This window comes from Giraffa tippelskirchi, chromosome 10, assembly GCF_054371585.1.
Source record: "Giraffa tippelskirchi isolate mGirTip1 chromosome 10, T2T-mGirTip1v1.2.pri, whole genome shotgun sequence".
Lineage (NCBI taxonomy): Eukaryota > Metazoa > Chordata > Mammalia > Artiodactyla > Giraffidae > Giraffa > Giraffa tippelskirchi.
Genome location: NC_137284.1, coordinates 12,678,229 through 12,748,699, shown reverse-complemented (window position 1 = coordinate 12,748,699; position 70,471 = coordinate 12,678,229). Strand labels below are relative to the sequence as shown.

The following is a 70,471-nucleotide window of genomic DNA, read 5'->3' as shown; positions in this document are numbered from 1 at the left end:
TGGGCACACTCCCAATTCTGTTATTTATATCACTGAGAACCGGCTCTAGCACAAACTTAAGTCTGATATTGACATAGACTTTTTTGCTGGCCAGATGTTGATTGATCTTAGTACCCGGAGCTGCAGCAAACAAAATTTTTTATTCCTACTTTGTATTTTCAGTGACTAACTGCCAAGTCTTGGGATCATTGTTGGGCACCCCCATATAAGGTTGATCCCAACTGGGATGTATCTGTGATGAACATCTGTGATCATTACTGTAACTGGGCATTCAATCTTTTGCGCATTTTGAGTCTGTTACAAAGTCCACAAAAAGGAATGGCTGACTTGGGTCATGCTTGCTTTACCACTAAATGGCCAGCAGGTGGCAATGTTCAACTTGGTATTTATCTGCTTAGTTTTTTTTTTTTTTTTTCCTTACAGAGCAACTTCTTCAAAAGTTAGACATTTCTATCACAGCATGCAAGTCTGAGACAGCAATCTTTCAAAATTATACACATAAATCTGAATGTTCATTCTGTTTCTTACACCCAGTCCCTGGAGAATGTTGAAGGAGGTGTCCTGTGATCATCATGCTTGCCATGACCTGTGTTTTTCCCTTTTCCAGTGTCCAGTCTTGACTGGGGCTTCCCTGGTGACTTAAAGAATCTGCCTACAATGTGGAAGACCCAGGTTCAATCCCTGGGTGGTCTCAGGGATCACTACTCCACTCCAGTATTCTTGCTTGGAGAATCCCATGGACAGAGGAGCCTGGTGGGTTACAGTCTATGGGGTTGCAAAGAGTCGGACGCGACTGAGAAACTAACATTTTTACTTTTCTTTACTGTAATTACTGGTCTTCATCAGACGAGTGTTTCTCAACTCAAATTATCTGGCAGTCTTGGAGAGTTGGCCAAGCCGAGGTGTCTTCAGGCCCGGCACCACCTTAATCGTGAGAATGGTTTGGCTCCGGTGCATCTTTTAATTTTTAGTGAAGACAGTACATCTCCTTCATATCTTCATCGTGACTCGTACCACCAGGTGGGAGTCTTGTCACATTTACTTTTTACAGCTGATGATGTGGGGTCCGAAATTGCTCTAAAGGATGCTCCTAATTAACCACTTCTGATTATACACTCACAGGCACACACATATGTATAAATATATACTTTATTGTACTAACATACAGAGCTGTATACCATTTCCCCTTGTGTTGGGGGAAGAAAAGAGGGATGCAGGAGATTTTAGGATGGAGGGTGATTTCAGGGCCTATGAAGTGCTTATTCTAGGTCATCAAGGGACTTCATATAAAAATGATCTACCTTTTATAAATATGTTCCCAGTGAGTTAGGAGGGGAAGTGCCAAGAAGAGTGTTTGACTCACGGTAAGCATCTGTAGATGGTCACTGTTTTCCCTCACAACGTCATCATAGTTGTCTACCCCCCAACCCCACCCTGGTGGACTAGTTGTCAAGTCTCTGGAATTCACCTTGCCTCGTTCCCCTCATCCTCAGCGTCTCTTCTTTAGAGTCATCGGGGTGCTTCCCTGACCTGCTGTCATCCACAGAAGGGAATCCAAGTCATTAACACTTTGGTTTGATAGCAAGTACTCCTAGGAGTGTTTGAATTTTAAGAGTCTTGAGTGAGGGAAACCAAAAGAAATAAACAACTAATAGCGGAATTTCAGACATGGTTGCCTTAGACCGAGTGAGAAATCTGGGGACCAAGGACACACAGCAGGGCTCCTAAGTGACCGATGGAGGCACCTGCAAGGGTGTTAAAAGAAAATTTTTTAAACTTTTATATTAGAGTATAGTTGATCAACATGTTGCTAGTTTCAGGTGTACAGCAAACTGATTCAGTTATACACATACAGGTATCCATTCTTTTTCAGGTTAAAAGAGGACTTTTGAATTGGGTGAGAGATGATGTTATGAGAATGTTAGAGCCCCATTTGTTCTACTTTCTGGGTGTCCTCAGATAAGTGGAGGAAACAAGCATTCTCTTGATTCTGGATTAAAGAATCCAGATTTTTTCTCTTTGACATCTGAGCCTAGTGCAAGCTGTCCACCCACTTCCTCAGGGTACAGGACTTATTTCTCTTTTTCAGAATATTCTTCCGTGCAGTCCTCTCTGTTTGCGGCCTCATCAAGCTCACTGCCTTAGAGAATTTAAAGAGGAACGTAGACATTGGATAAGCATGGCAAGAGGTCATTCCTCCATCCTCCCACTTTACAGAGGGGGAGGTTGAGACCTGCAAGGCCATCCTTCTCCCCGAGTCACACTGCTGGTTGACAGACAAGCAATTCAGGGTGTGAAGGTGCGTTCTCAGCCAAATGTTCTGTGTCCATCTGAGGCCACGTGCTCCTGCAGAGCAAGACCTGAGCTTGGAGGGTTCCTGTGACTCTAGCCAGGCCCAGCCCCTCTGGAAGACGGGTGTGGCCCCAGAGCCCTGGTCCCTGGGCTGCAGCAGGGCCAGCTGGTGTGTCTCAGTGTGCTGCGTCAGCCAGCATGCCACCTTCCACATGGAATCTTCCTTGGGTGTTTGCTTTTTCTTCAGTGAAAGAGCCTTCCATTGAGGAAGAATTCCAAGTGTTTAGCCATATTTAATGATTTGCAAAGGAGGGCTTCACCCCGAGCGATACTAAGAATGTGGAGGTGTCTTCTGAATGCCTCAAAAGGAGATGGGGAAATAGGAGAAGCCTGGGGACTTACGGAGAAAGGGGGACTTAGAGCAGCCGCATGGCCGGGGAGGAAGGGGAAGAGGACAGGGACGAAGGGCTGGTGCCCTTGCGTGGGAAAACTTTCTGATTAGCTTTGAAGCTTTGAAACGTCAAAGCCTTTTTCCCACATCTTGTGTGTGTGTGCGTGCGCGCACCACACAGCCACTCTTACCCATACACCCACTCTCTCTAGCATATATACACACAGACACACACAAGGACATTAAAGAAGCTTTTGCACTTGAGAAAGAATGGAGTTGGGTGTGCCTTGCAGGTGGGAGTGCACGAGAGTGGGCAGTGAAGCAGGTGCTGGGCACAGGTGTGAGGGTGTATTTGTGACCTGGGCACTTGACTTTTCTTCCAGCAGGCCATGCAGGCTCGTTAAAGACTTGTACGCAGGGAAGTGACATGGCTGCATTTTTCTTTTAGAAGGATGACTTCAGCCGTTATGTAGAACCGGGGTGGTGTTAAGGGAGGGATTGGAGTGATGGGGACCTGTTAGTGCACGCTTTCCAGAGGAGGCATGAGCCTGAGGGAAGGGGCGGTGGAGATGGGCAGGAACGCACTGTGGCCTCTGGGGCCACGGGGAAAGAGGAGATGAGGCTGAGGCACCTGCGGAGAGGGGAGGTGGATGGAGGTGTCGTGTCCAAGGACGAAGTTGTACATGTACAAGTAGGATGCTTTGGGCACGTGCATGGGGGAGAAGCACGTTTGTGTCCAGGCTTGTGGAGCACCTTCTGGGATGGCTGGTGTGGATGAACGCACACTCTCGCGGCTCAGGCAGGGATGGTGCTGGTATGTGGCTATGGAGCTGGCTGCCGGGACGGTGGCTGAAATGGTGTGTGTGCCCTGCGCTACAAGTACATGTGCAGTCAAGGATCCTCTTCGCTTCCTCCTGAGTTTCTACTCATCTTCTCAGCATCTCCTATTCTTTCACTGTCCTTAATTCTCGCCCCTCCCAGAGCACGGGCGAGGCCAGCCTGCCAGTATGGGGTCTTTCCCCGAGAACCAGCACACTGTGTCCTCCTTTATGAAACACGGTTTCATAAAGGTGGATCTGCACCCACCTGGGCTCCGTAGCCTGCAGGTGTCTTCTGGCTGGTCTGTTCCTGATTCAGACATCAGGGTGGGATGTCCTGGTGAGGGAGGGGGTTCCTGACTGTCCTGGAGAGAGCAGGAGAGGAAGGCGGATGTCTACTTGGAGTGACTCGATTTCTGGAGTCTCACCAACCCCAGCTGGAAAATACTGGACGCATTGCCGGGTTGCTCCTGCCACGTTGGCTAAGCAGTGACATTGCTGTATCCCATCACCTCTTGGCACTCAGCGGTGACAAGGGAGGCCATGCAGAGGTGTAGGGAGGAGGTGAGGGCAGGCAGAGCGTGCAGAGCTCTGATGAAGGAGGGAACGCCTGGCCCCAGAAGGGCTTTGGGGCACCCAGAGTGGGAGCAAACAGGCTCTGCTCTGGGACTCTCACTCTGGTGGGAGGGGGCTTGGACCAGGGGAGCCAGAGTAACTATTCTTCTCCTGATGGCCTGATCAGGGGATCATTCTATATTCTCCTCTAGTTAAACACCAGGGTTTTCTGCCTTTTAATTTCTTTCTTTCTGCCAAGCTTCACAACACGGGGGATCTTAGTTCCCCAACCAAGGACTGGAGCCCTGGAAGCACAGAGTCCTAACCAGTCAGCCCTTTGATTTCTGATGTCCTATAAACATGGCCGGGCCTGCGGGGTCACGGAGGCTCAGGCGGGCATTGTCTCGGCTGCTCTGGCTTCTGTTCTGCGCTTGGCCATCCACATACCTGGCCCCTTTCCCCTCACTTCTCCACTTCCAGGGTAAGGCAGAGAGTTCCTGAAGCCTGGGCTGAGGCAAAGGGCATGGACTCGGTTACTCAGCGATACGGACAGACCAGAGAGGCAGTTCACAAAGCATTTCTATAGGAGGTGCCAGAGAAAAAAACTCGAGGCAGGTAGATTTACAGTGTTGGGCCCGGAGAACAGTGAGATGAGTGACAGCAGGGTGGGGACACAGAAGCAGATGCTGCACAGGCGGTTTACTTCTGGTTCATGAGGACCGTGCGCCTAGAGCTGCTCTGTGACCCTGCCTGGGAAGGTCTTTGTGCCACCCCTTCACCTTCCTGCCGTCTTTTTAAAAAATTTTTATTAGAGTGTAGTTGCTTTACAGTGTTGTGTTAATTGCTGCTGTGCAGCAAAGTGAACCAGTCGTGTGCCGTGCTGTGCTTCGTCACTGAGTCGTGTCCGACTCTGTGGGACCACATGGACTGTAGTCCCCCAGGCTCCTCTGTCCATGGGATTCTCCGGGCAAGAATACTGGAGTGTGTTGCCATGCCCTCCTCCAGGGATCTTCCCCACCCAGGGGTCAAAACCTTGGTCTCCCGTATTGCAGGCAGGTTCTTTAACATCTGAGCTACCTGAGAATCCCCCCAGGGACTGAACTCAGGTCTCCTGCATTGCAGGTAGATTCTTTGTTAGCTGAACTACGAGGGAAGCCTGAATTAGCCATACTCATACACATATCCCCTCTTTTTCGGATTTCTTCACTGAGTGGAGATCCCCGAGCTATGCAGTAGGTTCCCATTAGTTATCTATTTTATACATAGTGTATATATGTGTCAATCCCAATCTCCCAATTCATCCCACACCCCTCCCGCCTTGATATCCATACATTTGTTCTCTATGTGTGTGTCTCTATTTCTGCTTTACAAATAAGATCATCTAGACCATTTTTCTAGATTCCACATAATGTACGATATTTGTTTTTCTCTTTCTGATTACTTCACTCTGTGTGATACTCTTTAGGTCCATTCACATCTCTGCAAATGGCACAATTCTGTTCCTTTTTATGGCTGAGTAATATTTCATTGTATGTATGTACCATATCTTCTTTATCCAATCCTCTGTTGATGGACATCTAGGTTGCTTCCATGTCCTGGCTATTGTAAATAGAGCTGAAGTGAGCAATGGGGTGTGTGTGTCTGTCCGAATGACGGTTTTCTCCTGGTATAAGCACCTCCCTTGGTAGCTGCTGTCTGAGAGTCTACTGTCTACTTTGTTTTGGAAAAGGCTTGGATCCTTTTAAGGTGTAAATATACGTGAATGGAAACATAACGCTGTTATGAGTTGTTTTTGCCTTAGTGAAAATGAAACCGCTGGCAGCAGCAAACTTTGAGAAAGGGGAGAGAGGGTGCAGGGGAAGACTGGAGAGAGGGTGAGGTGAATGGGGAAGCAGAGGGTGAAGGGGGAGGGGCCCGGCATGGGGAGGAGGCGCTGACGGCCCTGGCTTCCACAGGCCGCATGTCCCACCTCGGTTTACCCACAGGAAGGCAACCAGAGCCTGCAGTTCGCCTCAATTTTTCCTGCAAACTCCTCAAGTGAGAACTGGATTGTACTTTCTAACTGAAAGAGTTCTAAATGATGCTCTTCACTCGTGGGTTCTGTGTGTCCTTACTAATGACAGTACAAATATGCCTCCTCTTTCATACAGAAGGAATTCTAAGCTGTAGGAGATGGGGCCACTTAGCTGGCACCCTGAACAACCCACCACCAAGCAGGGCTGGGGCTGGGCCCTGGGTTGCAGATTTGCAGTTTGGAGCAGTGAGCTACTCAGTCATAGAAGGGCTGCTGTTTTCTGCCCAGGTCCCATGTGGCCTGTTTGATATTCAAATATTTAAAACATTTATTTATTTGGCTGCGCCAGGTCTTAGTTGCAGCATGCAGGATCTTCGATCTTCTCTGATGCATGTGGAATCTTTAGCTGTGGCATGCAAGCTTTTAGTTGCGGCACATGGGATCTAGTTCCCTGACCAGGGATCAAACCCAGGCCTCTGCATTGGGAGTGCAGAGACTTAGCCACCTGACCACCAGGGAGGTTCCCTGCTGTTCTGCATTTTTAACAACAGGTGTGAGAGGAGGCTTTTCCTTCGCTTGGACACAGGCAGGACTCTCTTGGGGGATCTACAAATCTCCCAAAGTTACGGGCAAAGCTCTGAGTGTGTGTCTGTGTCTGGGTGTTTCCAGGGATCGGGTTTCTCAGTGTTTCCAGCATCCTCTGTGGGCCTGCAGTGGCTCAGGATCGCTGCATCAGAGCAAACTGCAGTCTAACCGAGTTCCACTGAGCTGAGTTCTCTTAGTGCCATAGCTTAAAAGAAAGGAAGGAAGTGAAAATATTTAAATACAACAGGAAAAAATGCCCTTTGAATACAAATCAAATAATACACCTCTACTACGTTAGGGAGTTCTCCGTGACTTTCTGTCAAAACTCCAAAGACGTTAGGGCCATCACGTTAATTGTTTTTCTTACCCAAAGTGGAGATGATAATAATTCCTGTCCCACCATTCCCCCCAGTGTTTTGGGAGGATGAAGTCAGATAATATATATGAACTCATTTACAAACCATATGCTGTTTTGGTGTATGTAAAGTATTTTTATTAAGAAGGAGAATGGGTTGATGGAAGAAAACATGGTGCTTGGGAGGAAGGATGAATTTTATTTGGGGGCCTCACCTGACATCCTGACATCCTGTGTAAAGGTTTTGCCTCCCACTGACTGCACAGGAGGCCCGAGGCTCCGGCCCAAGCTCGATCTTGAATCTACTATTCTGGATACTGATGGTGGTGGGAAAGAGAATACTGTACACTGAGAGGAGCAGAGCAGAGAGAAACTTGCTTGGCAGAAAGAACGAGTTGCTTTCTAAATCCCCAGGCAGGATTTGAGGATTTAGCACATATTTTGTCTCCATCCTAGGTATTCCTCCTGTACCAGTTCGAACACCAGCAAGATCCTAAACAGCTAAGAGCCCCAGTCATTCACACTGATGTGTGTGTGTGTGTGTGTGTGTGTGTGTAAACCTATGAAATACGTTACTAAATTGGTGGGCCTGAGATATGAGGGTGGTGGCTGCTATTCAAGATGGTATGAGGGGTATTCAGGGTACAAGAAGGAGGCAGCCTGGAACTTCCCGGTGAGTGTCCCCAGGCCAAGTCAGGACCCTTTATTCTAACCCCCTAGCATCCAAGAGGACAGATACAGGACTTAAGTACCAAAAGGACATATGTTAAATCCTGAGCCCCAGAGAGAAAACAGAGTGGGTGGCAGAGAGGGAAAAAGTAGAGTTAAATATTTCCTCTGAACAGAGAAGAATGGACCCAGGCCCAGGGCTATAATTCATGGGGCCTTAGATGAATCTCCAGCTGCTTCAGCTGTCTCCACATCTGGGGGAAGACAGGCCAAGAGCTCCGGCACTGCTGGGAGCCCGTGGCTGATGTCTACACAGTTTAACACTTCCTGAGCCTTCCAAGAAGCTTCCCAAATGCCTCAGTGGATGTTGTCTGCTTTGCCTGACTCTGGGGCATGGTGTCCATGAAAAGCAGATTAAACATACTTGGGACTTTCAGGGATCTTTGCCAGAGAATGGTAGAGACATGCAGCACAAAAACAGTACATTCTAAAATCTACTTTCTTATCTAAATGTGAACATGGTAAGTATTAGTTGCTCAGTCATGTCTGACTCTTTGCGACCCCATGGACTGTAGCCCGCCAGCCTCCTCTGTCCATGGGATTCTCCAGGCAAGAATACTGGAGTGGGTAGCCATTTCCTTCTGCAGGGACTCTTCCTGACCCAGGGACTGAACCCAGGTCTCCTGCACTGCAGGCAGATTCTTTACCATCTGAGCCACAAGGGACACCTTGAACATGGTAAACCAATAAATTAATAATACCTGATCTGAGGAGTTGAGAGACATCCCTCCCCACTGAGACCTTGCCTGGACCATAGATCTTCTTCCTCCTTTCTCCCCCACTCTTTTCTCCTTAATTCTTATTTCCTGTTTGAGAAGATATGCTAGGATGCTTGATTTTTTCAAGAGGCAGAAGTCACCCTTTTCCCTGACGTTGGTGAATAGTTAGAATCTGAAAGGGGTGAATTCTGAGTGTCCTAAGAGAACCCCTCTCCAGCCTCAGGGCATCACCCTCTGGGGCTGATCTCCTACCTGAAACCTTCTGCACCCACCTGGCTCAGCCATACCATCCACACCTGCTCGGAGGACTGTGATGGAGACTCATGTGAAAGGAAAGAGGCCCCGGTTTTGATGAGTTTCCAGTCAAGGATGCCTGTAACCCAGTCCCAGGAAAAGGTGTAGCATTTAATTAGCAAAAGGCAAGCAGTTCAGTTCAGTTCAATTACTCAGTCGTGTCTGACTCTTTGTGACCCCATGGACTGCAGCATGCCAGGCTTCCCTGTCCATCACCAACACTCGGAGCTTGCTTAAACTCATGTCCATCGAATTGGATGAAAGACAAGCAAGTTCAAATCAAATACTCATTTGCTAGAAATGGAATACGCAAATGCTGGAGGAGCTAGGACAAAAGGAGCCATCAAAACTTTATGAGTTAAATGAAGTGGTTTCCTACAGGAGGCCAGAGGTAGAGACAAGCAGAGGTGAGGTTGAGAGGGCACCCCCACGTTGGGGAGGGGGCAAGCTGAAGCAACAGCTTTGGAGCAGAAGAAACCAAATTGATTAATTTAGCCAGAGCCAGGTTTTCATGGAAAGGGTAAAGAGAATGAATTATGAGATGAGCAAAGCATCTCTCTGGGCAGCCTTAGACAAGGAATTTTCTCTGGACGTCAGTGGCCTCCACTATGACATGAGGGTCCTGGGCTGGGTGACTAGGGTGCTGGGCTGAGGTCTCCTCACAGAGACGACACAGATCATTATGGGAGGGGTATTTCAGGCAATCCCAGTTTCCAAATCCTCCTAGGAGCTAGCCTGACCACCATTGTATTTTTGTAATTTTTATTTGTTTTTCTTACTACTTTTTATTTTGGCCACACTGCACAGCATGTGGGATCTTAGTTCCCCAACCAGGGATCAACCCATGCTCCCTGCATTGGAAGTGCAGAGACTTAACCACCGGACTGCCGGGGAAGTCCCTTACTCCCATTTTAGATCTGGAGCTCCTTGTCTGCTGTGAGAGGCTGAGCTGAGGTTAGATTTGAGTGCATTCATTCATTCACTCTGTATTTATGTACGTGTGTGTGTTAGTCCCTCAGTCATGTCTGACTCTTTGTGACCTCATGGACTCTAGCCCACCAGGCTCCTCTGTCCATGAAATTCTCCAGGCAAGAATACTGGAGTGGGTAGCCATTCCCTTCTCCAGGGGATCTTCTTGACTGACCCAGGGATCGAACCCGGGTCTCCCTCACTGCAGGCAGATTCTTTACTGTCTGAGCCACTATGGAGAGTTCCTACTGGCCAAGCAGTGGACCAGGCCCTGGATGGGTAACAGGGCATGAGACAGAGGAGGTCTGACTGTTGTTCTAGTCGAGGGATTGGGGGGCAGACAGTCAGTTAAAGAGTAAAGATCCAAGTGAACAAAATAGGTTTGATAGAAGTACATGCTGCGGAGAAAAATAAAATACAGACTCATAATCATGATGTGGACTTGTAGGTTGGGTGGTCTGGGAAGACTTCTCTGAAGGAGTGGCACCTGGGCTGAGGCCAGAAGGCCAGGAAGAGGTCAGCTCAATAGGTGAAGGGTATGATGGCCAAGCCGAGGTCTTCCGATCTGACAGCAGGGCAGGCCCCAGTCTTTCTCTGGGGAAGAGGTGTTTTTATTTCCCAAAGATCTTAAGATCTCGGAGGGTGGTACTTGCACTGTCCTAGTGTGAAAGCTGAGGGTGACACCACAGTGACCTGAGGGCCCCTGGGGGAGGGGAGAAGGTGGTCCCACCAGATTTCCTCTTTTCCCACTAGAAATACCAGAAACTCCAGAAGGTGATGATGGAAGCATCTTGGAGGATCAAGTAAGGCTTGGTAGTAATAATAATAATAAAGAATCCGCCTGCAATTCACAAGATCTGGCTTTGATCCCTGGGTCAGGAGGATCCCCTGGAGAAGGGAATGGCTACCCATTCCAGTATTCTTGCCTGGAGAATCCCATGGGCAGAGGAGCCTGGTGGGCTACAGTCCATGGGGCCACAAAGAGTCAGACAGACTGAGCAACTAACACAGCAATGATAAAAATATGAACAGCACTGCTAGATAACTTTAAGAATGCTTTTTTATGATGCATCAAGCACTTCTGAGCACTTTTTAAAAATTCACTTATTTAATCCTCAAAATGAGTATAGGACATGTTTGTATCAGTATGCTAATTTTAATAATGAAGAAGCTGAGGCTTCAGGAGGTACAGTAACTCACCCAAGCAGGCACAACTCAGATGGGGTGGAGCCAGGACACACACAGGGTCCTCTGAGCTTGGGTTCTCAGTCCCTGCGCTCTGTTGCCTCGCACAGGCCTCCAGCGGTCATTCAGTATTTGATCCCGAAGTGATCTTAGATGTCATCTAGACCTGAGATCCCCAATGCAGTCTTCTGACTGAAGACCTCTGATGGTGGGTGGTCCCTCTTCTTTTGACAGATGAGAGTATACAGTCAGAGGATAAGATCAGTGATGGAAATGGAGGGTCCATGCGGAGTTCTCCTGACTTCTACTCGAGCGTTCTGTGTGCTCAACCTGCATTCTCCTAGAGCCTCAACCCTGCTTGGGAACCCCTGGCAAGGGCAACTGGACAGAAGTGCAGCTTCCCAAGAGGGGAGAGACCAGGGTCACAGAAAACGATGCACATGAAAATCGCTGTTGTGCTGAGCACAGAGTAAGGGCTCAGTGTACACGAATGCCCTTGAGGATGTCCACATGGCCCATTTCTGTGCTCGAGGTGTAACTGGGGAAGGGGAAGTGAGGCCAACAGGTGGGGAAGGGTTTCTTCTCCTGAGCCCGTCATCACCAGTGACACATCACAGTCCCTACCAAACCCCATGGATGACAGTGAACATAAAATGTCATTGGAAACCTTGTAACTCACCATTAAAACTGCTGCGTGTAGGAAAACAATTGCCTGCCCTAAAGAAGTGACTTATGATCACCCTTGGTTGTCTGTGTTTCTCTTTAATTACAGCCCCTCTTTAAACACTCGGACACAGAGGCCTTTGTCAATGTGAACTCTCTCTCTCACAGACCTCCACATGCACACTCTCCCTTTCATTTCCAGAGCGTAAACACCATCTCTTACTCATTCACATAATGAATTTCAGCCCCACACATCTCAGCTGAAGCAGAGCCCCAGGAGAATAGTGGGCACCAGAGCACTCTTCCTGTTCCAAAGCCCCAGGGAGCTCTTGTGCCCGGATCCTTTATGGGGAGAGGATAATGGGCAGAAAGTGCTCTTTCTGGGACCAGTCCTAGCTTTCTCTTCCCTTCCACAGCAGAGTTGTTGACTCCAGCAGCCACTCTCCTAAGAAAATTTCAGACTTCTTCCACACACCCCCTTCTCATGCTTCTGATCTTCACACATTGTCCCACTCCTGCTCCTCCTCTTACAAGCTCAACCCAGAGCCCTTTGGTTCTGGAAAGATTTTCTAGGTCTCAGGAGAGACAGGAGAGCCTTCCTTGCTCTACTTGCCCTCCTTCCTTCTCAGAAGAAAGACGTCGATTTTACTGAGAGCTAGGAAGGCCCTTGGGGCCCAGAGCCTGAAACAGGGCTTCCAGACTCCCCTCAAAGTCAGCGGGAACTCATGACTTGATGGCATCACCACTGCACACCCTCAGCTTCTCACTCCAGCGTCCTTCCTGTACTTGGTAAAGGATCACAGGAGAGAAAATCAGGGAGGAAGTACTCTTTCTTTCTTTTCTAAGAAATACTTTAAGGATGCTCCCTTAAAAGAATGTTTATTTTCATTTATTTATTTGGCTGCTCTGGGTCTTAGTTGTGGCATGTGGAATCTCATTCCCTGACCAGGGATTGAACCCAGGCCCCCTGCATTCGGAGCCTGGAGTCTTAGCCACTGGACCATCAGTGAAGTCCCAGAAAGTACCTTTTCTTGATGATTTTTCCACTGTCCACCAGTGCCTTAGTCCCTCTTTGGCAGGAAGACCATCTTTTTCTTCACATCCCTGGGCACTGGTGTGCTGGGCAGTGCTAAATATGGCTCTCCACCACCCAACCTCCCTCCAGTCATGAGTGGCAGCATTTGCACCCTTGAGTGCAACACTCCTACAGGACCTGGTCCGAGCTTCTGTCATGATGCCCCTGCACAGGGTGATGTGGGATGGGCACCACTCAGTCCTGCCCTCCTACCCTCACCCTCTGCTCTCCTCCCTGCACCTCCCCCTCAGGGGGCTGGGGTCTGTCCTGGAGGACTGTTGATCCCCCATGCTCCAGAGTACAGATTATTGTGCTCCAATCATTAGGATGTGATGGGGCTTGTTATTACACATGATTTATAAGTTCACATAACTAAAATGTTAGTGATGACTGTGTAATAGCTGACTGGCAAAGTTCTTGAAAACTAACCATCAGTACCAGCCCATCCTGCCCACCACTTCCCCCATGGCAGACGGTGGGTCTGGGCAGCCATGGGTTCCAAACAAGCTCTCCATGGGCCCCAGAATGTGCCCTTCTGGCAGCAGTAGCACCTGTACAGGGACAATTCTTGGTTCTGGATTTTTTAGGGGACACTGTGATGAAATTGCAACAGGAGGGCTGAGGTGGGTCTGGGAGAGGGGGTTAGCCTCCAGTCTTCATATTGCATCCCTGACCCCAACTGCCTTGAGATAAAGGCTAAGACCCAGGGCGCAGCCAACCAAAGGTCCGGACTGATGCTCTGGGCACCGGGGCCGGACGTAAATGCAGACTCCGCCGCTGGTTGCTCTGGCCAGCCCACGCCTCCTGCCTCAGCGCAACGCCACTCCCTCCCCGCCAAGTGGCTCTGCGCTCGGGAGGCGGGATCGAGTTCTTCGGTGGCCCCAGGAGACTGCAAGCTTTGGGAGGCTGGGAGAGGAGGGAGGGAGAGCGCTGACTGGGCAGTCCAAAGAGGAGGGGGCCTTTAATAGGCTCGCCCAGCGCCTGGTTTGCGGCGCTGCGAACCGCTGGGGTTCGGAGAAGCGGCCGGCACCTCCCTCTAGCTCTCCGCTGCAAATCTTCGTCCTTGCACTTGACAGCGATTGTACTTAAGCTCCCAGGGCGCGCTCTGCTTGGAAAGGCACAGGTAGGAGGCGCGAGCTGCCCGGTGCACGCTCACAGCTCTGGGAGGAGTCTCCCTCCCTGGGGTTCTCCTTTCTGGGAGCTGCGGGCGGCCCGGGGCGTCGGTGGTTCCGGTGTGCGGGCTGCAAGGAGACCGTGCAGGCGGCCGAGGAGCCGGGCCGGGCCCTTCCGAGAGCGCGGCTGTGCGCTGCCCGGCGCCATGCTTCTGCTGGGCATCTTAATGCTGGCTCTCGCCGGGGCACCCGCTGGCGGCTCAGAGCCAGAGCGGGAGGTGGTGGTCCCCATCCGACTGGACCCAGACATCAACGGCCGCCACTACTATGGGCAGGGTCCCGAGGACTCCGGGGATCAGGGACTCATTTTTCAGATAACAGCGTTTCAGGAGGACTTTTACCTACACCTGACGCCAGATGCTCAGTTCTTGGCACCCGCCTTCGCCACTGAGCATCTGGGCGTCCCCCTCCAGGGACTCATCCGCAGCTCTCCGGACTTGAGACGTTGCTTCTATTCTGGGGACGTGAATGCCGAGCCAGACTCGTTCGCTGCCCTGAGCCTGTGCGGGGGGCTACGCGGAGCCTTCGGCTACAGGGGCGCGGAGTATGTCATTAGCCCGCTGCCCAACACCAGCGCGCCGGCGGCGCAGCGCAACAGCCAGGGCGCACACCTCCTCCAGCGCAGGGGTGCCCCCGGCGGGCCTCCCGGAGATCCCACGTCTCGCTGCGGGGTGGGCTCAGGCTGGAACCCCGCCATCCTACGGGCCCTGGACCCTTACACGCCTCGGCGGATCGGCTTAGGGGAGGCTCGCAGCCGACGCAGGTCCGGGCGCGCCAAGCGCTTCGTGTCTATCCCGCGATACGTGGAGACGCTGGTGGTGGCGGACGAGTCGATGGTCAAGTTCCACGGCGCGGACCTGGAGCACTATCTGCTGACGCTGCTGGCCACGGCGGCGCGGCTCTACCGCCACCCCAGCATCCTCAACCCCATCAACATCGTCGTGGTCAAGGTGCTGCTTCTCGGAGACCGCGACACGGGGCCCAAGGTCACGGGCAATGCGGCCTTGACGCTGCGCAACTTCTGCGCGTGGCAGAAGAAGCTGAACAAAGTGAGTGACAAGCACCCGGAGTACTGGGACACGGCCATCCTCTTCACCCGGCAGGTGAGTCGATCCGCCATCTCTTTGGACTCAGGTAACCCCCATTTTTTGAGGGGGCGGGAGTCCCCGTCCTTAACTCTCCGAATGTCCTTTATGCCGCGCAGTCACCTCTTCAGTCCCGAGTTTGAATTTAGTTGATCTCTTCCGACTGTCACTTGGGCTCTTTGGGGAAAGCCTGCCGCTAGGCTCGGCGGAGCTCTGACTCGCGTGCATGCGGGCGCACGTGGGCGGTGGGAGGAACGCCCGCTCCTTCGGAAGGTGTTGGCCCGGCGCGGCCAATGACGCCGAGGGGCCGGGACCCAGGAAGTTGCCGCCCCGGAGCCGCGGTTGGTCTGCACGGCCGATAGGAGGCGCCCCGAGGATGGTGTTGGAGAGTCCAGCCCTCCTTCAAGGGGGCGTCCGAGTCCTTCCGGACCCACCTTCCCAGGCTTCCTTCTTCTGCTGGGGGACCTGGGAGCTTAGCGCCCGCTGCTCTTCTCGAGGGCAGCACGTTGTAGTCCTCTCTCCGTGTTGGGCCTGGGAAGTCTGGATTGAGGTGGAGGGCTCGTTTGGGTTTTTTCGTGGGTTGCAGCGAAAGGACAGACTCAAGTACAGGGAGCATTCCCTTCTTCCTTGCTGCTTCTCTCTCCCCCGGGCAGCGCGGGGTCTGGCTCCTCTCTGAGGGGCTTCTGGTCCGTTCAGAGCAAGCAGAGTAGTCAGAGAGATCGGAGCCTGGAGCTCCAAGTGGAGCTTCGCTCGGAGCTGAGCTGAGTTGTCCCGTATCCCTGTTGGCAGGTCAGGGGATGGGGGACCTGGGCGCCCTGAGGTAGCTCCGCCGGAGCAGGCTCACTGACACGTCCTGTGAGGGCTCCAGCTCCCACCCCGGCCGCGCGGAAGGAGTCGGCTCAGTGACAGAGCGTCCGCAGATCCCAGCTGCAGGGCTGGAAAGACACCGAGTCTTGGGATTAGAAAGGTCAGAATAGCAGATCAGAGAAGCCGTTGGTGCTATGGATCTATTGACATTTTAGATTCATAGATTGGGTGCTGTGTTGTCGGAGTCTTGAAATTTCTCAGGTATGAGAGATTGAGAGGGAAGAGGGCGTCTGTGTGACCCACTTCCTCTGACCCTGGGAGCTGGGGCTTGAATCAGTGCCAGGCTCTTGCTTTGTTCATGTCATAACCACAGCCTTCTGGGGATGGCACGGAGCCCTCTGGTACCTGCGGGGTCCTGAGCCTCCGCTGTATGCAGGTGGACTGGTGCACGCAGGGCTGGGGCAGGAGCCTTCCACACTGACCCAGCCGGCACAGCTGGGCCCTTCCTGGGACTGAACTTCCTCCTTTCCCAGCCTTCTCCTCCCACCACCTGGTTCCTCTAGGGAGGTCTTTGGCCTGAGTCTGTTTCCTTGTGCTCATTCTTCCAACTGAGGTCTGTGGAGCTGTCACTGCCCCGCTCCTCCAAGCTCTGCCTGAGTCACCGGGAAGCTGCAAAGGAGGGGGCCTCGACCTCTGCACACAGACCAGCTCGGCAGTCAGATGGCTGGGGAGAGAGCAGAGGCCGTGAACAGGATCTCTTAATGGGCAAAGCAGTTGTTGGCCTACCTGCTACCCGGGATGCCCTGTGAAGGTTGCTCACTGGTCTAATGTAACAGACCTGGGTCTCTGCCGCCTCGTGGCGAGGCTCACTTTTGGAACCAGTCCTGGGAACAGGATTCCTGCAGGAGTATGGGTCACGCTGTCGGAAGGATCTGCCTTGTGAAGCAGCAGTAATCAAACAGCATGACAGCTTCTGTCTCTTGCTGGTGTGGGCTAGATTCCCCCCTCCCAGGGGCCTTGTTGGCCATGTATAATGGGCACAAGATGTGTGGCCACTTGGGTCAGAAGCAGGGGTGTGTGTGGTGTGACCTCTTAGAAGCTGTCTTTCCCTTAGGCATTGCGAGGGCAAAGCCAGAGAGTGGGGAGGCTGTGTTGGCCGGCCCATCATGCAGATATGTGCTTTATGCTTTAGAGCAAACGTCTCTCTCCCACCTCCTCACCAGCACAGACTCAGGGGCCTGCCGCGTTCTCAGAGTCTTAGGAATGGCTCATTCCTGAGCTCCCGGGGGAAGATACAGTATGAGATGAGAACGCCAGCACACAGCTGCGCTTTCTAGACAGAGGCCGGTGTGAGCTCCAGGAGTCTGGAGCCACCTCTCTGCACCAACACAAGAGGGGCTTTTGTCTTACTTTGTAAGTTATTGTGTTAGTCGCTCAGTCGTGTCCGACTCTTTGCAACCCCATGGACTGTAGCTCACCAGGTTCCTCTGTCCCTGGGATTCTCCAGGCAAGAATACTGGAGTGGGTTGCCATTTCCTCCTCCAGGGGTTCTTCCCGACCCAAGGATTGAACACAGGTCTCCTGCATTGCGGGCAGATTCTTTACCTTTGTAAGGGTCAGGAGTAATCCTTTAAATCAGATGTATGAGCTTCTCCGCTTATATTTATTAGAATATTGGTGTAATTAATGCTTTTTCAAACTAAAATTGGAAAGGAATTATATATGCATGCTAAGTTGCTTTAGTCATGTCTGACTCTTTGCGACCCCGTGGACTGTAGCCCACTAGGCTCCTCTGTCCCTGGGATTCTCCAGGCAAGAATACTGGAGTGGGTTGCCATTTCCTCCGCCAGGGGTTCTTCCCGACCCAAGGATTGAACACAGGTCTCCTGCATTGCAGGCAGATTCTTTACCTTTGTAAGGGTCAGGAGTAATCCTTTAAATCAGATGTATGAGCTTCTCCGCTTATATTTATTAGAATATTGGTGTAATTAATGCTTTTTCAAACTAAAATTGGAAAGAAATTATATATGCATGCTAAGTTGCTTTAGTCATGTCTGACTCTTTGCGACCCCGTGGACTGTAGCCCACCAGGCTCCTCTGTCCATGGGATTCTCCAGGCAAGAATACTGGAGTGGGTTGCCATGCCCTCTTCCAGGAGATCTTCCCGATCCAGGGTCAAAGCTGAGTCTCTTAAATCTCCTGCATTGGCAGGCAGGTTCTTTATCACTAATGCCATCTGGGAAGCCATATATAATTTGTTTGGATTAAACGTTTTTAGAAATGCGCTTATTTTGTAAATTACCTTTTGTCTCTAAAGGACCTTGAACTGACAGGCACATTTAGAGTCACCTATTTCTTGGATCTCCTGGAGATATTGGAAAAATGGTGTGATTGTCTCTGATCACACGGTTGGGTTTTTCATGGGGGTGGAAGCAGTTAGGAAGAGGTCAGGCTTGGCCAGGTCGTATTTCCTCCTGTGATGACAAGAGGCGAGCAGCTCTGGGGAGCTCCAGGTGCTCTGGGGTGCCCGGCGAAGAGCAGAAGGGCTAGACAGGCAGACGTGGAGCTCCCTTCCAACCTCTCAGTGCTGTGGCTGTGGAAACAAACCTGGGCCAGGCTGTGGGGAGCCTGCTATCTTCTTGGCAGGTAGAGGGAGGGATGTGGGGTGTTGAAATCAAAACACTGGGAAGATGAGACCCAAGGAGGATCCTTTACTGTCCACAAAGGAGGAACCATGGATCACACAGCAAGGATTTTGACAATTTCAGGGGTTTCTTTAAAGATTCAGAATGAGTCTAAGTTCCTGGAGGAAGAGTGCATGTCGGATTCTGCAAAGCGATCAGCTTCCAGCTCATAACAGCAGGGTGAGGTCACACGGAATTGGAACCAGGATCTGTGGAGAATGAGAGCCAGTTGTTCTGCGTGGACTTTTATTTCTATGAGGAGAAGTTTCTATGGCTTCCGCTCTGCTGGGCAGAGGTCCAGTGAGACCACACTTCCCTGGGTCTTCTCTCTTCTTTAGGTTGGATGCTTCTGCAGTTTGGGTAGCTCTGCAGTTGGTTGCTGAGCATCTATTACTTGCAGTGCTTTCCTAGGCTGTGGAGATACAGATACTCATAAGATGTGGCCTCTGGCCCCCAGGAATTCACTGTGTGTCAGGGACCTCCAACAAGGAAAAAACCAATACAACGTAGTGTGACTGCCCTGGTGAAGACTAAGATCCCTCTTTGCTGGAGGCCACATCATTCTCTTTAACGCTGGTGTGCAGAAGCCAAGGACAAGGGACAAACAGATGCTGGATGGAAGCAGCGGCGAGAAGGAAGCAGGTGGGACAGGAAGCTTACTTCTTTCTTGTGGGAGGCCCGTTCCTCCAGTCCCTGCTCTAGTTTGCTCCCTGTGATGTCTCCTCCGTGGGACTGACAGATTTTAGGGTTTGTAGTTTGTGGGGTTTGCCTGCTTATTTCTCCACGTACCTGTTTTTCCTGAGTGTGCTGAGTACTGCGCACGCTGCTCCCTTAGCTGCTCCCTTCACTAATTCCCTCCAAGCTCTCTTATTCCTCTTGTAGGGTCATCGAGGCAGGGTCTCTGTCATCCTCTTCCTCTCCTCCCTCATGCTTTTACCTTTCTTCCTTTCACATCTCAAGCTTGGCACTCGTCTTCCCGTTCTAGCCTTGGGTTTTGTGGGGATGTGTATATATACCATGTGTATATGTACAACATAGATGTGTATGTATAGTATCACTGACTCAATGGACATTAGTTTGAGCAAACTCCAGGAGTTAGTGAAGGACAGGGGAGCCTGGTGGGCTGCATTCCCTGGGGCTGCAAAGAGTCGGACATGACTTAGCGACTGGACAACAAATCCGTATCCTACACTGCATAGGATCGATCAGCATTTCGGAGTCTCATTTGAAATAGAGGCCAGTTCTTTCCATAATGAACTAGAAGCAACATGACAGTAAAATTTAGTGTTGAGACAAAAAATGCTAATAGTAAAATGATAAATGTCTTTTACACATATCTATCAATATAATAAAAAGAATCATAATTTTGTCAAGATCTTTTTGTTTGTTTTTCTTTTTGATTTACCTTGTGTTAGTTTCAGGTGTACAGCAAAGTGAATCAGTGATATAGATACATATATTGTTATCGTCATTGTTTAGTCAAGTCCAATTCTTTTGCGACCTCATGGACTGACTGTAGCCTGCCAGGCTCCTCTGTCCATTGGATTTCTCAGACAAGAATACTGAGGTGGGCTGCCATTTCCTTCTCCAGAGGATGGATCTTCCTGACCCAGGAAGAACTTGTGGCTCCTGAATTGGCAAGTGGATTCTTTATTGCTAAGCCACCAGGGAAGCCATACATATATGTGTGTGTGTGTGTGTGTGTGTATGTATATATATATATATATATACTTTTTCAGATTCTTTTCCCTTATAGATTATTACAAAATACTGAGTATAGTTCCCTATGCTATACAGTAAGACCTTATTGTAAAATTATCTATTTTATATATCTTAGAGTATATATGTTAATCCCACACTTCTAATTTATCCCTTTCTTAACCCTGTCCCCCTTTGGTTACCGTAAGTTTTTTTCCTATGTCTCTTGCTCTATTTCTGTTTTGTAAATAAGTTTATTTGTATCATATTTTAGATTCCACATGTAAGTGATATCATATGACATTCGTCTTTCTCTGTCTGGCTTACTTCACTCAGTATGACAATCTCTAGATTCATCCATGTTGCTGCAACTTCATTCTTTCTTTTATAGCTGAGTAATATTCCATTGTATATAGAGACTGTATCTTCTTTATCAAGTCATCTGACAGTGGAATTTTAGGTTGCTTTCATATCTTGGCTGTTGTAAATAATGCTGCTGTGAGCACTGGGGAGCATGTATCTTTTGGAATTAGAATTCTTGTCTTTTGTCAGGATCTTTTTTGAAGTCAAGCCTTGAAGGAAGATGTTAGCAGAGGGAGAGACAGCTGTAGATTTGGTATTTAACAGTTTGTAAATCTTGGTCACTAAATGGAAACTCAACCTCACTCCTTCTGAGAGGGAGGAGGCAGACAGCACAGAGGGGAGACGGTTTTCCCCGTCTGTAGGGAGATGGTTCTTCTGCCCTGTTTCTTACTTACAGCACATAAGGAAGCCAAGAGTGATGGGCCAGGGTGGGGAGGGAGTTTGGAGGGAGGAATGTGTCCTGGGAACTTTTCTTCGCGTTTTTAGACACTGGTTAGTCAGGAGAGCCAGCGAGGTCTGTCCCCTGTGGGTCCTGCCCCTCCCCTGCCTCTGAATGTCTCACAGCTGTTTGCTGTGACACTTGCCTGGGTTGCATGGAGTGATGGAAAGAACACAGGCATGGAGGCGGGCGGAGCTGACTTGGGATCTTGGTGCTTGCATGTTTAGTCATGACACTGAATGTATTAGCTGTTTGAAGTTCTCTATCTTCATGCATAAAACAGGGATAATGATGCTGTGCAGGGCTGCTGAGGGGATGAGTTACTCAGTGTTCCAGAATCAGTGCCCTGTTACCATCACTGCCTCAGTCTCACTGTGTGTTTGCTGTTGTCCAGTTATTACTGGTGGGCCCCTGGCTGGAGCTTAGGTTTAAGATGGCCCTCCTGCGAAGCCTTCTGCCCCATCCCCCTGCAGCTATGCCCTGATGCTTCCTCTATGTATGGAGATTCTGGACTCCGAAGTGGCCAGTCCTAGGGATGTGTAAACTGCCTTCAGGCAGGGCCTCCTTGTATCTGTGTAGCCCCTCTGATGGGGTGTTGCACGTTGCTGTCACTCATGGGATGGAAGGAACCATAGAACCCTGGGTGCTCAGGTGGTTTCACCTTCCTTCTGGGGGATCGTTCCTCCATCGCTTAAGGTTGTTGCCTGCAGAGTTGAGAGAGGGAGTCTTAGGTTCTTTGGCGTTGCATCGAGGCTCCTTGTCTCTGACTTTGCCCAGGTGCACCACAGGGACAGGCTCGGCGTGTCAGTGTGGGGTCGGGAGCCAGGCACAGACCCCTCTACCAGAGCACACTTGGCCCCTGAGCCTGCCTTCCCCTCTCCCCGGGTCTCTCCCGGCCTCTCCCCACTGGTGACCAGCCTGAGCTCTGGGGGCAGGGGTCTGGAGTGGACAACCTTGTCCTTTTGAGTCCCTCCCCAGCCCCTTCATTCTCCGAGTGCTCATGCCCCAGAGGCAGCACACAGGCCTGGGGAGGATCAGGCTCCAGGGCTTCACAGCCTGGGTTCAGCCCTCACTCAGCCCCTCCTTCCCCATCTCACCTCAAGCTCACTGTTGACCCCAGGCTGGTTATGCATGGTCTCCTGGGGCTCATCTGTAGACGGGGCCTGGTTGTGGCACCTCCTTCACAAAGCTGCAGTGAGGAGTCTGACAACAAGCAGGTGAAGCGCTTAGAACAGCATCTGCCACGTGAACGCCAGCAACCGTTGGACATGATATGCCTTGAAGTGATGGTTTCTGGAGAGAGCCTGGTCCCCTGCAAACTTTGGGTTCCTCTGCTTCCTCGCTGAGGGCATTCCTATCTGATTCCCTTCATCTCTTGCTGTGACACCGTCCTGTGTATCTCGAGGGATTTGTATTCTGGTGGAACAGAATCAGGCTTCCCTGGTGGCTCAGATGGTAAATAATCCATCTGCCATGCAGGAGACCTGGGGGAACAGAACCTGTGGATACAAGCTGCTAGGACATGCCAGCCTCTCTCACTAGGCTTCCTGAGTCATGCTGCCCAGACCCTGAACTGATAGATTCTTTTCCTTCTAGCAAATCAAGGGCCTCTTGTCCTTGGGGATTGCAAACAGAAGTGGATTTTGAGTTTGACGAGGAACTTCAGTGATGCATGAGAGAGATTCAGATGGGCAACTGACTACAGGGGCCATGTTAATACCAGTGCAGGTCTCACCAGTGCTGAACTGAGCCGGGGCTCACGTGATACTGTTCAGACTAAAGGCCATGCTACCCTGGGTATCCAAGGGCATGGATTCTGACTCCGTTCTTTCCTTCAAAGTGGCCTGGCTTTGGCGGGGAGTCATCATAGCCCTCAGAGCCCCAGTTTCCTCTCCTGTAGAATGAGAGAAAGGCTGTGAAGAACTGTGAATAGAATTCTTGAGAGCTGTGATGTGGCTTGTGACCATGAGCATGGGCTCTGATGCCCCGAAATTCAATGTGAGCAGGAAAGCTGCCTCCATCAGAACATGTGTCTTCTGCCACATTGAAAAATTTACTGTTCTTGATGTTTTAAATTAATTTTTACTGAAGAATAGTTGCTTTACAATGTTGTGTTAATTTCTGCTGTACAGCGAAGTGAATCAGCCACAGGTATACGTGTATCCTCTCTGCTTTGGATTTCCTTCCCATGTAAGTCACCACAGGTCATCGACTAGAGTTCCCGAGCTATACATTTCAGTTTCAGTTCAGTCACTCAGTCGTGTCCGACTTTTTGCAACCCCATGAACCGCAGCACACCAGGCCTCCCTGTCCATCACCAACTCCTGGAGTTTACCCAAACTTGTGTCTATTGAGTCAGTGATGCCATCCAACCATCTCATCCTCTGTCGTTCCCTCTCTTCATATTGCTGGAAAACAACAAGCACCTCAGTAGATGGTGGGGAAAGTGACACGAGGTGGAAGGAGGACTGTAGGAGGACAGCTGGTCAGGAGGGGTGGTGTGTGTGTAGCTCACAGTCTTGGTAAACATGGTAAACCCCGTGAGGTGGCAGTGCTGGTGGTGGCTCAGTCACTAAGTCATGTCCAATTCTTTGCAACCCCATGGACTCAGCCTGCCGAGTTCCTCTGTCCATGGGATTTCCCAGGCAAGAATACTGGAGTGGGTAGTCATTTCTTTTTCTAGGTGATCTTCCCAACCCAGGGATCAAACCTGGGTCTCTTGCATTGTAGGTAGTCTCCTGCATAGCAGGTGGATTCTTTACCTAACTGAGTGAGGTGGTATCCTTATTTGTTTCCAAATTGTGGCTCCAATCCTAAATTATTGTTATAAAAAGAGACAGAAAAGAATGATCCAGGAGGATTAGCTTCTTGGCCAAGAAGATTCTTGGGTCCTTTGGAAAAGTGACTGTGGCTACAAGAAGAATCGGCAAGTCCCCAGAAATAGTGAGGCAGGTGGCGACTAGACTCGTCGGTGCCTGCACCCTGCAGGTGGAAGGGCCCAGAAGTGGCTCTGGTTCTGGAGACAAGTGCCTTGTGTGAAGCCATTAAGGCAGCTGGAGTGTGTGTGAGATCCCTCCAGAAGGGTGGAAACTCAGTGCCACAAGGGAGGCATGGCAGGCCCTGCACAGTCACCTGTGGGCGTTGAAAGCAGGAGGCCCAGCGAGAGTCCCTCTGAGTCCTGACCCGGGGCTGAGGGCCTGGCAGAGCCCCTGATGCCCAGCAGCTGGTCTTCCCCCAGTGACAGGCTGGTTCTTGCGGCATGGATGCTCTTGGCTGCGCCCCGACCCTCAGGAAGGTTGCCAGCTCTTGCCTTGTTCCTCTTGTTTGATCCAGAGAAACTGGGATTTCTTGATGGCAAGAACAGGTTGCTCCTGGCCAGGAGGGGCCGGCAGTGGCACATCTGCTGCAGAGAAAACTCACCTCCCCAAGAGGAAGGAGGACAAAGCAAGGAGAAAGCTCTCGACTTCCAGGGCCTCCGGGCCACAGAGGCAGGCTTTGCAGCAGCCGCCGGACCCTGGCCTGAGCTCTTGCTCTGCTCCAGCCTCTCCCGCTGAGCAAGGCAGGGGCTGGTCCTCTGAGTCTCCTTGTGGGTGACTTCACGTTTCTGTGAGTCACTTTTATCAACTGCAAAGTGTGTGTCGGCAGGCTAGATCGGCCTTAGGTTTCCTTCCATTCTGCAAGTAGGCCATTCTGGGTGTTCCTTTTATAACCCAGAGGCCAGAGGGGCTGACACCCCTGAGCTGACAAGGGGCAGAGGCTCACGGCACTTGGACTGTCTTGGTTCTCAGTGTGAGCTGGCCCTTCCAGGAGGGGAGCAAGGCCCGGGGAACAGGTGGACTTGCCTGAAGGGACACGTCTGTGTCGTGATGGGTCATGGCCAGCCTCTAGGGTTCTTGGCCTTGCCCTTTCCCACATGAGGCCAGTGCTGGGTGCCCATGGTTACCTGGGGATGGTGGACATGTCTGTGTTGTGATGGGCCAGGGCCAGCCTCTAGACTTCTTGGTCCTGCCCTCTCCTACTCAAGGCCAGTGCAGGGCACCCATGGCGGCCTGGGGACAGTGTGACACGCTTGTCTGGCAGAGGCTGTCCCTGCAAGCTGTGATTGCCAGGCTGGAACTTCCAGGGGTGACCATCTCTGTGGGGTCCTGTGCTCCCATGTCCCCCTCACTCTGCCCCTGCACGAGCCTTCCTGCCTCCCTTCCATTCCTGCTTCCCTTCCGTCCTCTGTCCCCAGGTCACTCTGTCCACCCAGCCTGCTCCTCAGTGGCCACGGTCCTTGAACCACTGGTCAGGTGAGCTGCTTCTTCCTGCCATGTCCTGAGAGCAGGCGTTTTCTGGGTTTCAGAACTCAGGGGCCGGGGGTGGGGCGGAAAGGAGAGTTTTCTGAGCCTTTGATGAGGAAAGGGTACTTGAAAGAGACGGAATTTGAGGTGTACCTGCGGGGCTTGAAGAAGGGGCGGAGGTGCTGTGAGCGAGGGTGAGATGGCGTTTCACCCACCAGTGACTCGGGTGTCCTCTGGTTTGTTCTGATCCCCTGGGGGTTCTCTGGCCAGAAGCCCTGTGAACTTGTGAGGAGCTGTGACTGTCACCTGACCGTGGGAAGCCAAGCCTGACTGCTCAGGTGGTAAACCTCTGAGTGCTCGCGATTAAATTTTGCTGATTTTCTGTACTATGACCGCATTTCCTCCCATGCCCCCTGGCCCCACTATGCCTCCTGGCTGCCTACATTTTCCCCATGTCGGCATGGGTGTGCACACTCACACACACACACACACCCCTAGAGACATACAGCTGAGCACAGCTCTGTATGTGTGCTGTGTGAGCTGCTGGGCCCCCCAGGGAAACACCAGCAGTGCTTTCTACCCACGGGGGCTCCAGAGGCGCTGGGTGAACAGCAGTGATGAGGCCGAAAGAGCCTGAGTGTCGAGACCCCAGATCCTGGCTGGGGCTTGAGCATCTCTGAGCTTCAGGATAGTCTGAAGAGGGCGTCTGTGGAGGGTGGTGCTGAAACCCCTGCTCTGGGCTGGGTTGGAGAATTCCCAGGACTCCGTGTGTCAGGTGCAGACCCAAGGTCACCATCATGATGAGATGTGATCACGAGTTGCAGACTCCACCCTCAACAGATGTGTGTGATAACACCTCTGCCTCCTCAGCCTGTGCTGGGGTACGTGAGATGCGGCCCGTAAACTTCTTGTAAACAGCCCAGTGCCTTCCGCAGTGCAGGTGGGGATAGGATGCAGACAGCATCAGTGTCACCTGTTCAAAGCGTCTTTTCAGGAGGAGCAGAATGTGCACAGGGGTCCCGTTCTTAACCCGCTCAGGGCACCAAGGTCCCTGGCGTGTTGCTGGCCCACGGTGCTCCCAAGCCCTGTGGAATGCACTCCTTGAGGGCTGCTGCAGGCCCTGGCCCACTGCAGCTTGTTTCAGTACAAAAAGAGGGACAGCCCTTCCTGCTCAGGTCATGTCCCCTGTAACATGTAGTCTTCGTAGCGGCTGTCAAGCCTGTGGTCCCCTGAACTCTGTGGCCAGTGGAGTGGGGTTTGGATCTGGGCCTGCATCTGCCTTGCTCTGCCCCTCCCAGCCATAGCAGCTGGGCCTCGGGCAGGGTGGGCCCTTGGCCAGTGATCTGCTGGCTGAGAGTCTGCGCTAAATTCATGGTTGTCTGAAGGCCATCCCCCATCGAGGACCCAGGCTCCCAGAGCCGACTCTGCTGGGAGAGCACCAGCCTTCTACCCACTCCTGCCCAGCCATGACGAGAACCTCACCCAGCTGGGGAGTCCCCACTTCCTGGGCTGGAAGGCAGTCTCTCTAGGAAGCAGTGGTCCTTCTTGTGTAATTATGGCTCCCTGATTTCCTCCCTGGGGCTTCCCTGGGTAGGATTTGGGCAGCATCTTCTCAGCTCGCAAGCCAGCAAGCTTTCCTCCCGAAGCCTCCTTCCGAGGCCTGGGCTCATTCCAGAAATAGGAGCCCGCAAACCCCTGGGCAAAGGGCCTGGTTGGGAGGTGATGAGTCCACTTGGGCTGGGAGTGGGTTGAGTGCCCTTCCTTCTCAACGGGTCCTCATGTTACATCTCTAATTCCCGCCGGCCTCTGCTTCTCCCCCGCCTGGGCAGGACCTGTGTGGGGCCACCACCTGTGACACCCTGGGCATGGCCGACGTGGGCACCATGTGTGACCCCAAGAGGAGCTGCTCGGTGATCGAGGATGATGGGCTGCCCTCGGCCTTCACCACCGCCCATGAGCTGGGTACGCAGGGCTCTCGGGGTGGGGGTTGAGAGGGCAGGGCTCCCTTCCGCTCCCTCTGGGTGTGCGCTGGCTGCTCTGAGCAGGGGTGGACGTTTGTCTTTTTTCCTTTGAGGTCCTTTAGCAGTGGCTCCTTCTTCTGGGTGGGCCTGCCCTGTGGGTCCCCCATGCCTTGGCCGCCTCTGAGGCCCCTCGTCTCCCCTGCAGGCCATGTGTTCAACATGCCCCACGACAACGTGAAGGTGTGCGAGGAGGTGTTCGGGAAGCTCCGGGGCAACCACATGATGTCTCCAACGCTCATCCAAATCGACCGTGCCAACCCCTGGTCGGCCTGCAGCGCGGCCATCGTCACCGACTTCCTGGACAGTGGGCACGGTGAGCGGGGCCTGGGGAGGTGGGCCGCCCGGCCCGTCTGTCTTCTGTTACCCACCGCACTCGTGACCCGAGGAGCTGGGCTCTGATGGGGCCCCTTCCGTGTCCCTGGCTTCGTCCTCTCCCTGCCTTCGAGACCCCGCGCTGGCCATGGCCGCCTTTCTGGGCCCGTCCCTGATGAACACCCTCGGCTCCCGCAGGAGACTGCCTCCTGGACCAGCCCAGCAAGCCTGTCTCCCTGCCCGAGGACCTGCCGGGCGCCAGCTACCCACTGAGCCAGCAGTGTGAGCTGGCCTTCGGTGTGGGCTCCAAGCCCTGCCCCTACATGCAGTCCTGCACCAAGCTGTGGTGCACGGGCAAGGCCAAGGGCCAGATGGTGTGCCAGACGCGCCACTTCCCCTGGGCAGACGGCACGGGCTGCGGCGAGGGCCGGTTCTGCCTCAAGGGGGCCTGTGTGGAGAGACACAACCTCAACAAGTACCGGGTGAGTGGGCTGCAGCCACGTGGAGGGGCGAGGGTGGGGGTGCTCAGGAGCCTCCCCAGGGGACCAGCCTGGCGCAGATTGCTGCGTGGCTATAATGTGTGTCAGTGCTGCGTGTGTCTCCATGACTGGCGATGGTCCTGTCCCCTTCTTGATTCTGACACTGGAGAAAAATGATGTGGCCAGTCAGGGAAGCTGGCAAGCCTCCCACCTCCCAGTCCTGAGCTACACCCCATCTCCCTGGGAGGGGCTCGGGACCCGGACTCTAGCCCCCGCAGCTCTGACTGGCTCATGACCTGCGCTTCATTTCTACCTTCTTTGGGTAGTTCATGGCCAGGGAGCCCGAGGTGCACCGGGCTCATTTGTTACATCCTGAACTTAGCTTCGGTTTCTGTTGTGATTGGTCATTTTTGAAGTTGAAACATAAATGAATGAAAGTTATTTTTTTCCTGATAAATAGGAATACCAACCAAACCAGAACAAATTCAAAACCCATATATTCTCTGAATCTAGTAAGAGTTTTATATTCTTCAGATCTTAGGTTGGGGTAGCAAAGGGATTGGCACTTTTCCAGGCAGGAGGTCCACCCTCTCCCTTGATCCTGGTGGGGAATGTGCATCCATCTTCTGCCTTGGCCCTGGCCACAGAAGAGCTTGCCTTGGGGTTTTTATGTACTCAGAGGCAGCATGATAAAAAGGCATTCATCAAACAGTTTATCAATTTCCCTGAGATGGGTGTGGTACGGAATTCTGTAAAATCTTCTGTTTTGGGAATATACATTTAATTAAAACTTCATTCATTAGGCAACAATCCACTGTATTCAGGGTTCTCGGTGGTCAGAAAAACAAAGAAAACATGGGCTATGTCAGAAAGCACACAGTCTAGTGGGAAAATTAGAAATGTAACTGTCATCCAAGGGATGGAAGAGTGTACGCTGTGTGTTGAGACAGAGCCTGACACGTATTGTAGAGAACAAGGATGAGAGACCACCGGTGATTGGAGGGGCCTGAAAAAGCACTGATGAGGAGGGTGGACTGGAAGAGAGTCTTGAGGGATAAGTAGGGTCTCAACGGGCAGAGATGGGCAGAGTCCGGGAGGTGGGCTGAGCTGGAGGCTTGTGGGGATCAGCACTCTGTCGGGACCATCTTTGAGAGGGTGGTTTGGAACCAGCCCGAGGCTGCCTGGACCCCTAGTCTGCTGCATGGGGGCTGGGAGCTCCTGAGGACAGGCCAGTCATGGCCGGCTCCTTCTCTTGGGAAGAAGAGTCTGGAGGGTAAAGAGATAGGTTAGGAGGATGTTGGGTATAGGAAATGTGATGTGAGAGGTGCTCTGGACCTCTCAGTCCATCAGCAGCCAAGTCTACTCTGTCCTCAACCTCATTTCTGAGCAGACTGTCCCTTCTCTACCTTGGCCCTTCAGGGAGTCACTGCCCTCAACAGTCAAGGTCAAAGCACAAAGCTTATTAATCACCCTGGTGACCTCAGTTCAGGAATCCCACTCTGTCCACTGAGGCCCCATTTTCCCCAGCTTGCTGCTGCTAAGTCACCTCAGTCATGTCCGACTCTGTGCGACCCCACAGACGGCAGCCCACCAGGCTCCGCTGTCCCTGGGATTCCCCAGCTTAACTGCCTCTAGTTTCTGAGCTCCAGCAATTCTTCAAGTCCATTTTATGTACAGTCCATCCATTGATCTGACCATCTTTCCATCGTCCCTCACGCATCTCTGATCCTCAACCAGCCTGTTACTGAGTGGAGACTTGGTGGTCCAGCACTGGAATCACTCCTTCACAGACACTCCCCTGCCCCGTCCCTATTCAGTGTATTCATCAGTGGCATCTGACTTTCTCCCATCCCCAGTGGTGCCTGCCCACCTTGCCAGGGCCAGCCCCACCTCCCTCTCCCCGACCTGCTTTAATCCCATCTGACAGCAGGTGCACAGGCTTCTTTCTATTGTTTGTCTTCCCTGCTGCGTTTGCTTTGAAGGCAGAGATTTGCTTCTAGTAACAATTCAACAAATACTGGGCAAATGGGTGATTGGATGGCGCATGGCAAGAGTGTTTCCTATAGGAGCATGCAGGAAGAAGTGATGCCAGGTAAAACAATGTAGCATCATCTCAGAAGCCACAGGAGCAAAGTTAAATATTGAAGACTGGGGACCACAGGCCTGGGCGCGGACTCTTTCAGTCTTTAGAGGGTCACTGCTGCCTTGGCCAGGGGCTCCTGTGGTGCGAGGCACAGAGGAGGAAGCAGGTAGAAAGAGCAGGTGTAGCTGACTCGCTGAAGAAGGGAAGGGCTGAGTTGGGGTGGGCTCTGATTTGAGGAGAAAGCAGGGTTAAGGGAAAGTGTTCTGCAGGGTGAAACAGACATGCTGGCAACAATGAAACAGAAACTTTCTGACAGAGAACAGAAGGGAGAAGTGCTCTGAGTACCTACAGCAGTTACAGTATCTGTCTCCTCCTGGGCTGGTGGCTTTGGATGTTCTGTGACCATGTTTCCACCCCAGCCTGTACAGCGGGGCCTCATCCCCTGTTGCCCAACCCATGTGTTTTCAGTGACAAGAACTTAACTTTACTGTCATCCTAAGAAAAACATAATGAAGACTATAAATTCTCTATCCTCTCTCCACCCTCTTGAAAAGTAAAACAACACTGCATAATTCACCCCAAAGCCAAATAGACTTTGAGGATTGCTTAATAGTCTCCTCTCTTTATCTCCTCTGAACACAAACATTACATCTGCTTGTAGCAAAACTTTCACAAATGCAACCCCACATTGAGGTGACAACCAATCTGGTTTGGTGAAAAGTCTGAATTATAGAAACCTCACAGATGAGACTATTTGGGTATCTATCGTGACATGGTTTACTGGCCACTTTAGATGCAGAGGCTTGTAAGGACACTAACAATATGTAAAGAGAAACCTTGAGCTCCTGCGAGGTGGCCAGCACTGTACTAGGAAATATCACACATGCTGCATCATTTCAGTCTTCCACCTGACCTCATGCCTGAGGTTAGATGTGCTGGCTCCATTTTTGCACGTGAAACACCTGAAACTTAAGGAAGCTTTTCTGCTTTGCTCAAGACCACCCACGTGGTGAGGGCAGAGGCACAGGTGGAGCGTCCCTGACTGACTCTACAGCCAGGAGCCCCATCCTCCTGTGCGGCCTGGCTTGTCACTGGGAGCAGTGGCCATTTGCTCATCTACAGGCTACAGTGTGGTGTGCATCCCGGGCACAGAAGCAAAGCGGGTTTTGTTCTGGCAGGGTGGGATGGTGGAGGCTGTCCCCATGGAGCTCTCCTGTAGGATCCCGGTGTGGGTGTGGCACCTGGACCCCGCAGGAGCATGACAGTCCCTTCCTCGCAGGTGGACGGCTCCTGGGCCAAGTGGGAGCCCTACGGCCCCTGCTCACGCACCTGTGGAGGGGGCGTGCAGCTGGCCCGGAGGCAGTGCAGCAACCCCACCCCCGCCAACGGCGGCCAGTACTGTGAGGGGGTGAGGGTGAAATACCGCTCCTGCAACCTGGAGTCCTGTCCCAGCTCGGGTGAGGAGGGGGTGCCCGGGATGTGTCTGGGGAGGTGGGCTGGAGGCCACAGAGCCACTTCAACCGCAGTCCTCACCCCTGGGGCAGAGTCTGCAGGCTCAGAGTTACCTCGTGGTATCATTTCTCTGCCTGCTCACTTCTGGGATCAGGGCTGTTATCCTCTGAGGCTGAGGCTGGAAGGCTAAATGGTCCAAGAGGGACAGGACACTAGAACCCTCTTAGTTAAGCACTCACAAGCCCATCTTCATAAGCAGGAATTCTTTTAAACAGGTTAGCTTTTAATTTATTTGTTTTCTAAGAATAATCCTTTGCAATAACAATAGCAGAATGAAAATAAAATGGTTTAGGAAAAAAAAGAAAAACTGTTACATATCCCTTGTTTGACTTTCCTATAGACCATGATCAGCTCTCTGTAATTTGCTGGGATAAAAGTAAATTACATCTTTTCCACATTCTCAGTTTCTTGCTATTTTTATGAGACTGGAATAGATACACCCCAGCTTAGAACTCAGAGATGGTTCTTACTTACATATGAGCAGGAATTCTTCATCCAAGCCTCTTGAACTTGGGTGGGGGGAAGATGACATCTCTATATTTATTAACTTTTTAATCTAAAATTTAATAATTTTTTCAGTTAGAAATTTAGTATTTTTTGTTTGTTTGTTTTTGCTAACCTTTCCACCTAAAATTTAGTATTTCTCTTAGTTAGGCAACAAAGTATAATGCTGGTCTGTGGCACTGCCACCGCTAGAAATCCCAGGTATTTTCATATGTTGCATACTTTCAGTTGTGGCAAATTTCTCAAAATGCCATTTGTGCTCATCACCACTTCACACTTAGTGTTTTTTTAAAGCTTTAAAAAAATATTTTATTTTATTTTATTTTTTGGCTGTGTGGCATGGCATGTAGGACCTTTAGCTTCCTGATCAGGGAAATAACCCTCGCCCCTTGCAGTGGAAGCTGGAGTCTTAACCCCTGGACCTCCAGGGAAGAACTTCTGGTTGTTTTTTGGACTCATCATTGAATCTGTTATATAATGAGTTAACAAGGAAGCACATGCATCACAAATGTTTCAAAATATATTGATTGTTGTGTGTTAATATAATTGGTATTCTTTGTGATCTATGTATGTATTTTATGCATTTAGGAACATTCTGTAAACAGTCTCAATAGATCACTGAAGGCTTCTTTTTAGGATTCCTGTTGTAGGGGGAATTTCAGGCTGGACCTCTGGGGAAGGTGGCACATTGCCTGGGGGATGCATTATCATCTGTATCCTGCATCCTTTGGTCCCAGCCTGCATTGGTCCTTTGAGATGAGGTGGCTTTGGTGAGGGTGGAGAGGAGCTGTTTAGAGCTGAGGGAAGCTGAGTAACCACACGAGGTGGGGTCCTATTCTTTGCCATCTCCCCAACTGCCCCTCCCTTTAGCTTCCTGCGTGTGCTTCCTCCCTCCCCAGCCTCCGGCAAGAGTTTCCGGGAGGAGCAGTGCGAGGCCTTCAATGGCTACAATCACAGCACCAACCGGCTCACCCTGGCCGTGGCCTGGGTGCCCAAGTACTCGGGCGTCTCCCCACGGGACAAGTGCAAGCTCATCTGCCGAGCCAACGGCACCGGCTACTTCTACGTGCTGGCTCCCAAGGTGGGTGAGCCCGGGCAGGAGGCCGGGGGACGGGGGGGACACAGTCTTGGGGATCATCAGGCTGAGCTGCCCCTGCTCCTCTTCTCCCTGCCTGGGGGGCCCTGCAGGTGGTGGACGGCACGCCTTGCACCCCAGACTCCACCTCAGTCTGCGTCCAGGGCAAGTGCATCAAGGCGGGCTGCGATGGGAACCTGGGCTCCAAAAAGAAGTTCGACAAGTGTGGGGTGTGTGGAGGAGACAATAAGAGCTGCAAGAAGGTGTCAGGACTCTTCACCAAGCCCATGTGAGTTCTGGGTCCTGGGGGTGTGTCCAGGGCAGGGAGAGGAGGGATGGGGGCGGGAGGGGAGGAGTTACCCCTTAGGCCCCAGAAGCTTGGGTTAGATGGGGTAAAAGTCAGATCCTGGCCAACACCCTTGCTGTGGAGGCCATTCATGCTCGCCCACGAGTGTGATGTTCATTCATTCATTCATCCAACAAAGATGGAGTCTTGAGTAGGACCCTGCTTAGTGGGAGATGATATTTAGAGAGATGGTAGCATCATTAGGGCCCATCTTGAGTTCTATAGTGAGACTGACCTGGGTTAATATCCCAGTTCCCACTTTCTGGATGACCCTGGTCCAGTGACACTTGGTCCAGATTTCCCCACTTGTAAAGTGAGTACAGTGCTAGTGTATTTCCAGTCCTGCTGTTGTGAAGGTTAAGGGAATTAATTCGAGTAACATCCTTAGTATAGTACTTGGTGCATAATAAATGCTCACTAAAAGTTCTTGATGTTGATAAAAAACAAAATGTACCTGGGGACAGATATGACAGTCTCCCTGATTCCTGAGCATGAGGCCCTGGCCTTGGGGATGGGATGAAGGCAAGAACAGCAATAAACTTCAGGGAGACTGGGGAATGAGCCGCTGGTGTGAGGGAGCCCCCTCCCTGGAACATGGGTGCCTGGATTATCTGGAGAAATGTCCCAGCAGAGCTGGGGCTCCTGGCTTTCCAAGGTCCAGCACAGTCCCTTTTTTTCAGGGGATTGTGCTCCTTGGAAAGTCTGGATCCACTCTCTGGAAGAAGAGGAGGCAAGCAGAGCCCCTGCTGTCTCAGTTGAGGGGATGTGGTTGGCTCTGAGAACTTGGGGGTCCATGTGGTGCTGGTGGGAAGGCCTTGATGGCTGTCCAGGAGCCTCCACTGTCCCCCAGACACAGTGCCCTCTGTCGAGCCCTGGGTGCAACCTCTCTGGGTGCTCGGACACTGAGAGCCAATGGTGTTGCAGTCTCAGGGACCTGCAGGGGAGACCCGGTGGGGAATTAAAGGTAGATCCCCTGACTTGCTTCACTAGTTAAATGGCAGGTGTCCCTCTCATAGACTAGTGGAGCCAGAAGGAGCCTAAGACATTAGTTCTTTTAACCTGCTCATTGTGTAGATGAGCTGTGGAGCCCAGAGAGTCTGATTCACTTGAAGTCACCAGGGAGCTGACACCCCAGCCAAGGCTTGGTCTGAGTCCCTGACTCTGGGGCCATGTACCTCCCTGCACTCAGGTGGTGCTAGTGGTAAAGAACCGGCCTGTCAGTGCAGGAGATGAAGGAGACCTGGGTTCAATCCCTGGGTGGGGAAGATCCCCTGGAGGAGGGCATGGCAACCCACTCCATTATTCTTGCCTGGAGAATCCCATAGACAGAGGAGCCTGGCAGGCCAGAGCCCATGGACTTGCACAGAGTTGGACATGACTGAAGTGACTGAGCATGCACACACACCTCTGCTCACAGAGCCCGGCCTCCCCCCCACCTACTCCTCCTCCTTCCTCTCCACTCCCTCTGGAGGATCTGGTTGTGGGTGAGGCAGTCTCACCATCACTTGGTTTGTGTGACCCTGGACGGGGCAGGCTACAGACTCTGCCACCTGCGTGAGCCGCCCGGGGGGTTTGGGGAAGAGGAACCGATCTCAGGGTGGAGGGCAGCGGGATCATGAGGCCTGCAGCCCTCTAACACGCATCCTTCTACCGCAGGCACGGCTACAATTTCGTGGTGGCCATCCCAGCGGGTGCCTCCAGCATCGACATCCGCCAGCGCGGTTACAAGGGGCTGATCGGAGACGACAACTACTTGGCCCTGAAGAACAGCCAAGGCAAATACCTGCTCAACGGGCACTTCGTGGTGTCGGCCGTGGAGCGGGACCTGGTGGTGAAGGGCAGCCTGCTGCGCTACAGCGGCACGGGGACTGCTGTGGAGAGCCTGCAGGCCTCGCGGCCCATCCTGGAGCCCCTGACGGTGGAGGTGCTCTCCGTGGGCAAGATGACGCCGCCGCGGGTCCGCTACTCCTTCTACCTGCCCAAGGAGCCCCGGGCGCCCTCCATACACCACAACAGCGTCCTTAGCCTCTCCAACCAGGTGGAGCAGCCAGACGCCCGGGCCCCCGCGCGCTGGGTGGCGGGCAGCTGGGGGCCGTGCTCGGTCAGCTGTGGGGGCGGCCTGCAGCGGCGGCCGGTGGACTGTCGCGGGTCCCTGGGGCAGCGCGGGGCATCCACTTGCGACGCTGCACACCGCCCGGCGGAGACGCGCGGCTGCGGGGAGCCCTGTCCGACCTGGGAGCTGGGCGCCTGGTCACCCTGCTCCAAGAGCTGTGGCCGGGGGTTCAAGAGGCGTCCGCTCAAGTGCGTGGGCTACGGAGGGCGGCTGCTGGCGCGCGACCAGTGCGACCTGCGCCGGAAGCCCCAGGAGCTGGACTTCTGCGTCCTGAGGCCGTGCTGAGCCGGCGGTCCTCCTGCCCACTGTCGGGCCCGTCATGCTGCCGCCTCCCTGCCAGCTGCCCACACAAGGCAGCGGCCCGGGGCCCATGCCACGAAGTCACCCACATCCAGGGACAAGGACCTGGGCGGGGAAGCAAGTCACTAAGGCACAGTCTACCTCACGCCCGGCTCCTCCGGGGCCAGCCTCATGGTGAAGCTCAGAGGGGTGCGGAGCTGGGCAGGAGGCGCTGGCCCAGCCTCCCAGGGACAGGAGGATGGACGGGCGCCTCTCAGCAGAACTTCAGGGACCACGCTCCCTGCAGGGAGGTCGCAGGCTGCTGGAAGAGCCACAGCCCGGCAGCTTGGCACCCTGAGGGGGCCCCAGGGCTCTGAGCCGTCTCTGAACAAGGCAGGTCTTTATGGTGCTTTCAGCCACTTTCTTTCCTGCCCGACCTGGACTGAACAGTGAAAACTGGCTGGGGGTGGGCAGAGCTGAGGGGCTGGGGCAGGGCATGTGTCACTGGCCGCTCCATGTGGAATGAGGTGTGTGCAGGGGCAGGGAGCGGCCTGGGTGCATCTTCCTTCCTCTCTAGGCCGAACCTCCGAGGGCCCCCTCTCCTCCCGGTGTTCTCTGGTCTCCACACTAGTGGGGGGACTTGCGTGCTGGTGTCCTCTGAGGCTTTGCAGGTGGAGGCAGGCGGTCAGCACGGAGACTGTTGTCTTCTTCACGAGGGATCCGACCATCCAAAAGAGATGCTGAAAATGTCGAGGGGTGACAAGTTCTGTTGCTGAAGCAGGGACTTTGAAGGGTGATCTGGAAGGGTCTGCTATCTTGGGGGCTAAGCTTTGAGGGCATGTCACCCTAGGGGGGCAGGAGGAGGCACCAGTTCTGATGGCTTCTTCCTCCAGGGAGGCAGGTATAAATAAGGCCATTATCTTAAGCCAGCATTGCCATGGTGCTGACCCCGCTAGGGGGACGTGGGACACGCCCAGAAGGGCCAGGTGCCAAACATCCAGGTGGACATCATCTGAACAGCCACATGTGATCTGGCCTGGGGACCATCCCACTGCATTGCAAGCCACACTTTCTGCAGTTGGATAACGGGGTTCACTGTTTGCTACCTCAGGTCTGCTCTCTGGGTACACACACTTCCCTCCCCAGGGCAGTGGTAACCCTGGTGCTTCCAGCAGCCCCGGCTGTCATCCTCCATAGACTGAGCTGCCCAGACGCAGAGATGAGCTAGGGTGCCTGCTTCCTGCCTCCCACAGCCCGGCCATCCCCCAGGCCCCCAAATGCAACAGGGTCTCTCTCTTCAGGTGCCTTGGGGACAGGTTTCAGGAGGCAGCAGCAATCAGTTAGTTGACCCAGGGGTCCTTGGCACTGCTGGAGACTTGTCTGTCTCAGAGACACGGTAGGGGAATGGAAACTAGCATATTTCCTACAGCTCCAAGTGGGAAGATGCTTTGGGCTTAGAGCTTCTTTGGCTGAGCAGGGTATTTCTTGAGGGTGCGGCTGCGCTAGCACGAACACAGGAGATTCTGGTTCTGAGTGCAGGTGGCGAGTCCTGGACCTCAGTGAGGCAACAGGAAAACAAGCGTCTTCCCTGGGAAAGGCAGTCAGCACTTTTATCAGGTTTCCCTGTAAGTCAGAGTCTGCAGACTGGCGGGCCAGCCGGTGAGCCTGGGACCGTGTTCTAATCCCGGTCTAACCCTGGCTGAGCCCTTGCACAAGCTCCCGCTGGGGGCAGAGGGCAGGCGGGTGTCTTAGGCTGGGCTGCTGACACCCTTGAAGAAAGTAGAGAGGAGGAACCCCCTTCCTGCTTGAGTGAATGCTGGGGGGCTGCGGGGCAGAGGTGGACCCCTGCTAGCTGACGACAGCACTGCACCCCGTGCTCGATGCACCCCTCCCTAGTGAGGAGAGGCGAGGTGGCGTGGGGGCGTGCGGAAAGGTGGGTGGGAAGGGAGCGGCCGTCTGTGGGGGCGTCTGGCTCCTAGCAGAGCGGCTTGAGGAATCGTTTTAAGGAGGGACAACCCATCCTGTTCCTGACACAAGCTGGATCTCAATGCTCTTTTCTGTCATGATGTTTTTCTTTTACCTTTTTTTTTTCCCTTTGAAAAGAAGCACCAGCAAGACAAGTTGGGAGATATGTCTTGTCTGGGACCACGTCGCTAATCCAACCATACTCTCCAAGAACATACTCTTCTCTATGAGCAGAGAGAAGCCTCAAGGCACAGGTTTCTGGTGACGAAGCAAAAAGTTAAGGTGCTCTCTCGTGTCTGTGGAAGAAGAGGAATGTGCTGGGGGCTGCAGCCACCTCTTGGGTGGGGCGTGCACCAGCAAGGGTCTGGCCGTCATGTGCACTGACTGGAGGAGCCCAGCCTCGCGAGTCTTGCCGTGTTGGGGCGGGGGTGGGGAGCTGAGGACCGGTGGAAGGTCCTGGATGTCCTCGGCCTGGGTGCTGGCTCTCAAAGGCGCTAGACACTGTCACTGACAGAGCCCCTCTTGTGTTTGGTTCTTTTGCATTCCGGGTACTGTAGAAGGACTGAAGGACCTGGGTGCTGGCGGGGCTGTGTATACTGTGTATACGTGGGAGCTGGCTGCTGCGGGGACGACGGCCTGCTCCCAATAAAGTTGTATTTAAGACCCATGTCCTGCCTCCGTGCCTTCATCTTCTCTCTACATACCTTCTCTCAGCACCTGCCGAGGGCCAGCCCTTGGGTACCTGCCCGGTGCAGTGAGCGCCCAGGCTGGAAAAGATCCAGGTGTGACAAGTGGAGTGAGTGCGAAGAGGGGTTGGCCTGGGCTGAGCAGGAGCACTTGGGTCTGGGGGAGCAGGGCGTGGGGGAGGGGTCAAGGGAGGAGGGCTGATGGGGAGGGGCCTGCCCTGCTGAGCAGGGGCTGGGGGTGAGCGCCAGAAGGAGCAGCTCTGCAGGCAGCCTGAGGGGCGGCCTCTGGGGCTAGACTGAGGTCAGGGGGCCCAGGACGCTACCTGCCTTAGGAGGGATCCCAGATTTCCAGAGAGAAAGCTTCATTCTGCATGGAGAACATTTCCTTCTTCCTAGTTCCGGTTTGGTCGGATGATGCTAGATTTCCAGACAGGGCAGAAGCATGACATATTTTAAAGAACATCCAACTAACAGTTGAGAAACTTGCAGTGATCTCAGATCTGAGATGGTCTCTGGAGCCTCATTTCCTAATCCTCCCAGTGAGGGAGGGGGTCCATGAGATTTAGGAGGAAGGTAGGTTTCCTATTTCTTCAGAGTGTGTTCAAGTTCATAGTCTGGGTTCCCAGGCACAGTTATGGAGTCAACTTTGGTGGGTGACTATTTGGTTTTAATTTGGGATTCAGAAATGAGTGGGCTTCTCCTGAAGAGGGGTCCAGGGTGAGGGGCCAGGATGGGGCTTGGACAAAGCTTTGGCACTTGACAGAAAGTTCTGGTGGAAGCAGCAGGGGGCCAGAAGAGCCTGCCTGGCTCTCCAAGCTACTGGGAGCCTGGACAAGATCTGGAGGGGGTTGGGGTTGATGTCTCAGCTGGCAGTCAGCAACTGTAAGATCTTTGTAAAATTACCCAAAATGTTGTCACATTTCTGGGGTTGTTATTTTTGTTGTCCCTCCTGTTTTCCATTGCAGCAATTGCCAGTAAAAGCTCTGAGAGGAAAAGTTCCCATGGGTTGGAGGGTAAAGGAAAAGCTGTTTCTCTAGCTGCAACACTATTGACACCAAATTTGTTTTTTTTTCCCCCCCTTGCCAACCAATTTCCAGCTCTCTGGAATCATTTTGGGAATTAGCATCAGTCTCCACAGGTTAAGAGCTCTGTCTCACAAGACTGCCCACACTTCAGAACCAGTCACAAGTAACAGGTCCCCAGGGCCCCCACACTTCCGACCTACTTGGCCACAAAGCTGAGAGGTCCCATGTTTCCCTCTCAGGTCTGAGCTGGAATGGCTCATGGAACTGAGGGAAACATTAGCTTATGTTTCCTGGTTTATCATAGAGGACATGATGAAGGACACAGGCAAACAGGCGAGGAGGTACACTGGGCAAGGTCCAGGAGGGTCCCCATGCATGTGGGCTTGGGGCATGTCATCCTCAGCATGTGGGTGTGTTGACCAATTCAGAATAGTTTCCCAACCATATAGTGTGTTCCCATCTGCATAGCTGAGGGATTTTTATGGAAGTTTCCTCACATGGGAAACTCCAAGGATTTAGGAGCTCTGTACCAGAAACCAGCATCAAAGACCAAATGATAGAACAGAAGGATGCCTCTAGCATCTCTGTCACCCAGGAAATCACAAGTGTTTAATGAATTCTGTGTCAGGAACCAGGTGACAAGGACCAGCACATGTATTTCTTATTGTGTTGTAGCAAATAAGAGAGGAAGGGGAGGGACTTCCCTGGTGGTCCAGTGGTTAAGACTTTGCCTTCCAACGCAGGGGCTGCAGGTTTGATCCTCGGTTAGGGAACTAAGATCCCAGGTGCCTTGAGGCCAAAAACCCAAAAACATAAAAGACAACAGAAGCAATATTATAACAAAATCAGTAAAGTTGTTGAAAATGGTCCACGGGGGAAAAAAATCTTAAAAAAGAAAAGAGGGAGAGGAGAAGTCCGCGTCCCACCGGCAGCCAGACTGGGGGCTCAGAGGTGCCTCTGGCAAGGTACCAGAGGCAGCGACTTACACTGAAGCGTGGCAAGTAGACAAACCTGCCTGTGTATTTAGGGTTCCTGGAGAAAGAAGGAGCGTCCTAACCTCCCCGGCCTTTGAAGAGAGTCAGGAACAATTTGCTTCGTAATTCCCCCTCGGGAGAGGAATGTCTTCTTGCCAAAGTGGAGAAAAAGCCTCTATAATTGCATAAAGGTCTCGACTCCCTGGGCCACGCTCCCCTGCCCAGTGAGCCCTGGCTGCCCCAACGGCTGAGCTAGCGCAGCCCGTGGCCGCGTGTGTGACCCCAAGTCTTTCCATGGCCCTTGGCCTGCGCCCAGCCCTGCTGGCTGAGTCAGGCCTGAAGCCTGCAGTCCCAGCAGCAAGTCCCAGCAAACCCAGCATCTCCTTCAAGCTCCCCAGACGGACCCTCACCCGCCAGCCCATTGGGCTGGGAGGGCACTGCAGTGGTATCCACACTGTACCATTGTGGGAAGAGACCCCTCCACCATCGCCACACTGTGGGGCCCTAGAGGCAGAGACCCCTCCCTGCTCCCCGGAAGGAAGCCCTCCCTGCCTGCATTGTCACGGGGACCCAGAACCACCCAGCCCTGCGCTCAGCTGAGAGGGCCTGGCCTTGCCTTCTTCTCTTGCACTTGCGGTCAGTAACGTAAATCACATTCCAAACACGGGCCAGAAAGTTGCCGAGGGAGGTAACAGTTCCTGGCTTCCAGAGGCATTCCGAGGAAGAGGCAGAGCTAGTTCCTTCCAAGGGAGAGTGATCTCGGCAGAAAGGGCAAGACAGAGCGAGAGGCAGGGAGTCTGCCCGTGGACAGCACGGTTTGGGACAATGGTGCACGTGCTGTGACAGCAAAGACTTGGAGGCTGATGAGATCTCTGCTGCATCCCTGAATTGTGTTGACTTAAAAAAGAAAAGCACAATGTGAGAGTTGTGAGTTAAGTTTTATTGGGGGCAACATGAGGACTGCAGCCCAGGAGACAGCACCTCAGAGAGCTCTGAGAAACTGCTCCAAAGAGGTCCTGGGAAAGGACAGCGTATATGTGATTCTGGTGAAGCGGGTGTACATGCAATCAAGCACTTATTTTTTTCCAGAAGGTTTCTGCTGGTCTCGTGAAGCTTTCTGCTAGTCATGAGAAATAGCAGTCACCACGAAGGGTTTTAGTGCTTTTCTCGATTTGAGGAGATACAAGAATTGGGCTCATAAAATCGGCACATGAAAATATCTAACTATCTGAAGACCTGTTCTGCCAGTTTCTCCCAAGTACAGAGCGTCTCATTTCTGCTCTCAACCCTGAACTCCTTCGGCAGGTGCTGAAGGTCAGCAGCTGCAGCAGCACGTGATCTAATCGTTGCAGAGGTAAATGGCAAGTGCCCATGTGTAGCTGACAATTGTTACACACTGTCCCCTTTGCCCATGCCCTCCTCTGCTCCACAGGCCACAGTCCTAGCCGGTATATGCAGGGGTTTAGGACACCACTGTCTGGGACTTCTGACCTCATGGACTGGACTTCTAGACTTGGCAGAGAGGACCTGTCCCTTTCACCATGGCTCATCCAGCAGAGACTTCTGGTTTGTTGCAGGAAGGGACACCCTTCCTAACAAGGGGGCTCTTGTCCAACATTTGGAAATGAATTGTCCGAGGAAACAAAAGTGCTGACAAGGCAAGAGACTTTATTGGGAAGGGGGGCCCGGGTGCAGAGCAGCAGGGTGAGGGAACCCAGGAGGACTGCTCTGCCATGAAGTTTGCAGTCTCAGGTTTTATGGTGATGGGATTAGTTTCCTGGTTGTCTCTGGCCAATCACACTGACTCAGGGTCCTTCCTGGTGGTGTGTGTATCGTTCAGCCAAGGTAGATTCCAGTGAGGACGACTCTGGGAGGACCCATGGACTAGAGTCTCCTCTCTCCTTGTGACCTTTACCAAATTCGTCCAGTTGGTGGTGGCTTATTAGTTCTGAGTTCTTTACTAGGATCTCCTGGGGAAAAAGTAACTCATGCAAATGGTTACTGTGGTGCCAGGCCAGGTTTCAGTCAGAGGTTCCCCCAACAGATGTGGTGGTGGTGGGGGATGTTGAGGAAAGAGCCTTTGGGAGGCCTAAGTAAGTGTATTCAGGGAGACAATGACCTTTCTTCAACGACCAATGCTCCTTTCTTCTGCCATGACCCTGTCACAGACCCTTGTGGGCCTGGGTCTGCAGAGCAACGGGATATGGCCCCGCTGGCCTGTACACACACACATGCAGTGCAGGGCCTGGGGCCAGGTGACCATCAGAGAGTGACTCCAGGTGGAGGCTTCCCTGGGGATAAGCGTCAGACCACGAGGGTGAGGGAGCTAGTCCCCTCCAGGTCTATGAAGACCCTGCTCCGTGCAGGCGCTGCTTAACCTACAAATGTGATCCCACTTGATCTTCACACCCACCCTCTGCAGGTGGATCGATCCAGCCTTCCAGAGGCTGAAACTGAGCTTTCAGAATGTGAAGTGAATTGCGCGGTCGCCCTGGCAAGTGGTGGAGCCAAGATTCAAGCCCAAGTTTGCTCCCTTCCAGAACTAGGCTCCTCCCTGCTCTGCTGGGCTGTAGGAGGCCTCGTCAGCCTCTTGCTATGGCAGGGAAGACAATGTCCTTTCTTCAGTGACCAATGTTCCTTTCTTCTGCCCTGAAAGATTTCTTGGAATGACTGAGAGCATTTCTTGAGGCAGTGTTATGTGGTTTCTAAAGAACTTCTTAACACAACCCAGACATGCCCTGAGTCCTATACAGGCAGGCCTGGAGGATCCTGCAGACTCTGTTCCAGATCACTGCAATAAAGTGAATACTGTAATAAGTCGAGTTGCGAGAGTTCTTCAGTCTCAGTGCCTATAAAACTTACATTTACACTATTCTGTAGTCTATTAAAGGTGCAATAGTATTATGCCTAAAAAATGTGCATACCTTGATTCAAAAATACTTTATTGCTAAAAAATGCTAACCATTATTTGAGCCTCCAGTGAATCGTAATCTCTTTGCAGTACTAACCTCAAAGATCACTGATCACAGACGACTGCAGCAAATATCGTCATCATAGTAAAACAATCTGGAGCACCAAGAGAGTTCCTGAAATGGGACACAGACGTGAATGAGCAAATGCCATTGGAAAAGTGGTGCCCATAGACTTGCTCAACACAGGGTTACCGCAAACCATCACTCTGCAAAAACGCAGTATCTGGGAAGCAATGTACATTGAAGTACGATGAAAAGAAATCCTCCTATAACCTCTCCTGATAGGAAGCAGATGCACTTGAATGCTCTCTTGGTATGTTTCCCAGGGAAGCTTCTTCTGAGGTTTTTAGGACTGGCATTTGGCTCTTGGAACCACTCTCCAGCCAAATGAACCTCGAGTTCAGAGATGCCCCAGAAACTTTGGACGGTTTGCGCTACTTTGAGTCAAAGTAGCAGAAAAGAATGAGGAGATGTGAGCAAGCCATCCTTGGGTGCCAAGGGAGTCCAGCAACTCCCATGACTCTTCCTTTTCCCTGGAGACCTCCATAAGTTGTTTTTTTGTTTGTTTATTTCCTTAAAATATTTATTAAATATTTGTCATATATAAGGAACAAAGATTAATAAAATAAAGCCTAGATGCTAATCACCCAGTGTAAGAAATCACCAGCAGAGTTGAGGCCCCCTGTGGATGCCTCCTCCTTCCTGCCCCTCCTTCTTTGCCCGGGATGGGGGAGGGGTAACCATGACCTTGAATTTGGCGTTTAGCGTTCCCAGCCATTTCTCCATCTCTCACTACATGTCTGTATTCCTAAGCGATGCCTAGTTTGCCTGGCCTGCTTTTCAACCACACATGCAGGGTAGCACCTACATTTACCGGCAAGAAACAGTGTTCTTTGACCTCTTGCATTCCTTACTGAACGTTCTGTCGTTCTGTCGGTAGGAGTGATTCACGTGCGTACACGTAATTCTACTTCGCTCACTTTTCAGTCTGGTGTATTATTTCATTACTTAGATAGGAATGATGGACATTTAGATTGTTTCCAGAATTTTCCTGATACAAACAGTTCTGCTGAGAAAATTACTGTACATGTTCTCCAGAGCATGAGAGACGTTACGGGTGGAATTTCTGGACATAGAAAATTTGCACATTCAACTTCATGACGAGCTATTTCCAAATTGTTCTCCAGAGTGATTCTACCATGTCTAGAGTTTTCCCAATCTGTTTTACTTTCTTTAAGGGGCTGCCTTATCCACCAACCTGGGTTGTTTTCTGCTCCGCTTACCCGCTTACCTGTCTCCAGTTTCTTTCTCTTTTTCTCACCCTCTCACTCCCAGGATTCCAGCAGGAAATGGGCACACTCAACTTCGGATGGTTTGAGCAGACAGTTAAATAAAGAACAGATTACAAGAGTGGGCTGGGATAAGGAAGCCCCAGGGGCTCGTGTAGCACCCCAGGAGGTAACTGTCAGGTTTAGTTTCCACACCCCCTAAAAGGTGAGCTGAGAAAGGCGGTGAGGGCCTGAGGTAGGAAGGTCTAGGTGATCAGGGAGCCAGAAAGGCACTGAGACTTTTGATGGGGGACACAGCTTGCACTGCTTTAACTCTAAAAGAGGAAATAATAGCATTCACCTCCTGCAGCTTCTGGGTGACTCAGTGGACTGATGTGTGCAGTGCTGGGGATGTGCAAACACTCCACAAATGCCAGTTAATTATTACCCCAAACTGGGAGTAAGTTACACAGCCTCAAGAATTCTCAAAGGATTTTCATAGTTGTTATTTCCCAATCTGTGTTGAAAGAGAAGTGGGTTAAGGTTACTCCTTTCATAGTTGTGCCTCTGACCTTTTTTAAAAAATAGGAAATATGCTATCTCCATTTTCTGCGCTTTGCTAGGACTCTGCCTACTGTCTTTTCTCTAACTGCTTCAGAGTCAGTGTGGTTCACGCCCCCTGTATATAGCAGAAGTGTTTTTGCAAGATGAATCTCCAAGGTTCTGAAAAATAAGTTTCTTAATCTTTCCCCCAATTTTTTATTCTGAAATATATCAGACATACAAAATTGGAAAGAACAGAGTAATCCTCTGCTTTTTCTTGTTGCTGTTTAGTTACTAAGTTGTGTCCCACTGTCTGGACACAGACAGACCCCAAGGACTGCAGCCCGCCAGGCTCCTCTGTCCATGGGATTTCCCAGGCGAACATACTGGAGTGGGTCACCATTTCCTTCTCCAGGGAATCTTTCTGCCCCAGGGATCGAGCGCGCATCTCCTGCATTGGCGGGTAGATTCTTTACTTACCAAGGAAGCCAATCCGCTTAGAAAGTGTAATTACTATTTCACTGTATTTTCTTTGTCTCTTACAGAGAGACCATTTTTGTCCGTGCATTTGGGAGTTGCACCCTGGCACTTCACTTCACTCGGCTGCACTTCCTAAGAATAAAGACAGTCTTCTACATAAACATGGTACCATGCTCATACCTGAGAAAATGGACAGTTCTGTGACAGCCTCAGAATCCAGTCCATATTCATAATTCCCCAGTTGTCCCAAGATTGTAATTTATAGGATTCAGTCAGCTTCTTGCCTTAAATTCCTTTCTCTGTTTCCTCATGGTGCCCTTGACTTGTCCCTTCTCCCCCTGTGTTTCCCGTGTGGCTCTCACGTTGTCTCATATCTGCAGGTTCATAGCACTGGGTGTTCCACTATGGATGAAACTGTGGGGTTACTTGTTCTCCCTGACTCTGTTGTAAATACCTTGAGGACATGCACGCTCTCTTTCATCCTGGAGTGGACTTCAGCCAGCCATCACTCCTTGGGTTCCCTGCTCTTTCTCTAAGTCCAAGGTCCCTCTCTCCTTGATCGTCAACACTCAGAAGACTCTATTAGGGTAAAATAGGTGTGCTCCTACTCCTATGAAAGAACTTCCAGCTTTAAGTGGGTCATTCAAAATCAATGATTCACTAATTTATTCTACAAATAAATCTATTCATCTGACAGGTATCAGGCACTAAGAATATCCACAATGTTCCTTTCACTGCTTGCTTGCTGCTTCTGTGCTGGGCTCCTTGGCTCTGCCTGGCTGTGACCGCTCAGTTGCCCTCATGAGCTCCCCTTCCTCCTCCAGCCCTTCCATGCTGCTCCATGCAGCTCTCTGCGCAGCTCATTTCTCACACCTCCCTCCCCCGGCGCCCCATCACGTGCTCTCCTGTTACTTCAGTTAAAATCAGCACGGGGATGGCTCCTGCATTCTAAACTTCCCCCAGGCCTGAGCAGGCCGGACGCTCCCTGGCAGGGACCTCACATCTCATCATTCACTAGTCACATGACTTCATTCCACCTCCCAAATGTCTTTAAAGTTGTCCCCTCTGTTCTTGTCCACAGCTGCTGCCTCGGTGCAGCCTGCTATCACATTGGGAATGTCAGTAGCCCACTTCTGTTCTCTCTGGTTTCAGATTCATCCCCTTTTAGTCCTTCCTCCAGGAATGACTTCCAGCCCATTTCGTGTGCAGCCTCCATGTCCTTCTGACATTGCACTAATGGTTTGTCTGTCTCTTTGGTTGTACTCTGAGGACGGAGAGGGTCCCTGGTGGGCTTCCCAGGGGGCTCAGATGGTAAAGAATCTGCCTACATTGTGGGAGACCTGGGTTCATTCCCTGGGTTGGGAAGATTCCCCTGGAGAAGGGAAAGGCTACCCACTCCAGTATTCCAGCCTGGAGAATTCCATGGACTGTGTAGTAGTCCATGGGGTTGCAAAGAGTCGGACACCACTGAGCGACATTGGCTTTCACTTGGTTGTACTCTGAAGACTGAGAGAGAAGGCAGAGAGTGAGATTGGTTTGATCTCCTTGCGTCCAAAGTACTCTCAAGAGTTTTTTCTAGCACCACAGTTTGAAAGCATCAACTCTTTGACACTCAACCTTCCTTATGGCCCAACTCTATGGACATACACATCCCAACATTATGGATGGTATTAAATTATTGTCTCCTTTTGGGTGTCAAGAAGCCGAGGGCCAGAGATGTAAAAGGCCTGTTTTACAGTATGTGTTTTTCCAGCTACTAAGTTGCAGAGTAAGGTCTCCAAACTCCATAGTTACTGAATGAGTTATAGACTGAAACCTCTTGTCCAGGTTCTCAGGAGGCTCACCTTCCACTGGGGGGACAGGCAGATGGCTGTGATGTGGTGGGGGAAGTGCTGTGCTCCAGGCATGTGTTAGGTCTATGGGATGATAGAATAAGCAGCTGTGGTGATAACCTTCAGAGGATGTGGGATGACCTCACAGAGGAAATGTGGAAGCTGGGTTTTGAAGAATGACTAGAATTTGTCAGTAGATGAGAAGCGAAGGCATTCTTCACTGTGGGGCCAGTGTGGACAATGACACAAGAGAATTAGAAATGAAATACTTGCTGCGGCTGAATTACAAGTAAGCTGGGTCAGGAAGATCCCCTGGAGAAGGAAATGGCCCCTTGCCTGGGAAATCCTACGGACAGAGGAGCCTGGCAGGACACAGTCCATGGGGTCGCAAGGAGTCAACACGACTGAGTGACTTTCACTTTCATTTTTGGGTGGGAGATGAGGCTGGAAGGTTGGGTGCAGATCTCATCGTGAAGGGCCTTTCATGTACGTTGAGGACTTTGTGCTTTGTTTGGTAAGCAATAGGCAGCCATGGAAGGATTTAAAATCAGATATTTAACTCAGGTTTGATTTTAATCAGCTCACAAGTGTGGTGAGCTTGAGCAAACCTAGATTGACTAGGACAAGACTGTTGGCAGGAAGACAGTTCTGTAAGTAAGAGGTTCCTGCAATAATCTAGATTCAAGGCCATGAAGCATAGACAAGGGCAGTGGTAATGAGATGACAAGTTCTAGAAATGTGTAGAGTTAAGGGTTTATAGAGCCAGTCTTGATAACTGTGTACAGAACATTGCAATGAAAGAAGTGTCAGAGGAAAATGTTGATGAAGGTTTTTCCCCATCGATGACATCTGTGCTTTACAAAGGAAGTGTAGGATTAGGTCATTCTTTGACACATGGATACGACCATGGAACAAAGGGAGAGGAAAGTGGATATTCTTCTTTATTTTTTTATCTTTTTAAAAACCGAAGTGTAGTTGATTTACAATGTTGTATCAAAACTCTGCTGTACAGCAAAGTGACTCAGTTATACACTGATATACTTTCTTATATTCATATACATTCTTTTTCATATTCTTTTCCATTCTGGCTTATCACAGGATATTGAATGCATTTCCCTGTGCTCTACAGTAAGACCTTGCTGTTCATCCATTCTTAATGTAATAGTTTGCATCTACCAGCCTCAGACTCCCAGTCCAGCCCTCTCCTTCCCCCTTTCCCGTTGGCAACCGCAAATCTGCGCTCTGTGTCTGTGAAAGCGGATATGCTTGATCGCCTCTTTGGATTAAGTTTCTGAAATATAGGCCTGCCAGAATTCAGAGGGATGGGATGGCCGGTAGCTTTCTTTCCTCCTGTCACTCCTTACTGCCTACCACACCTTCTTACTAATTGCCTTAGTTCCTGGAATCACAACCCACTCCCTCTAATCTTAAATTCTGTGGTTAGCTTGGCACCAACAAAACAGACAAGGAGACATGAGAGGTTGAAAGGAAAAGGACAGAGCAATTAGAGGAAAAGATAGTGAGATTGTTCACTATCTTTTCTTCTACATGCAGTTGAAAGCAACTGTATGGTATTTCAGATGTATTCCAGCATAGGTCATATAAACAGATTTATTTTTTAATATACCCCCTGTATCTTTCAATTAACCATACACTGTGCATAACATATTTCAATACACATCTCTCAGGATGGGACTAGCAGAAACATATGTTAACAGAGTTATATTAACTCTAGGGACAATACTACTGGGTTACAAGATATTATGGCTCCATATGTTACCCATAAAGACTCCTGTGGCTTTAATGTGTAACATATTCTGTTTTGGATTGGCAAATGGATTGGAGTCAGGCTGAGAAAAATGAGGATCTTCCGGACAAGAAGGTTTATGTACTGTTCTGGGCAAGAAAATCTTCTTAAAAGCACACTGGGTAAATTTCCTTGTTGACCAATCTCTATCTAAATGAAGATTCCAATGGTTGGGCTATATTCTCCTCACCATCCTGGGAAAGTCTGACACATATTGCCTTTGAGACAATTAGATAAATACCTGACTGTGTCATGGGTAAGTCTCTCCTGGTTCTTATGAGTCCAGGGCACTATATCTGAGTCACTTTATTCTTATTCCTTCAAAAGTCACCTATTTATACATACATGGGTGGTGGCTCAGATGGTAAAGAATCTGGCTGCAGTGCAGAAGACCCGGGTTCGATCCTCAGGTTGGGAAGATCCCCTGGAGAAGGGAATGGCAACCCACTCCAGTATTCTTGCCTGGAGAATCCCATGGACAGAGGAGCCTGTTGGGCTACAGTCCAGGAGGTCACAAAGAGTTGGACACGACTGAGCAACTCAGACACACCAGTGGCCTGGACAGTCATGGCCTGGCGGTCAGAAGAGCTAAACTTTCTAGGCTCTGCTATCACCAGTTGACCTTCTGCAGGAGACTTGTGTTTTCTCAGAGTCTGTTTCCTTTTTAGATGATGCATTAGACTTGACCATTAATTTCATGGTCCCTTTTAAACTTTAAGACTCACCAATTCCATAAATTGGAAATTTCAACTCCAAGTGGATTTTCAAAAGATTTTGCCTGTTACTTTTTCTGAAACAAAAGAAGATGTATCTTTTTGGCTTTATACATTGGAAATGCCTGTGCTTCTCTATTTTGGGGGGAGGTTTCCTACCTCCCCCATGTCCATCCCTTCTTCCATCTGCGGGTAGCCCTGGAAGGAGAATAGCTCACTAAAAAATCTCACTGCAAACATAGCTTTGCTACTGCCTCTGGGAAGTAGCCCTTCTTGACTGTTAAAGTCGTTTTGGATGGCATGGACCAGAAAAGTGATATTAAATATTTCCATTTCTTCCCTCTAATTACCAAGCCCATACTTAGACACCAAAATCTGTTTTGAACTCTGCACTGCCGCCCAGTGGGTAGCTCTCATCACTGCATTCTCTTTACACTGGGCCTTGGGGAGAGAAACCTGGACTCATTTTGGAAGGTGGAATAATTATACAACCACTGCTGCTAATAATGGGAGATTTTCTACATCCCATTGGGGCACTGTTAAGTCTCTGTATGTTGTATGTGTTTATAGGTTATAATTATTTATACGTTACATGTCATCTGTCCTCACAGCATCTTGAGGGCTAACATTAGAACAATAGAGTTCTATTATTAATCCCATTTTGCAGATTAGAAAATTGACATTGATTAAGTGACAACCAGGTTGATAGAATTTAGGGCTAGAAACAGTGAGAATGGTTTGAATGGTTCCTCCTGATCTCACAGAAATTCTCAACAGCTGAGTTTCTGTCTCAACGACATCAAAAGAGAATGTATTTATTTGTGGACAGTATCTTCAGTTCAGTCCGATAACTTTTGATTTCAGGGTGTGCTTAGAGCTTTCTAAGAAGGAAGCCCCAGAAATGATCCTTGCCCTCAAGAGACTTCAGAGTCCAGTTCGGAGGGATTTTTGTGCATATTCTTAGGAAATAAATGAATAGAGCAGAGTAGTCCAGAAAGTTTCTGGAGGAGGAGGAGTTGAGGTGGGTGTGGACAGCACAGCTGAATCTGAAAGTTGGAGAGGGTGGATGGGTGAGGGCAGAGTGTGGATGGAGGGGAATTTCGTCTCTGGAGGCAGGCACTGCGTCTTTCCTTGTGATTGTTCTCCCTTTCCCTCCTTTTCCATAGTTATCATTTTCTCACTAGAATCCAGGAATATGGACCAGGAGACATGGTTTCTGCACCCAGGGGGCTCACAGTCGAAGGGAGAGACTGTGTAATCAGCCTGAGCAGAGGCAGCGGGAGGGGTAGTGAGGCCTCTGTGTGACGTGACAAGGGAGCTGGCCTGATGCAGAGGAGCGGTGGGGAGAGAGCTGGTGGGTGAGGGTGAATGCGATCCAGGCCTTGAGCCCCAGCCCAGAAAGTTGAGGCTTCATGCTGAGTGACGTGGCGAGTTGGTTTCTAAACAGGGACTGGCATTCTGAAATCACATGGTACTGTCTTTTTTTTAAGAAAGAAAAATGAGGAGAGGAGAGAAGGATATGGACTCATGCTTTGTGCCAGAAGTGAGTTTCTGTGTGAACGCATTGAACTTTTTGAAACCAAGTACAGGAAATTCTGGGGTCCCCCTGTGGCTCAGCGGTAAAGAATCTGCCTGCAATGCAGGAGACACAGGAGACACTGGTTCGATCCCTGGGTCTGGGAGATCCCCTGGAGGAGGAAGTGTCAACCCACTCCAGTACTCTTGGCTGGAGAAGCCGATGGACAGAGGAGCCTGGTGGCCTACAGTCCATGGGGTTGCAAAGAGCCGGACACGACTGAAGCAACTAAGCACAGTACAGTACATATGTATACCAAAAAGCATTTGGAAGGCTGTGTGTCAGACCTTTAGCAGTGGAAATTTGTGAGAAAGAGAGGGGCATCGAGGTGAAGGGGATATGGCTGTGTAACAGTGGATTATGGGGACTTTCCCCCCATTTATTTATTGTATGAGTTTCATTTTTAATATGTTTGATTCTGGAGTTTAGGTTAGTGATAAAGAGCCCAAATCCCTAGACTGGGGTTGTTTGCCTCGTGGTTTGAGTACAGGCTCAGATCCTGGCTTTGCCTCTTCGTCAGTGCTTCTCTAAACCTCTGGGGCTCTCTTTGTAATGGGGAAAATAATAACAGGTTTTTTCTGTCACATTAGATGATGACTATGACACATGAGGCAGAGTGCTTGGCATCTACTAGGAGCAATGAATGTTAGCTATCTTTATTATCGTGTTAATAAAGAAGGAAAGCTCTCACTTGCAACTCGGGGTAAAAAGGTGTGTCCTCCCCCTAGAAGGTTGCTTGTTGAATCCGGTTCAGTGGAACACATAACTGAAAACAAGGCGCTGTGATGAAACGTGCAGAGCAACAGCGTCAGTCAGGTCACTGCCTGCCGGTGAGCGGTTCACGACAGGCAGAAGGGCCTCGTCGACAAAACAACCCCAAGGCACGGGAGTCTTGTGACTGTGTGCAGAGGAAGCACCTATAAACTGCTTGGTCAGAATTCAGTATAAGGCAGCCATCCTTACTGTTATTACCGTCCTCTCTTGTAGTTAAATCTACTTGGAAAATTAAATTTAGGAGGCAGCCCATGAAGGACAGACTCAGGGAAATTACTCAAGAGAGGTGACACCAAGCCATGTACGTTCCGGCCCGTCTCAGGCACGTTTAGAAGCAGACAGAAACACCTGCGACGGCTGGTCAGCCTGCGGTCTCCCCAACGTGGGGGCAGGGCTTGGAGTGCTGACCAATTTCCTTTACAATATTTCTTTTTTTCTCTTTTTTCTTTAAACTTAATATATATATATATTTAAACAGTAGGTCCTTGTTGGTTATCTATTTTAAACCTAGCACTCTGTCAATCCCAAACTCCCAGTGCTCCTTTCTGGTCACCAAGAGCGTCTTTCTATAGCTGCACGGCGGAGACAAGACACAGCCTGGCCTTGTTCTGGCACTTCCTCCACGAGGCCTGGAGGCATTCTGAGAGCTTCCTGCAGACCCTTGTTCCCTGCTCGCCCTGCACCTTGGAGCGCAGTTCTGTTAGTGGTCTCCTGTCAGCTGGCCCTTGGTCAGGTGCACTGCGCTGATCTGATTGTTGCTCAGGAGTGACACCAGGCAGCGGGGCGTCGCCTTTTTCAGCTCATTAACAGGCCCGGGCTCTTCATCTCCCAGCGAGCAGGGGTCGGCATCCATCCTGCCCCCTCGGCTCCCCAAGTGCCCACCCACATTGGCTCCTTTCGAATCCTCCGTGTAACCCTAAGGGACTGGCTTATTAAGGCCCATGTGACTGAAAAATAAAAAGAATTTTTTATTTGCCTAGAAAAGGGGAGCAGTTCATTTCTTCCTTTCTTTTGAGAGGAGTTGTGTGAAATTGGCCTTTCAGTGAGAGAGACTGTTTATATATGTGTGTGTAGGTACGATTGTGTATATGCGTATATATGCATAGGCTTTGAGGCCCTGAGTATATGGGCATATGTGCATATGGGGAGCTGGGAGAGGCTGGACAAGGGGCTGCAGGAAGAAGCCCAGGGAGCCAGTGGAGGGAGAAGGGATGAAGGCAGTGCCAAGTGCTGGTGGAACCCCAGTCTCAGGGCAACAGGGAAGCTCAGTTGAGCCACCCTGGAATGCGCTACCTTAGGGAAACCAGCTTTCCCTCGGGTCCCAGAGCCAAGAGTCAGGTTCAAGGCAGGTCGTCCGTGAACTACAGGTGACCTTGGCTCCTTATCTGTACCTGGAGGTGGTAGCAGTATCTGCCTGGGAGGTTCGCGGAGGGGACCAGGTGAGACGACCTGTGAGAAGCACTTGGAACCCTGGGTGCCTGGCTGGCGGACTTTTTGCCGCCCTGAGCTCGAGGGGCGCAGATGGAGGCTCGAGGCCTGTGGGGAGGGGAGGCAGGGTCGGGTCCCTGCCTCTCGCAGGAGGTGTGACTCAGGCAGATTCCTAGGGAAACGTCCCCCTCCCCACAAGTCCCCTTTTCCAAGCCCCCAGGGTTGGGAGGGGGCAGGCACCAAGGTCCCACCGTCCTTGTTGGATCCCGTGGGTCCAGCTGACAGTGAAATATGTCTCGGCTGACGCTGTCCCCGGATCACAGCAGAGCCTCCCTCCCACCCTCCCTGGAGGAGAAGGGGCAGGTGGGGGGCTCCCCGGGGCCCGCGTGGTGGAAATATGAAGTGTGACTTCCCGCACACCCGGGAGCCCGAGCCAGCCTGGGCGCAGCTTATCTCCTTCCTCAGCCCAGTGTTTGTTTTAGGAAAAATCAAAGCACGGTCCCCTTCTGCTCTCTTCAAATGGAGCAGGAGCGAGCTGGCTGCTGCCAGGGCAGGGGGGCTGCTGGGGAGTGCAAAGGGGTCAGCCCGGAGCTCCCCTCTTCTCTGTCCCCCTTTGCTTGCCCGTGTGCCCCTTCCCTGCACGGATGGCATCAGATTGCATCAGAGGCCCCAGGCTCGGCCAGCCGTGTGCCGGCCAGTCTCTCTGCATCCGGCTCTGGGAGGCGAGGCTGCACGGAGTTCACTCACCTCTGAGGACCTCCTGGTTTCCAGGTCTCAGCCTGTCCCCTCCCTCTGCGGGGACCCCTCCTCTGCTCTGGGCTCCTCTTTGCTGGATCACCCCTCTTGACTCTAGTTTCTAGCTCAGGAACCTACAGACAGAGCCCTTGGCTGGACAGAAGAGTTATCCCTGCCCTCCTCTGATTCCTGCTCCCTCCCTTTCCTTCCTCCCATCCCAGGGCCACTGGTGCTGGGGCCAAGGCCATGTTTTCCCTATCCCACTCCAGGGAGGCTCAGGGCTCCCCATGTTCCTCCGCCTCCACTGAGGGTTAAAGTTTCTTACTGCAGCCATCGAAGAAGTGGAGACCAGCTCTCCCAGGCCACCGCTGGACTGGGAACAGACAGTTCATTGTTTGAGATGCCTTTCGGAGCACTCAAGAGTCCAGTGGGTCCCCGGGTGTCCTCTGCCAGGACTGGGACCAGGCCGGCGTGTGAACTTGGAAAAGCCACTTGGGGCGTCCTGGAGCTGAGTCGCAGCAGTGGCAGTGAGTGAATAGTGGGTAACCCAGGGAGGGCTTTACAGTGTTCAAACCACTTTTCATGGCCAGAATCTTGCAGTATAAATTGCAATGCTCTTAGGTTTAAAGTTGTTTTCTTTTTAAATATGGGTATTTTCAAACACACAAAAGTGGATCGAACAGAACAGTGAAAGACTGGGTAACCTGTCACCCAGATTCAAAGAGCCCTGACTTTTGGCTCCTGTTGTTTCCTGAGCTCTGTCTGCTCCCAGTGTCCCCCATCCCCCACCACCGCAGCAGTTCTCACCTGTCTCTTTGCAACACTCTTCTCTTTAACTTGCAAGCAATTGATGACTTTTCAAATGAATTTGGCACATGCTCTCCTGACACAGAGATTATCATGGTTTATTATCATAGCTTATTTTTTACACTCAGGAGATATGATCTATTTTAGTAGAGAACTTAATGCAATGGCAATTTATTGTCAGAGAGGACAGCCGAACCTCATGCCAAATGGGAAATAGTTGTTTCAGGCAGGCATTTTCCTACACCTAGTCAGACAGCATTAAATAATGACGTGACTGGCCAATTTTGCAGCTGCTTGGGGCTAGTGGGTCGGCTGGGGGCCTGCTCTTTACTGCAGCCCTTTCTGATGCTCCCCCAGAAGCAGGGCCTCCCAGGGTGAGAGACTGGTCCTCAGCATTGCTGGCTTGGGGAGGCGGCAGTTGAGGATGTTGCCTATGTTTTTCATCAGATTTTAAAGGGGAGGACACCATCATTCCTGCCAAAGGCAGCTCCTGGAAAGGATTAATCTTTCCCAATATCCGGTTGGATCTTTTTTTATGACAATGAGAAGTAAGAACACTACCACTTTGCCTTTTTGCCTTGGCTACCAGGAAGCTTAGCACTCAATTTAGAGCCCAATCTCAGTGACTTTCACCCAAGGAACCAGTTAGTTTATCTCCCCCATTTCCTCTATACATTTCCGATTTCTCAATTTTATCTTTATATACCCAGGGCTTAGGGTTTTATTGTACCCAAACTTCAATTTCATTCCTTTGAAATTAGGAGTGGTAGAAATTAAAAACAAAAGCAAACGAACCAACGTCACCTTCCCTATGATCCCTGTTCACAGAGCCTTGTCTGTGAGATCAAAGAGGTGAAAGTACTAGGCCCAGATCCCACAGTAAGTAGGAGGGGAGAAATGACAAGACCTTAGATATATGCCATGCCTTTACACTTTGTAATTTTTTTTATTTTATACTTTTAGAAGAGCTTCCTCATCTGGAACAAATGATCTCAATTTGTCCTTGGTTTTTGTCTTTCAGCAAATGCTCACTGCCCACTTTATCTGTGTCATACTGGGCACTATGGGTGGACAAATAAACGCAAAACAAACACATGTTCCTCAGGGAATTTCCACTTTAGTAGGGAATATCAGACATGTTCTTCTAATACAAGATAAGAAGTGTGCAAAAATGGTATAGGTGATCTTATTTGCAAGGCTGGAATAGTGACACAGAGGTAGAGAACAAATATGTGGACATCAAGTGGGGAGGGAGGGTGGGAGGCATTGGGAGATTGGGATTGACGCATATACACTATTGAGACTACGTATAAAATAGATAATCAATGAGAACATGCTGTACAGCTCAGGGAACTCTGCTCAGTGCTCTGTGGTGACCTAAATGGAAAAGAAATCCAAACGGGAGTGGATGTATGTACATGTATGGCTGATTCACTTTGCTGTACTGTAGAAATTAACATAACATGGTAAAGCAGCCGTACTCCAATAAAAATTAATTTAAAAGGAAGTATTTTAGATAAAGTTTGTAGGGGTTGAGAGGAGGGAGAAGGTATTTGAAGACGATCAAGGGGAAACTTTGTGTGGGTGGCTGGCATTTCAGTTGATTCTCGAAGGGAAGGGGAGGCATAGACGTAGACCCTCCTATCTCGCTATGACCTCCATGTAGCAGAGGATGAAATCTGTGCAGAGAGAGGAAGACAGGGTCCCCACATCACCCAGGTGGAAGTCATTATTACTGTTGTAATCCGCCCTTCTGTCTCTCTATGTTGAAGCAGGTCCTATGGCTTTATGGCAGCTGAAGGAGGGATTGAATTTGTCCTTAGGTGCCAGCTATTTAATTCATGGTGTTTAAATTGCCAGAGTCCAAGCCTCGGTATCTGGGGGCAGTGCTTTTTTTATTTTGAAGGGACATTATCCTGTGCTAACTTAGGGTAGAAAGTGGCAATGCACGGAGGCCACCTAGCATCTCAGATCATTTAAGGAGGTGCTGAGGAACCAACTAGGGCTCAGGGACAGCTGGTACAAGGTAGAACATGTCACAAGGAGCTGCTCTTTTTATCCATGGCTATCAGAGTGTCAGCCTACGTTCCCCCAACTTTCCTGCCCTCTCCAACCTGTGCCCATCCTTCAGGGCTGAACTTGAATTAAGAACTTTTGAACATGGGTGTCTTTTCCCCTTGAATGTCTGCCCTTGATGTGGTCTGATATAGAACTTATTCTTTGTCTGGCTCCTTTGAAAGCAATTGTATGTATCCCCTTCCTTCAGCCTGACCCTCAATGCCCCTTGCAGTCCTGAGGTAGAACTGGCTTCACTCGGTTCTTTGGACAGGGCAAGACAAGGTGGCTCGGACAGCTGGTATTTAGCATCCCCTGCCGCTGTGACTTTAGGATCCTCTATAAGCCATTTCTGGATCTCTCCAGCTCTCCTTTCACTATATTTTTATATTGAGATAGATGTAGATTTCAGGTAGTTATAAGAAATCATACAGAGAAAGCCCATGTGCCCTTTATCTAGTTTCCCCAATGACAACATCCTGCAAAACTCTAACATCACAGCCAGGATACTGACCGTGATACAGAGCATGTCAGCATCACTGAGTGATCTTCACGCTGGCCTTTTATGTGGTTTCAATCTCACTCTAACCCCCTCTTTTGTTGTTGTTTAGTCAAAAAATCAAGTCCAACTCTTTACGACCCCATGAACTGTAGGCGTCTTTTTGCCTTTTCATACTGTAAATTAAAAGACACTTACTCCTTGAGAGGAAAGTTATGACCAACCTAGACAGCATATTAAAAAGCAGAGACATTACTTTGCCAACAAAGGCCCTTTTAGTCAAGGCTATGGTTTTTCCAGTAGTCGTGTATGGATGTGAGAGTTGGACTATAAAGAAAGCTGAGTACCAAAGAATTGATGCTTTTGAACTGTGGTGTTGGAGAAGACTCTTGAGAGTCCCTTGGACTGCAAGGAGATCCAACCAGTCCATCCTAAAGGAGATCAGTCCTGGGTGTTCATTGGAAGGACAGATGTTGAAGCTGAAACTCCAATACTTTGGGCACCTGATGCAAAGAACCGACTCATTTGAAAAGACCCTGATGTGGGGAAGATTGAAGGTGGGAGGAGAAGGGGACGACAGAGGATGAGATGGTTGGATGGCATCACCGACTCAATGGACATGAGTCTGAGTAAACTCTAAGAGTTGGTGTTAGACAGGGAGGCCTGGCGTGTTGCAGTCCATGAGGTCTCAAAGAGTCGGACACGACTGAACAACTGAACTGAACTGAAATGAACTGTAGGCTTCCAGGCTCCTCTGTCCATGGGATTTCCCAGGAAAGAATGCTGAAGGTTGCCATTTTCTTCAGTATTCAGGGGATCTTCCCAACTCAGGGATCGAACCTGCATCTTCTGCATTGGGAAGCAGATTCTTTACTGCTGAGCCACCAGGGAAGGTCCACCCCGTCCTTAGCCACTGGCAACCGCTCATCAGTGGTTTGTTCCTCTTTGTTATGAGTTGCATTCCATGGTATGTCTGTGCCGCAGTGTGTGTTTTAGCAACTGCACTGAAGTGAAAAACCCTGCTATAAACATTTATGTACAGATTTTGTTTCCTTCCCTCCACTTTCTTTGGGTTTATTTTGTTCTTTTCCCCCCCAGGTTATTGCAGTGGGACCTTAGATGATAGATGTGAGACTCACACTATTTTCTAATGTATAGTTTCATTCTCTAAATTTCTACTGAAGTACAGCTTTATTTGTGTTCTACAAATTTTGGTATGTTATATTATCATTTTCTTCCAGTTCAATGTCTTTTCTGATTTCTCTTGAGACTTCTTCTTTGACCGATGGGTTATTTAGAAGTCTGTTGTCTATTTCCTTGTTATCTTTCTGTTATTGATTTCTACTTTGATTCCATTGTGGTTGGAGAACACACCATACGATTTCAGTTCTTTTAAATTTGTTGAGGTTTGTTTTATGGCCCAGGATATGGTTTATTTTGGTATATGTTCTGAGGGAACTTGAAAAGACTATGTATTCTGCTGTCATTGGGTGAAGTGTTCCGTAAATACCAAAGAGATTCTGCCGATTGACAATGGTGATGGTGTTGAGTGTTTCTATACCCTTGCTAATTTTCTGGCTAATTTTTCTTTTAATTGTTGAATAGGGGTAAACCCACTCCAGTATTCTTGCCTGGGAAATCCCATGGACAGAGGAGCCTGGCGGGCTACATTCTGTGAGGTCACAAAGAGTTGGACACGACAGAGTGACTGAGAACATGGGGCATTGAAGTCCTCAGCTGTAGCTGCGGGTCTGTTTGTCTTTTCCTCTCAGTTCCACCAGTTTTTGCTGCAATATTTTGCAGCTTTGTTGTTTGGTGCACACACATTTAGGATTTCAGGGGAAGGTCACTTGCTACTGCCAGGTGATTGTAGAGTTCTGAATCCCTCACTGGACATCCAGTGACCCCCGAGGGGGCTCCTCGTTACTGCTGGGCAGCGGGGGTGGGGAGCTGGGGAGTGTGCTTCGGGCTCCTTGCTAGGCCTTCACTAAAGCGTCCTGACTGGCAGGGGGAGGAAGGCCTTGTTCTGCTCCCCACGTGGCTCCACTGACGTCCATTACTGTTGAGTGACAGTGAGGCCTGTCTCCTGACACAGACTCTGCAAGGCAGGGGTCATCTCGTTATTTCCCCATGAACCTGAAGGCCAGGTCTCCATCGGTCTCCACCTGTACCCTGAGGGAAGGCGATCTCATAGCCTGGTGGGGGTGAAGCTCCCAGTACCAGGCAGTGACACTGGGGGTGTCCTGTTGCAGCCTGAGGGAGAAAGTGAAGGGTAGCCTCCCACCCGGCCTTCTGTATTACAGCCCTTTTGCAGATGGCTGGAGCAGAGTGCTCATTGTCTGCAAGTTTTCTGTCTTGCTAGGCTCCCTTTTCCTTGTTCTTTAGCCAAAGACAGAAGAGTTTTGCTGGGAGTTGGTCTTTTGGCCTATTTGCCATCTTCTGCTCCAAGTCTGCTGCATATGAGGCAAAAAATAAGCCCAGAGAACCGACTGCTGTGTTGTCAGGTCCTGAGGTCCCTCACCATTCTGCCTTTTTCTTTCCACCTTTCAGAGTCTTCTTATGTTTGTTTTGTATATTCTATCCAGGGCTTTTAGTTGTATATGGTGGATGGAACAGGAAAAATATGTCTACTCCATCTGCCCAGAAATGGAAGTTCAGTTCTCTCTTTGAACCCTCACAAAATTTACCATAAATAGTCTAAATTGGGGGCTGGGATCCTGGGGAAGAGCAGCTTTTACAATTTTTAAATTTAACTTTTTTATACTCTAAATGTATTTAAAATGTATACTAAAAATGTATATAACACAAGAGTCTGCCTGTCAATGCAGGAGATGAAAGAGACACGGGTTCGATGCCTGGGTTAGGAAGATCCCCTGGAGTAGGAAATGGTAATCCACTCCAGTACTGTTCCTTGGAAAATTCCACAGACAGAAGAGCCTGGTGGGCTACAGTCCATAGGGTCGCAAAGAGTTGGACACAACTGAGCATGCGGGCACACACACATACACACGTATTAAGATTTAACAGCTGGGAAATGCAAGCTACTTTACAAATGTCATCTCATTTAATCTTCATGATCACCCTTAATTTGGACCCTGGCTTTATGTTGTGGCTCAGGTGGTAAAGAATTCACCTGCTATGCAGGAGATCTGAATTCGATCCCTGGGTTTGGAAGATCCCCTGGAGAAGGGAAAGGCTACCCATTCCAGTATTCTGTCTTGGAGAATTCCATGGACTATATATTCCATGGGGTTGCAAAGAGTCAGACATGACTGAGCAACATTCACACACACACACACACACACACACACACACACACACACACATACAGATCAGGAAACTGGGGCCTGGTAAGCAGTTTACCAAGAGTTGCTCAAATGGTAAGTTCAGGGCTGGGCTCTGAACTTGCACCTGATTTCAAAGCTTCTCCTGAGATGCTGACCTCTGTGCTGTCTGCGAGGCCTCCTGGCAGGCTGCTGGCTTGTTGATGGCTGTTGACAGAAGGAGTTATATGTCTGTTTGGCCAGAATCTTACTGCTGTGGTCATTGGTGCCTTTTAGGACTCCCACTGACCCAGAAGGGTACTGGGGACAATTCTTAGAGACTCAAGGGTTGGGCCCAGGATCTCAGGGATGTTTCTCCTCGCCTCTTCTTTTTTTTTTTTTTTTTTTAACAATTTCCAAACCTTATAAAGGGTCTACTTCCTCGTAGGAACTTGCATTTGTTTTAAAAGTTCGACCAGTTATTTAACTAGTACCTAGCTTTGCTTGTACCCCCGAGTCTCTAAACTAGAAAAGAAAGTCTTCCTCAGCCTAAGGAAGACTCTGGCCATCCCCATGCCTGTAAGAGGAGGTTTTCCCTGTCAAAAGCTTGCTAGGGTTGTCGCTCAGGAGGCCTGGTTTAAAAACAAAGAGCTAACATTTGTCTTGGATCTTAACCAACTCCACCAACCTGGTAGTCTCTTTAAAGTGCAGTCATGACTGCAAAGTATGTAGTGAAGAAAAAAATGAACACCCTTCACGCATCACATCTCCGTCTCTGGCCGGAGCTGAATGCCCACTTTTAACTCTCTTTCCTGCATGGGACCTGCTTCATCTGGGGAAGCAGCCACAGGAGAAGGGGAAGAAGGTTGGGCATCAAAGAGATAGAAGTTGTAGGTTCCAGGGAAATCTAGCCACATGTAAACAGACATGTGGGTGCACCCCAATTTTCACTTTCTCAGAAGTGTCCCTGCACCAGGTCTCTTTATATTCTCCAAGTGGGCTTCCCTGGTGGCTCAGACGGTAAAGAATCTGCTTGTGATGTGTGAGTCTGGGGTTCAGTTCGTGAGTTGGGAAGATCCCCTGGAGGAGGGCACAGCAACCTGCTTCAGTATTTTTGCCAGGAGATCCCACCTCTGTCCATGGGATTCTCCAGGCAAGGATACTGGAGTGGATTGCCATGCCTTCCTCCAGGGGATCTTCCCAACCCAGGGATCAAACCCGCATCTCTTACGTCTCCTGCATTGGCCGGCAGGTTCTTTCCCACTAGTGCCACCTGGGAAGCCCTTACATTTACAGTGGTGGCACGAAACACAGTGTAGCTTTTCTGAGGAATCTCCTAGCAGCCACTTCTCACTGGCTTTGGGGTTAGAAGTTCACCCAAGTAAGGAAAGGATGAGACTCGTAGCTCAGCCACACCCCTCTCTGCAGAAATTTCTTCCGGCATCTTTTCCCACAACTCTCGGCCCTCCATTCAGATCACCAATCTGCCCAAGCAGCCCAGAGGGGTGCAGTTTGTCCTGGAAATTGCACACAGAGGAGGTGTCTCACACTCCTGGTGGTACCAATCTTTATTATATGGATTCTTCTGCTGTAATTTTAATTTCAGGACCCTTTCATACATTTAATTGGCCCAGAATTTAAATCTTTTTAATTTGAATTACGTTCCCTTCCTGCTAAATCCTGGCTGATTTCTTCCCTCTGTGCTCTCCTGACAAATGGCTGGGCATGGTTACCCCACCAAGTTTACCCTCCTCCGCATAGTTTTGGAGAACCAGTCCCAGCTGACAGCACTGGTCTTCAGTGCTGAACTGATGAGTGGACTGTGGCCGGGGCTCTGCACTGGCCCTGCTGCCCCGGGCAGGGGGGCAGGGGGAGACTCAGCCTGGAAATCAGTGATGTAACAAGTGTCAGATTCAGCTCAGAGTTGGGGGAGGCTGCACCTTGGAGGAGAGAGGGGTGGTGATGGAGAAGGTTCCCCTCCAGGCTGCTGGTGTCCTGGAGCTTCCCAGGACCTTTTCCTGTCTGGGCTCCTTTCCTCGCCCACCTCTCCTACTCACTCATGACCTCCGGAGGAAAAACCTCCTTGAGAACCTTGGCAAGCAGAGGAGGGAAGTGGGGTGTAAAGCGCCCTTCCTGATCCCCGGGGTAGGCAGCTGAGTGAGCAGCTGGGTGAGCAGCTGAGAAGGACCCTGGCCAGTTGGGTTCTGTGCTCCCCACTCAGGGTCTCCCCACCAGTGTGAGTGACTGCACCCTGAGCTCCAAGAGGGCACAGGGACCAGCTCTGCCATCCTTCCCCTGCTTGGCTGCTGTCTTGCACGCTGGCTCCAGCGGAGCACACACCTAATTCTCATGCTGGAGCTTAGGCCAAGTGGCTTCATCTCCCCTGCAGCCTCCGCGTGGCTCCAGCTGATGATTTATGGCTGCCCATTAACTCGATTCAAGAGGCTGGGCTCTTGGGAACATCCGTTCTGCAGTAGAGCAAGCTGTATTCGCAGGGACATATAGTCAGGCTCTTCTGGGGATGGATTAGGCTCACAGAGGGACCAATGCCCGAGCTTCTGCTGCTGGGGGAAAGCCATGCTCCCTCCTTGCTCATCAGAGAGCAAGCTGACCTTCTCCTTTCCTTCGTCCAGTGCCCCAGACTGCAGCAGGGTTCCAGGGCTCTGCCCAGCCCTCTTGCCTGCAGTACCTGCCCTTCTATTCTCCCTCTGATTGGAGGAGAAGAAATCATAAGTCTAGACCAGTGGCTCTTTTTTAAAAAAAAACTTTCAATTTTGTGTTGGGGTATAGCCAATGAACAATGTCATGATAGTTTCAGGTGGACAGCAAAGGGACTCAGCCGTACATACACATGTATCCATTCTCCCCTAAACCCCCCTCTCATCCAGGCTGCCACATAACATTGAGCAGAGTTCCCTGTGCTCTACAGTAGGTCCTTGTTGGTCATCCTTTTTTAAATAGGGCAGTGTGTGCATGTCATCCTAAACTCTCTAACTACCCTTCCCCCCAGTCTTCCCCTGGGTCACCACAAGCTTGTTCTCAAAGTCTGTGAGTCTGTTTGTTTTGTATGTAAATTCATTTGTATCATTTCTTTTTAGATTCCACATACAAGGGATGTTATATTTGCAGCAACGTGGATGGATTTAGAGAATGTCATAGTGAGTGAAGTAAATCAAACAGAGAAGGAGAAATATCAAATAGACCAGTGATTCTTAAACTACAGAGTGGTGGGCCCACCCCAAGAATTTCTGATACAGCAGGTCTGGGTGGGAGCCAATAACTTGCCTTTCGAACAAGTTCCCGAATGATGCGATGCTGTTGGTCTGGGAGCCCCATGAACCACTGGTCTTGACCAGTCACCTCTCTGGGAGGGTTACAAGGGCACCAGGGCTGAGTGGAGTCTTGATCTGCTTGACTCCATGTCGACGGAAGATAGATTTGGGTGGGAAAACTTTGGGGTGCTGAGTTCTAAGCAGAGAGTGTAGGGACTCAGGTTGCCAAATATCATGTTGTTCTGGAGTGGAGATCTCTCAAAGGTCCTGAGGCAAATCGCACTTGTTGATTTAATCAGCCACAGATGCATCTCAGAACCCGGAGTCAGAATCGGGGTAGAGAGCCTAATGAGTTTGATCTGTGGGCACAGGGTTGGCCTCCCCAACCTGTCTGGGTATTTGTTGAGAAGCGTGGTCCACCCAGAGAGTGTCCTGCGAAGAGTCCACGTTGCAGAGGCTGAACCACCTAGTGGAAGGACTGTCCTCTAGGGAGGCTGAGGGAGACCCAACATGGACTCTCCAGCTCGGCTCCTGCAGGGCTCTGCCTTTGGACGCCTTGTCCCCGTCCCCCCAGGATAAATGGCACCTGCTCAGAACCTGAGCTCCAGCATCGTCCTCGGGGCTTAAGGAGTCTCCCTGCATGCGTGTCAGTTCAGAGCCCCAGTTCTCAGGCGACCCACGTGGTCTTGGTTCCTGTTTAGGGAGATGCAGGGTGCAGACTGGGACTGACGGAATCCTGTAGGGATCTGCAGGAGGAGAGATGACACCTGGGCAGACAGGCCACCCGTCAGGCTGGAGGAGCAGGCACGGGAGGTGATGGGCAGCGTGTGAGCTCCCCGAAACCACAGTGGTGCACATGAGGCTGACCCCGAATGAAATGGACATCTCAAAATGTGACCCTCTGCTCCAAAATCCGTCTTTGGATGCTTCCTGGAAGGCAGCCTGGGAAGGGCCATGTGGGGCTGCCTCTTTCCTGCAGATGCTCCCCCCTGCCCATCTCCTTCCTGGCTCCTTCTGATGCCTCCTCCACCTGTCCAGCCCTTGCCTGTTTGGCTTTGGTGGGTTTTCCTTTCCCAGCTGCTGCCCCTTGGATGTGGGGTTGGTGGCCAGCATGGAGAGTCACAGAGGTGGGGGGTTCAGAGAAGGGGGCAGTGATGTCCAGTCGTGTGTTGGCCCTTTGGTGCAGCTAAGTGTTCCAGAACAACAGGAACTACAGAGGAGAAAACCGAGAATCAGGAAAGTTGTCCACTCGCCCATGGTAGTGATGAGTTGGCAGAACTGGTTTTGGTTCCAGGAACCCGTGATCCTGAGCCTGGACTGGTTTCCTCTCCTCGCAGCCCCGTCGTGTGAGTGCTCCTCTGAGGTTAGCCTTAGAGTCACCGCTGTTTGTGGGAATAGTGAGAGGCAAGTGTGCCTTGGCATGTAAACTGCTACCTGTCCATATGTTTAAAAAGTCCACTCTCTCTACGTGTCAGTTAGGGTTTAATCAGAGAAGCAGATCCACCATTGTGGGAGTTACGGGAGAAGAGATTTTACATAGGAATGGATCTTTACATGACATGACAGGCACCAGGCAGAGCTGGAAGCGTGGCCAGTTGGAGAAGCCCCGTTGCTGAAACGGCCCCATGAAGCAGGAGGTATGGGCAAGTCCACTGGAAGCCAAGTATCTGATGGCCAAGCCCCTGATGGAGACAGAACCAGCATTCAGGAGAAGAGTTGGGCCCTCAGGCATCCCTGCAACAGGTTTGATGGAGCAGAGGTTCTGCTCCATTTCTGCCTCCAAAGCTCCTGAAGGCCCTTTTTGGACCAATTCACACCCAGAACCATCCAGGGAGGGGGTTCTGGGAGACGGATCCTGTGTGACCCAGCTGTCAACAGGATCATTGCCATGATATGTTTCTGAGTTTCTCAGTGAGCAGGCAGCGAGCTTAATTCCCACCTTCGTCTACCTGCTTTCTGACAGTAAACCTTACACTCTCAAGGGCTCCTAAAATGTCCCTGGGAGAACTTCTCTGTTATATGTGGAATCAACTGATTTTCCTTAAAAGGTACATTCTTCAAAGCCAGCCTTGCATAGACTTTGCTGGGAGCCCTGTAACCAGGGGGACCACATGGCCTCGTCCCCCAGCTCCAGTTACAGCTGTTGTCCTGAATAATTATTAACGATGCCTCCTTGCCATCTCAGGAGGACACTGGTTTGGAGGCCAGATGGTAAGGTCGCTTGGCCTTTAGCTCAGCTTTGAATTGCTCTTGCAGGTGAGGAGGGTGGAGCTGAGGGCAGAGGAGGGGGGCTGCCGGAATTCCCTGCAGCCCCCACCTCCTCCCCCTGCCTCTCGGTCACCGAGGTGGAGGGAGGGGAGGAAACAGGCTGCACATCAAGGTCTGGTTCTGAAACAGGGAGAAAACCAGACAGTGTCCCTGTCCCAGGGCCCCACTGCTTCCAGAAATTCCAAGAAAATTCCTGCCAGGTGTTCCTGTTCTTCTGACACCTCCACCTTCCCCCAGCCCCACCCCACCCCCATGGGACTGGGAAACGCGGCCACTGTGGCTCAGTGCCCGCTGCAGCCACACCTTCACTCACCTGGGCTCATGGTGCTGCCCAGCCATGGTCTGGGGCTGCACTTCTGTCTTCATCGCCTTCTCGTACCTCAAGTCCATTTGCTTAATTCAGTTTTGGCTCCATCTGACACTTTCTTTGAGGACCGTAATTTAAGTCAACAGTTAACTGAAATCCAAGACTTTTAACACATATTTCCTTGAGGTCATGGGTTTACTAAATGAATGAGTGAATGAGATGGATGGAGAAAGGAGTAGCTTAGGTAAATTTGACTGTGGGAAAACAATTAGGATGAATCTTAGCATTAAATTTGCCTTCTTCAGAGTATTCCTCTGGCTGCTGTGGAAACTACAATGTTTGGGCCCAAATAACACAGGGAATTGGGAAGAGAAAGCTCAGGTTTTATTTGGGGGAAGGAGAGGGGTGGGAATGGGGCCTTCGGCAGGTGACTTAAGCTCTCTGAGCTAAGCTTGTTCAGTCGCCAAGTTGTGTCCCACTCTTTGCCACCCCATAGACTGCAGCATGCCAAGCTTCCCTGTTCATCACCAGTTCCCACAGTTTGCCCAAGTTTATGTTCACTGAATTGGGCATGCCATCCACCCATCTCATCCTCTGTTGTCATCTTCTCTTTCTGCCTTCAATCTTTCCAGCATCAGGGTCTTTCCCAGTGAGCTGGCTCTTCACATCAGGTGGCCAAAGTATTGGAGTTTCAGCTTCACCATCAGTCTTTCCAATTCAGGGTTGATTTCCTTTAGGATTGACTGGTTTGATCTCCTTGCTGTTCAAGAGACTCTCAAGAGTCTTCTCCAGCACCACGGTTCAAAAGCATCAGTTCTTTGGCACTCAGCCTTCTTTATGGTCCAACTCTCGCATCCATACATGACTACTGGACCTCACCTTCCTCCTCTGCAAAACCAGGATGACACTACCTGCCTCACAGGATGATTAGAAATAGGGAAACATCCTTTATATAAATCAATTGACAGTTGCCCGCCACTAAGTCTTCACTTGGAAGCACTCTTGGTGATGCTGGTGTTTATTCTCCACACCCCCCCAAATGCAGCTCTGGGACTGTACTCAGCGTCCTCTGACCACCTCTCCCTCATTCCCAAGCTAGCCTCGTTGAGGCTTCTTTTTGCCCCCTGAAATGCTTCCCATCCATCCTTTTCCTGCCTGAGTGTTTTAAGAACTCATGAAGTCCCATCTCACCATGATGGCTTCCTGAGGTCTCTATCTCTCCTCTGAGTTCCTTCCTTCCCTTGGTATTGACCACACGCTGCTTTGGGTTGCCACGTGCCTGTCTGTGGACAGCTGTGGTCTTGTCTCTCCAATGAGATGGTCAGGTCCTTGTAGATGGGAAAGCTTTCTTTTGTATGCCCTCCGGGTAAAAGTGCTGGCTTCTGCATGTAGTGGGGTCCAACGACAGCTTTCAGGATGTCAGATGTACCCTCCTCTCTAGCACTGGGCTTTTATGGGAAGACAAACTTGGAAACAGTGGACTGTTTATGCCACAGATTCCTTCTATTTCCCAACAGTATCCTCGGGATTGCATCTGTTCTCCCCTCCACCCTCATTCCCAACATGGACTTCTGGGTGTGCAGCGGACACCCAAGGATGGAGTGACCCCAGGCTCTGAGGGGGTTGCAGAATGCTGTGGTTCAGCTAAGCCAGGAGACTGATGCTGGAAGCATGAACATCCTCCCCAGTGAAAGTGTTGGTCCCAGAGCCAAGGCTGATGACCACCCTGGCTTCTTTTGCCATTTTAGCATGGTATCTCCAAATAGCCCTTTACTCTCCAAGAACATCAAGCCTGGTCTTGGGAGGACTGCTGTGCACGCACGTGTGTGTGTGTGTCTGCATGCATGTGCACATGTAGAGAACTTGTAGAGAGGGTTGAAGGAGTGTGGAGAAGGTGGGGCTGAAACTCATCCAGGTTGACCCCATATATTCAGATGTGCAACAGATATAGGAACTGTGTGAACATGAGTTTATAGCCATGACAATCTTTTTCTTTTTTAGATATTTATTTGGCTGTGCTGGATTTTCGTTGTGGCATGTGAGATCTTTATTGTGGCATGTGGTATCTAGTCCGCCACGAGGGTTAAACCCGGGCCCCCTGCATTGAGAGCTTGGAGTCTTAGCCACTGGACTGCCAGGGAAGTCCCACCGTGGCATCCTTTCTTCAATCTCAAGTTTATTTAGAGTCTGTATATAAAGCACACCAAGGTGGAGCTGCTCTGGGGGAACCCAAAGTTGGCTTCAAGGATGCTCGACCAAGAACATTGTCAAAACTTGTACCATAAACCTCATTTTTCTTGCCATAAAAAGGAGGAAGAGCAGTGTCTTTCGCACTTGTAGAAAGTGCCTGGCATGTGTAGGACCTGATGTGTAGGGCTCATTTACATTTCACGTTTCTCTCTGAGGTTATGGAGCCTAAAGGTGGTATTGTACTCAGGGATCCTGCCTCCTTTCTGCTCTGCTGGTGACGAACGGCAGACAGGAGGTGGTGCAGACGCAGGAAGTGACAGTGTTAAGGACATTGTGTCCTTGGCAGCATTGTCTGTGTCCAGGGCGTAGGTGACAGGGTACCCCTGAGAAGCGCAGAGGGGTGCAGTGCGTGAGGTGGGTGTCTGTGTGAGGCCTGGGAGGGATGGGGCCCAGGGGTGTGGGGGTGCGTGTCCTGCTGTGTGTGGTCCCTCCAGCCTCGCAGGCCATGGAGGCTGGGGTTTGGGTGGCACTCTGGGTGTTGGAGGCAGTGCTTCCAGCGGAGCCAGAGGGTGTTGAGGGGCCACGGGTGTGGAAATGGCACCCGCCCTCCCTGCTCTGAGGTGGCTGCTTTCCTCTGTGTCCTTGTGAGCAGGCAGCGTGTCCTAGGCTGTGTGGGAAAGGAGGGCCGCCCAGGGGTGGAGACAGCCTGGGAGGGGCCTGGGAGGGAGGCTGGAGTGGGCGTCTTCAGGGAATAAGGAGAAAAGGCTTGGAAACCCGGATAAGGCATTTCTCCAGCACTTGGCTCTCTTTATCTCTGAAAATTAAAGCCAGGCCTCTGCTGGAACATTCTGCTTGAGATTCTGCTGGGGAACTTAAAAGACTAGGGAGGAGTGGGTGGCGAGTGGACTCTTCTGACTCAGTTGATAGTATATGTGCTGGGGTGGGCATCACCGTGTTTCGGTTTTGATCCGTTCATCAGTTGATTCCTGAGCACCTGGGTTCCAGACCCTGGTTTCAGGGGTGGGTAAAACCACAGTCATGGTTCCTGCTCTTACAGAGCTCACCATCTAGTGAAGCAGGCAGACCACCAAACAGATGAAGACAGGATATGATATTTTTCATCCTGGAAAATA

The 70,471-nt window shown here is 50.9% G+C and overlaps 1 protein-coding gene across 2 annotated transcripts; it reads left to right on the top strand.

Moving 5' to 3' along the window:
- The first annotated feature begins 13,518 nt into the window (after positions 1-13,518).
- Positions 13,519-38,531, top strand: ADAMTS15 (ADAM metallopeptidase with thrombospondin type 1 motif 15). 2 transcript variants are annotated; one of them, XM_081534022.1, is made up of 8 exons: positions 13,519-14,919; positions 27,005-27,137; positions 27,342-27,509; positions 27,707-27,990; positions 31,350-31,527; positions 32,986-33,167; positions 33,275-33,450; positions 35,164-38,531. In XM_081534022.1, exons 1-8 carry the CDS (start codon positions 13,963-13,965, stop codon positions 35,903-35,905), a joined length of 2,820 nt encoding a protein of 939 aa, XP_081390148.1. In that variant the 5' UTR covers positions 13,519-13,962; the 3' UTR covers positions 35,906-38,531. The 2 variants fall into 2 exon arrangements, with proteins under 2 accessions (XP_081390148.1, XP_081390146.1); XM_081534020.1 differs by having other exon boundaries at positions 13,523-14,919; positions 27,707-28,009; positions 31,336-31,527.
- The last annotated feature ends 31,940 nt before the right edge of the window (positions 38,532-70,471 follow it).

Coding starts and splice junctions, on each gene's coding strand:
- ADAMTS15 (XM_081534020.1), top strand. CDS start 13,963: ATGCTTCTGCTGGGCATCTTAATGCTGGCTCTCGCCGGGGCACCCGCT. Junction 14,920..27,004: donor CCATCCTCTTCACCCGGCAG/GTGAGTCGATCC, acceptor CCGCCTGGGCAG/GACCTGTGTGGGGCCACCAC. Junction 33,451..35,163: donor GGACTCTTCACCAAGCCCAT/GTGAGTTCTGGG, acceptor CTTCTACCGCAG/GCACGGCTACAATTTCGTGG.